General features: G+C 42.6%; 1 protein-coding gene and 2 long non-coding RNA genes across 6 annotated transcripts in view; 2 read left to right on the forward strand and 1 right to left on the reverse strand.

Annotated features, from left to right (window-relative positions):
• Positions 1–10,097: 10,097 nt before the first annotated feature.
• On the forward strand, positions 10,098–42,836 carry Papolg (poly(A) polymerase gamma). The gene is made up of 23 exons (XM_059275275.1): positions 10,098–10,355; positions 13,705–13,866; positions 15,268–15,334; positions 18,859–18,940; positions 19,165–19,274; positions 20,846–20,899; positions 22,767–22,878; positions 24,532–24,621; positions 28,628–28,766; positions 30,526–30,598; positions 31,281–31,401; positions 31,728–31,812; positions 32,994–33,047; positions 35,063–35,182; positions 35,604–35,713; positions 37,685–37,806; positions 38,028–38,197; positions 38,746–38,834; positions 38,914–39,134; positions 39,668–39,733; positions 39,909–39,965; positions 41,536–41,630; positions 42,169–42,836. Exons 1-23 carry the CDS (start codon positions 10,339–10,341, stop codon positions 42,200–42,202), a joined length of 2,250 nt encoding a protein of 749 aa, XP_059131258.1. The 5' UTR covers positions 10,098–10,338; the 3' UTR covers positions 42,203–42,836.
• Positions 42,837–52,551: 9,715 nt separating this feature from the next.
• Positions 52,552–70,547, forward strand: LOC131920828 (uncharacterized). Of its 4 annotated transcripts, none has more exons than XR_009381782.1 (4): positions 52,552–52,647; positions 60,842–61,081; positions 68,276–68,367; positions 70,417–70,547. It is a non-coding gene; the product is annotated as an uncharacterized LOC131920828 (long non-coding RNA). The 4 variants fall into 4 exon arrangements; XR_009381780.1 differs by lacking the exon at positions 52,552–52,647 and adding an exon at positions 59,270–60,689; XR_009381781.1 differs by lacking the exon at positions 52,552–52,647 and adding an exon at positions 59,270–59,982.
• LOC131920829 (uncharacterized) overlaps positions 64,108–71,588 on the reverse strand; it is a 95,462-nt gene continuing 87,981 nt past the window's right edge. The window contains exon 4 of the long non-coding RNA XR_009381783.1: positions 64,108–64,216. This is a non-coding gene — a long non-coding RNA (uncharacterized LOC131920829). The remainder of the gene's footprint in view (positions 64,217–71,588) is intronic.

The raw sequence follows: 71,588 nt of genomic DNA on the forward strand, positions 1-71,588 counted from the left end.
CACTCTCCCAGCATCCCCACATGTTTAGCAAGCCAGAAGCTCATCAAATCTGAAGCATTTTTATAATGCTTGGTCTTCTGTCCCAGCCCGTCTGGAGGTTATTAGATGTGTCTGAAATGGCCAACCCTAAGCCTCTAATCACCTGGTCTACCCAGTCACTGGACCCGTCCTGAGGATGCCTAGTAGCACCCCAAGTCACTTTTTAAGCATATAATCAGGAATGTTAACTGAAAGGTACCATTGTTACTAACAAAAGATATGCCTAACACTTGGGAAAATCTGGGATATTTTACGAGTTCTATGGTAGAAACAATAGAAAAGTCAAATATATTTCATATTATACCAGGTCTTGTCCATTTGGTCTTCTTCAGTCTAGAATAGTTCTTCGGTCTTTGCCTCAACATTTCTTTCCTTTCCTTTTCTTTCTTTGTATTTTTGTTTTTTGGTTTTTTTTTCTTTTTCAAGACAGGGTTTCTCTGTGTAGCCCTGGCTGTCCTGGAACTCGCTCTATAGACCAGGCTGGTCTCAAACTCATAGAAATCCACCTGCCTCTGCCTCCGGAGTGCTGGGATTAAAGGCGTGCTCCACCACCACCCAGCAACATTCTTTGAAATAGAGGCAATTATGAAAAAGAATATCCTTGACAGACTAATCTGATATTTTCTCATCCTTAAATCTAGATTGTGCATTTTCAGAACGAAGAAACCCACAAAGCTGGGGTTATGAATTTCTTGGTGCCTGGTACGTCAATTTTGATAACGTCAAATTTTCCCTTTGCAGTTAATGCCAGTTTTTTTTTTTTCTGAGACAGGGTTTCTCTGTGTAACTCTGGCTGTCCTGGAACTTGCTCTGTAGACCAGGCTGTCCTCGAACTCACAGAGATCTGCTTGCCTCTGCCTCCCGAGTACTGGGATTAAAGGCGTGCTCCACCCCACCCAGCTCAATGAGCTATGAAGCTATGCAGCCCAGCCTAGCCTCCAACTCTCAATACCCCTCCCTCAGCCTCTCGAGTGGTGGGATTACAAGGTGTATGCCGCTATTTTAGGCTAGTGATGTTAATTTTAATAATTTGGTTAAGGTGGTAAGATCTTCCAGGTTTCTCAGCTACAAAGCTGTTTATTTGTCTAATTTGAAATGTTCTGAGGTTGTTTGGTTTTGCCTTTTGAGCCAGGCTAGGTCTGAAACTCATGTTGAGCCTCCTGCTGGGATTACGGGGGAGTGTTCTGATAGCTGATCTTGGTTGTGGACAATTGATTGCACCCGCTGAAAACTAATCCACAAGCTAGTAGGACTCCTATGAGAGATCTTTGAGGATTGAAGGCCCACCCTGGGTGTGGGCGGGACTTCTCACAGCAGTGCAGATAAAAGGACTCGTGAGAAGGACACTTTTGCTTCCGTGTTCTCATGCTAGAGAGTTCCTTCACAGATATCAGAAGCAACTTCTCCGGGATTCCAGCAGGGTTTGAAGACCAGCTTCCCAGGAGTCCTCCAGGTCCTGAGGTCCGGATTTGGACTGCTGAGACATCCAGCTTTGTGGACTGCACCAGGTTCTCCGCCTCTCCACAGTGAGCCAGGAGTTGGACTACCCAGACTGCATCCAGTAAGCCAATCTAACAAATCCCCCTTACTCCATGTACTCCGTTCTTTCTTTAGAGAACTCTGAATAATACAGAGGCACTGTCTGGCAGACCTTCTTCTTCTTTAATGACATATTTTTGATATTTTTCATATCAAACTTAGTAGTAGTATGTTTTAAGTTTCATTTTTGGTTTTTAATAGTATATAAAAATCAAATTGATTATAATATATTAACATGGTAGCCATCAATCTGGCTAGGTGTTTTAATTATTATTATTTTAGTGTTTTAACTATTTAAAAAATTTTTTGCCAGCCTGGTCTACAGAGTGAGTTCTAGGACAGCCAGGGATGCATAGAGAAACCTTGTCTTGAAAACAAATAAGAAAAACCAAATTTTCGCCGGTCAGCAGTGGCGCAAGCCTTTAATCCCAGATCTGGAGGCAGAGCCAGGCAGATCTCTGTGAATTCGAGGCCAGCCTGGTCTACGGAGCGAGATCCAGGACAGGCACCAAAACTACACAGAGAAACCCTGTCTCAAAAAACAAAACAAAAGTTAAGCAATTAAATAAAAAGCCATTTAAAAAAAATTCGCCGGGCGGCGGCGCAGGCGCAGGCGCATGCCTTTAATCCCAGCGCTCGGGAGGCAGAGGCAGGAGGATCTCTGTGAGTTCGAGGCCAGTCTGGGCTATAGAGCGAGTTCCAGGACAGGATCCAAAGCTACACAGAGAAACCCTGTCTCAAAAAACAAACAAACAAAAAAATTCATTCCTTTTTTATGTTTTATGTTTCAAGCCTTATACATTTTGTTTTCTTGTCTTTTGTTCTTGCTAGGACAATATCAAACCCTCATGACAATAGTGGATATCCTCATCTCATTCCCAGATTTAAGGAGAAAGGTTTTGATAATTTACTATTTAGTCTATTTTCAACAGTTTGTTTGTTTTTTTTGTAGAATCAATTTTTATGAAAAGTATTCTCTGTCCCTGGACACTGGCTGTCTTCAGTATCATGGCTATACATCCAAGCTTATTAATCACCTCTGCATCTACCACGCTGATATGTTCCTTTTATTCTACACACATACTTAATTACATTTATAGACCTGTCACTGTTGATCCAGTCTTGGATTTCTTAGATAAACATAACTTAGTCATGTCTACCTGCTAGATGAATACTCTTACTTTAAAAATATTGTAGCAACTCTCAATGACAAGTTTTTCACCTCAACTGTAGTCCAGCGTAATCACGGCCCAGGTTGCAGTCAGATTTGCTTTCCAGTTCTCTCTTTCTTTTCCAGACACTATGGTTATATAACACATCGTCCCAACAGTGAATAGTCTAGAAAAAATACCCCTTTATCACGGCTTTTTCTGTGAGTCAATAACCCCAGAGTCGCCCAACTGGGCAGTTCTACCCAGAGTCCCTGATGAGGCTCCACTCTGTTTAGACGAGACTGCGTTCTCTCAAAGGCTTCCTACTTCTACGTCATCTAGTGCTGTGGAGTCTTTTAGTGTGTGTAAATACACTCTGGTGCCATGTGATGAAATCACACGATAATGAACATCTCAGAACATATCCCATAATCAAACAACGTGGCCACCTCTATCTCCCTTCAGCAGCAACTCACAAGTACCACAGCTAGCTTGCTGCTCTACCATGACACTGGCACCAAGAAATTCAGCCCCAAAGCTCCCTTTCTGTCTCCATCCCCATGATGTAGTGCTCACTCTTCATTTTCCATGTTTAGTCCTACTCTTGGGACCCTCAAACCTGCTCCTAAGACCACCTCTCAGATACCCTTCCTAAACCTGGGGAAGGTGAGGGGAAAGTTTGGGTAGACTTAAGAAATGGGTGTCATCTACCACCAAGGCTAGAGACAGTCAGAAAAGCCATGACTCACTTGAGATAACGGGACAACTCAAAAATGCACCTGCCTACCAGCAAACCGAGATGAAGTCTCCTCCTCATGCCTGGAATGTCCTGTGGTGAGGGTTTCTTGAACCCGGGACTGTGTGAGGAGCTGGCAGAGTGTGGAGGGAGAAGCGGTTCCTCAAGCAGCAACAGTAAAGGGTAGCATCTATAAACACGGGTTCTGATAGTGATTGCATCCCTCAGCTTTCTGTCACCATGACACACACCTGAGGACAGTTATGAGGAGGGAAGATTCATTCTGGCTTACAGTTTCAGAGTTTTTGATCGGTAGCTGCTTGGCCTTACTGCTTTTTTTTTTTTTTTTTGGTTTTGGTTTTTCGAGACAGGGTTTTTCTGTGTAATTTTGGTGTCTTTCCTGGAACTTGCTCTGTAGACCAGGCTGGCCTCGAACTCACAGAGATCCACCTGGCTCTGCCTCCCGAGTGCTGGGATTAAAGGTGTGCGCCACCACCACCCGGCGGCCTTATTGCTTTTAACCTGTGACAAAACACTGCATGATAGTGGGAACATGTGTTAGGTGAGACTTTTTGCCAGTAAGCAAAGAGAAGAAGCCAGGATCCCCAAATCTTCAGTGGTATAACTTCTTTTGTCCTTAAAGTTTTACTTTATTTCTTTAAAAAACTTTTAAAAAAGAGTTTCATGCATGAGCGTCCCAGTTAGGGTTTCATACTGCTGTGAAGAGATACCGTGACCATGGCAACCCTATAAAGGAAAACATTTCATTGGAGCTGGCTTACAGTTCAGAGGTTCAGTCCATTATTGCTTTGGTGGTAGGCATGATGTCATGCAGGCAGACATGGTGCTGGAGAAACAGCGGAGAGTTCTGCATCTGGACCCATAGGCAGCAGGAAGAGAGACACTGGGCCTGGCTTGAGCTTCTGAAACCTCAAAGCCCACCCCAGTGACACACTTCCTCCAACAAGAGCACACCTCCTAATCCCTGCAAAGTAGTGCCACTCCCTAATGACCAAGCATTCAAGTCTATGAGCCAATGGTGGCCATTCCTATTCAAACCATCACACATGAGCATTGTGTTCACATCATTTCCACCCCTCCTTCTTCCCCTCCAATTTCTTTCATGTCTGCCCTACTCCCTCTCAAGTTCAGTCTCTTCTTTGTCATTATTTTTGGGTTTTGTTTTGTTTTTGATTTTTGAGACAGTCTCTTTATGTAGCTCTGTCCTGGAACTCACTATGTAGAGCAGGATGGTCTGGAACTCAAAACTCTGCCTGCTTTTGCCTCTTGGATCCTGGGATTAAATGCTTGTGCCACCATACCCAGCTCAATCTCTCCTTTTTTATTTATTTATTTATTTATTTATTTATTTATTTATTTATTTATTTATTTATATTTTATGTGCATTGGTGTTTTGCTTACATGTAGGTCTGTGTGAGGGTGCCAGATCTCCTGGATCCGGAGTTATAGACAGCTGTGAACTGCCATGTGGGTGCTGGGAATTGAACCCTGGTCCTTTGGAAGAGTAGCCAGTGCTCTTAACCCCTGAGCCATTTCTCCAGCCCCAACTTCTCCTTCTTTAAGTATTATTACATATAGGCTGCTGAGTCCGTTTAGTGTTGTTCATATGTATATGTGTCTAGAGATGACCACTTGGGATTGATAACATATTAAGGGCTCACCCTGGAGAAGACATTTTCCTCTCTGAGCAGCCATTAATTTCCTGTAGTTTACCTGGTGTGGTAGTGCACAACTTCGATCTCAAAAAAATAAACATAAAAAATAAAAAAAAAAATTGACACACTTTTGACTAAACTGGTTAAAAGAAAGAGAAAGAAGACCCAAATTAATAAAATGAAATGTTCCTGTAGTTCTTCATCTAGGCAGGGCCTTGTGTGATTTCCCTCACCAGTTGGCACATCAATTGGTATTGTCAATATGCAGGTCTTGTTTAGGTGGCCATGTTTTTTAGATTTCATAGGGTCCACTTCCCTGTCATATACAGAAGACACACCCCACAGCAGACATCCTGGCCCTCTGGATCTTACATCTATCCACTGTTCCCTGAGCCTTGGGTATCCGGGTTGTGTTACAAATGTTGGTCACCCCCCCCCCCACTCCCCGTCAGTTCTGCATTTTGACCAGTTGTGGATTCCTGTAATGGTCCCCATGTGTTGAACCATCCCTGAATCTCAGAGATAAAGCCAACTTGATCACGATAAATGATCTTTTCGAAAAACACCTGTACTCAGTTTGCAAGTATTTTATTAAGGATTTTTGCATCTATGTTCATCAGGGAATTGGCTGTAGTTCTCTCATTCTCTAGCTCGCTCTCTCTCTCTCTCTCTCTCTCTCTCTCTCTCTCTCTCTCTCTCTCTCTCTCTCATGCGTGCATGTCTGGTTTTGTTACTAAAGTAGAATGGATGTTGTTTCTTTCAGTTCAGAAAACTGTGTCCAAAGTTGGAATAGCAGCAACATGCTTCAGGACTCTAAATTCTGAATAAAGTTTCACCCTACCAACATATAAGCTGACTTGATTCTCTGGTTCTGTAAAATAGACGTAGCAATAGTCTTTGTAAAACACTTCAGAAATGTCTGGTGTATTTAAAATGTTAGCTAAAATAGTATGAAAAGTCCAACAAAGGCGTATTTTCACAACAGCTTTTGTGGGACCCAGAGCGGCAGCTGAAGTTCTAAAGCTTGTCTTTTTCTGCAGTATAACCTGTATTAGAAGGAGCAACTGTGTACCTGATTGAGTCAGGGAAGTCGAAGTGATGAAACCACCAGCAACAATGTGTCAAATGGGTAGTAGAAAGCTGGCTGAAAATTTAAACCCCTTTTTACTGGTTAATCTCCAACTGCTAAAGACAAACAAAAAGCAAAATTAACATGATTGTAAACCGAGCACTGTGTCCTGTGGCTCCATTTCAGGCCTGCTGAGAAAGAACGGATTGATCAAAGCCAGCGAGCTCCCTTAGAACTGTGGAGCTGGGGCTGTCCGGCAGCGCACAGGCAGCGGCCATTATCCAGCCTGTTTCCAGGAACAGGTGAGCACCATAATTAATCTCAGCTCTCATTTGGAGAGAAGCAAGAAATCTACCCCTCCCCCACCCTCTGAAGTTATATGCCAATCCCCTGAGTTCTGGGGGAATGCTTTTAAATTGCTGTAAAGACTTTCCCCCTCCTTCCAAGCACGTGGAGGGGATGCTGCATTCCCTAACTTGAAGACATCTCCCTGGAAAGCTGTTGATTGCTATCTTGGTTTGTTTGCTGCGTCTCACACCTCAACTTAGAGAGCAAAGCCTCTGCTAAAGAAGCTAGATTTGGTTCTTTAGGCCTTGAACACTATGTAAATAAGGAGGACATGGAACTCCTGATCCTCCTAAGTGCTGGAACTATGCCCGATGCTAGCAAGTTTTTTTTAATTAAAAAAAATTATTCAGAGACCCCTGGAACCTCGCCTCACAAGCGTAGACCATGCAAACCCAAAGATTTGTTATTGGAGATCCTTTCAAGAGGAAAGTCTTAAACAACAGGCTTTTAAGGGCTGGCAAGATGCCACAGCAGGTAAAAATGTTTGCCTGGTAACCTGAGTTCTATTCCTGGAACCAACTTCAAGTCAGAAGGAGAGACACCACACATGGACACACACAAATAATAAGTCAATTTTCTTCTCATTTTTTCATATTTGCATTATTTTCTATAGATATTTTTTAATCAATGGAGGCCAGAGAGACGGCTCAGTGGCTTAAAGCACAACCTGTCAGAGAAGGATTCCTAGCATCTGCACCAGACAGTTCACAACCACCTAGAACTCCAATTCCAGGGCTCCAGGCTTTCCCCAAGCGCTCCCGCACACATGTGTGTATCCTCACACAGACACACATGCATACACATAGAAAAGGTACATCTAGCCAGGCGGTGGTGGCGCATGCCTTTAATTCCAGCACTTGGAAGGCAGAGCCAGGCGGATCTCTGTGAGTTCAAGGCCAGCCTGGGCCACAGAGTGAGTTCCAGGAAAGGCGCAAAGCTACACAGAGAAACCCTGTCTTGAAAAACAAAACAAAACAAAACAAAACAAAAACAAAACAAAACAAAACAAAACAAAACAAAAAGAAAAAGAAAAAGAAAAGGTACATCTAAAAAACAAAACCAAAAGGCTCTTGAATTGTTCAAATTATGTATATTCTAGGTACAGGAAAGTAAATGGATACCTGTCCTGCTCCCTCCTCTGCACCAACTTGACTTTAAAAAAAAAAAGCTGCAAATGGTGTAAACAAAGCACAGCTGTCCCCTTAGTAGCCTAAGGTAAAAGGAGCTCGTTTCAGGGTCTCTCACTGGTTCCAACACTAACAGGTTCAAGTCCCTTCTATAAAATGACACTACAATTGCATATAACCTACGAACATCATCCCATAGATTTTAAACTATCTATAGATTAATTATGATGCCTAAAGCAATGTAAAATGCTGTATAAATAGGAAATGATGACCAAGGAAAAAGTCTAACATTGCATACAACCTATAGACATCCTCCTACACTTTAAATAATCTCTAGATTATTTATAGTACCTTGAACAATAGTGGCACATAACTTTAATCCCAGCACTCAGCAGGCAGAGACAGGCAGGCAGATCTCTCTGAGTTCAAGGTCAGCCTGGTCTGCAGAGATCCAGGACAGCCAGGGCTACACAGAGAAACCCTGTCTCAGAAACAACAACAACAACAAAAAAAAAAAACTAGTTTAGGGAATAACAAAGAAAAAAGTGTGTTCATCCTCTGTATAGATAGAATTTTATCTAGAACATTTAAACTATGAGGTTGGTTGATCCTGAAGATACAGTCTGTGGCTATGAGGCTTGGCTACAGCTGCACCAGCCACAGAGATGTTACACTAGAAACCCAGGGATTTATGCTAAAACGCAGTGCTGGATTAACTGGGCAGTAGAATAAAACTAAACCACGGACGGCAACCTTTCTTCTTTGAGGAGACAATAAATTGTAGGTGGAGGCAGGCGATGCTGGAAGGTGTCCTCCACCGTTCACAGTGAAGAACAAGCAAAGCCACTTGGTCACAGTAGATGAAGGAAAGAGGCCTGAGGGGCTTTTCAGAATCGCAAGACTTGGATGTCACTCCTGCGTCTCTCAATGATGGCTGAATGTGGTGATATTATGGTTGTGTAGCAAAGTGTTCTTATTAGATATGCATATCAAAATACTTTGAAAAGTTTAAAGTTGGGACTATTATTAGGGCTCAGTAGATAAAGATGTTTACTGCCAAACCCAAGGAACTGATTTTGATTCTTGAGACCCATATGGTGGAAAGGGAGAACAGACTCCCGGTAGTTATCCTCTGACTCCCACATGCAGGCTAAAATAAATGTAATTAATTTTTTTAAGAAGAAAAAGTCCAAGGTTAAGCTAAACATTTATTTTAAAGTTCTAGAGGTCACAGAGCTAGCAAATAGCTAACGTGGGTCTACTTTGAGCCAAATCCCACTCTAGCTACCACTCAATACCTCCCGGAATAGATTTTTGTCTTCTCTTCATCACCTACTGAAATCTCTACTCTTCAAATCCTGCTAATTTATACAGCGTCCCCTCTTTTAGGAAGCTACTGGTGACTTTTCTACCATGTATAGGTGGCCCTCTTTTGATCCCCTCATGACAACTGAACCCCATCTGTATTTTAATAGTCTGTGTATATTTGTTCTCATCCACTAGACAGTAAACTCTTTAAGGTAGGGAATGTAGTTTCTACAGTGTGTGACACATACTTCTGCAGCAGAGAAATATCATTCACATCTGGTTTTTCTCCACCTTCTGTTGGAGAAATTCTGAACTTGATGAGGTCAAATAACACGTCTTTTATGCATCAGAAATAAACTGGAGCATGACAAACCAACAGACCAGATTTTTAATACATATTTTAAATCAATAAATGAATAATTCCTCCTTCCCTGTGACCGAGTCCCTTTCCCCAAACAAGCAGGCTTAACTCCAGAGGAACAAGACTTACGGTTTGAAATTACTTTTATCCTTTGTCATTTTAAAATTGGTAACTGTCTCCCTCATTTTCATCCTCATAATCATGATTTTTCCTATTTGAAATGTGAGATTTTGCGTGTGTGTTGGGGGGATGTCTCGGATTTACGCTTTGGCTAACTGGTAGCAATAATGTTCAGCCTCTCAGCTAAATGCTAAAAAGCCGTAAATCGGGACTTGGATTTATGTGGCACTGCGAGGAAGGGAACAAGCTAGACTAATTTATTTATAAGCTTTCTTCCCTGAAATGATTGTGTTAAAGTCTCACATTCTTGGGTGTGACGCTCTGGCGACAAAATCTTCACAACGTGTACTGATTACGTCTATGACTTAAAGATGTGGGTTACAACGGTGTTTGGGAAAGCGGTGGTCTTTTCTAGATGCTTTCGTTGCAGAAACAAGGAGAAACTGACAAATAATCTTCCCAGAGGTTTGGCCGGATTGACAGTCCCACCGAGAGGGACGACCCGACGCTCTGACAGATGCGTTTGCAGCTGGAGCGCACACTTGAGGTGCACAGGAGCCCGGAGCCCGAGGCTGGGGGCGTGGCCGGGGGCGGGCCCGCGACTCCAGGGGCGGGGCCGCAGAGGGCGAGAGGCAGCCTGGGAAGCAGCGCCATATTGGCGGCGGCCGCGCTGTATTGTCATAAATAGAAGCCGGTTTTGTGGTGTTTTCACTACTCGGTTGACTGCCTCGGCCGTAGTGAGTGGGGAAGTGAGCGAGCAAGCGAGCTGCAAGCGAGCGGAGGGAAGTGGACAGAGGAAGGAAGAGAGGGCAAGAGCAGGACCCCAGAGCGAAAGGCACTCGCTGGAGGGAGACGCAGGAAGCGATGAAGGAGATGTCTGCGTAAGTGGGGGCGGCGGTTGAGGGCGAGGTGGAGAGGTGCCTGCGGCGGGCAGCCCCGCGGCCGGCGGCCCCGCGCCCCCAGCCTGCGCAGCCGGCCGCGGGGCTGCTGCCCGCTGCCCGCCGCTCCGCAAGGGCACCTCCCCTGCCGCGGCTCGCCTGGCCGCCCCGCGGGGACTCGGCATCGCCGCCAGCCCCCCGCCGCCCGCCTGAGGACGCCCCCAGACCAGGATGCGGGGGAGAGGCGCGTGTGGCTGAGGAGGAAAACGGTCGGTCGCTCTGCTGCCCCAGCCCTGTCCGAGCCCGTCTGCTCCTGTCTGCATTGGCGCAAATACCATCCCTCTGCCTCCCCTCCTCCCCGCCGGACCCGCTGTCCTCAGGTCTTCCGAGGGAATGACCTAGCCCAGCCCGCAGGTTTGGGGTTGCCCGCTCTCTGAGAAGGGGCAACCCCCTGCCCCGTTCCTTCCCACAGACCCGCAGTGTCGGCCGGGCTGGGTCCCCTGCTCACACTTTGATAAGTCAGAAGCAGTTTCCGTACTTGCCAAGAATTTATTAGAGCTTCTTACGTTTCACTTTATCAGGAAATGATTTAAACATACAGAAAAATGCACAGAAGAACAACACACACACACACAAAAAAAAAAACCCCATTTGTGTAGCCACCACCCATTTCTCCCAAAGAATAACATGGGGTGTGTTCTTACCTCTTTAATCTTCTTTCTTTAAAAGAAGTCAAGCATTCCAATACCTCTGAAGGACTCGCCTATCCCTGCTCTGATTCCATTCATGTCGCTCTTCCAAGGCCGCAAAGTACTGAATTTGGTTGTTCTTGTTGCTGCATTTTTAATGTTAATAATACATATTCTTGTGTCCATAACCCATTGTACTTGTTTTAAACTGTTTATAAGTATCATCACAGGTACTACTCTGCAGCCTGATTCTTTAGAACATGTTCTCTCTGACCTTTATCTTATTATTTTCATTTCTAATTAATTCTTAATAATTAATGTATTCCATTTATAAGTACACCCCAGTGCAGTCCTTTTAGTGACTATTTTAGGCTATTTAAAAGGGTTTTTTTTTTTGTTTTTTTTTTTTTGTTTTTTTTTTTACAGACTGTCAGTGAACATTCTATTTACATATCTTGTGTACCTGCAGTAAAGTTTTTGTAAGTGAGGTTGATAGGTTGAAGGGTATGTAGGGGCATGTCGTTTACTTCCCCGTTGTCCCACAAGAGAGGTTCAGAACCCTAGATTTTGAATTTGGAGCCCAGTAGATTCCTAGATAGCCAACTTTTTGAGGATTCAAGTAAAGTGCAACAAGGAATTATATTGTCAGAGCTGAAGAAGTTATGAAGAGGAGAATGGAGAGGTGGGGAAGAGATTGAGACCTACCTCTCAAGAGTTGTTGGGATTGATTGTGTGAGAATCTGTCTGTGTCATGTATTTATCATACACAAACATACCCAAACACCTTTATCTTAGATATAAGAAACCCAGATCTTTAGGGAGAAATACAACTTGAAATAATTAATTGAAGTTTTGTTTGTTCTACAGCAAGATGGAAATGGGGGAGGAATTAAAGATGGTTTTGACACTCCCTTATTTTTCATTAAGTCATTTCAAAGGTATATAGGCTGTTTGTTGAGATGAGGTTTTGAGCAGCCCAGACTGGCCATGAATTTGTTTCTGCTTCAACCTCTGGACTGCTGGGATTGAGCCCTGTGCCACCAAACCTGGCTAAGTTATCTTACCTTCTGTATTATCCTTTCTTTCTCCCCATCTAATAAAATCTGCAGCTGAAGAACATGTCTTAGTTTGTAGACTCACTAGTAGTAATAAGGCACTGTTGTTTCATTTGTTTTTGGTGCAGAGATGGAACTCAGGGCTCTACACATGCTAGATAAACACTAAGCTGTGTCTCCAACCCCTCGCCAATGTTTTAAGCAGTTAGTGCAAAAAGAATTAAACACTGTTGTATTTTTGTGGTGTTTAAATTTTTAAATGGACACATTTGTACATAATTTATATAATGATCAATTTAAAGTAATTGGCATGTCTGGTACATTTGCTGATCATTATGTAAACATGTACAATGCAATTAATTATTAATCACAGTTGCCCTGCTGGGTTATAGAATATTAGAAATTAATCCTAGAGCCATGCATAGTGGCACACACCTTTAATCCCAGCCCCATGGGGCAAAGGCAGGCGGATCTCTAAATTAGAGGCCAGCCTGGTTTACATAGTGAGTTTCAGGACAGTCAGAGATACATAATGAGACTCTATCTCAAGAAAGAAAGAAATCCTAGGGTCCAATTACACCCTTTTTTGGTGAAAAGGTGTTGTTATGTAGCCTAGGCTTTGAACTCAGATTCTTCTGCTTCAGCTTTCTGAATGAAGGGATGGAGGGACTGTGGCTGTCCCATTTATTAACCTCCCTCTTTTCTTCCTCGGTTATTTTTTAAAAGGCTAATTTACTAAAGTTAAAAGACTGCTTTTTATTTTGTGATTATATTCTTATTGTTATGAATAGTTCTTTTGAAAGTATGAAGAAAAGTGGTTATCAGGTTAGAGTATATGCTCATTTTTACGTTTGCAACAAAATTTACTCCACATCTTTTAGTCATAGATGTAGTCAGAAATCTGTGGTGCTTTATTCAAGATTTAATTTCCTACTGGCTAAGGTCTATTAAGAGTCACTTGTATTCTTTAAAATGTTGCTATTTAGTGTAAAGAATTCAACAATTATTCAGTGTGAAAATGTATGAGTTTCAATCTAAAATGAAGAGAATATTAACTAGTCACAAAATATTAGAACTGTAAATTCTGATGCAAGGAAAAGGTAAGTTTGTTAGTGTAGATTTCCCAAGGACTAGCCTAGTTGTGATTTCTTTTTAAGGTTAGAGTATGTCCTAAGGACTTTATGATGGATTGTTTTGTTCCTTTACTTGTTCAAAAACCGTTGTTTTTACAAGAGTGTCTTTCAAGTGTTTGACTGCTTTTCAAAGACTATAATCTAGATGGTACTTGACTCAGTCTGCAGGGTATAGTGGAGGTAGCCCTGGCACTGGTCCCGTTCAGGCTCTTTGCATTTGAACTGAGTGGTGTTGATACAGTTGTCCTGATGCCAGCACATACTGCTTTTGAAAGACAACCATGAAAGCTAAAGGCTGTGTGAAAAGCCCTACCTGAAGACCAAGTACCCACCTTTCCCTTTTTTTAAAGTGGCTTCTTTGGTAATGTTCAATAAACTTTTAAGGTAGTTCAAGTAAGTGGATTAAGAGGTTTAGTGTATTGGTATGAAACAATACTTTAAAAATTGTTTCCTCTTTTTCTTTTTTCTTGAACAGAAATACTATGCTGGACAGCCAGCGTCAACAAAAGCATTATGGAATTACCTCTCCGATTAGTTTGGCATGTCCAAAAGAAATTGATCATATTTATACACAGAAATTAATTGATGCTATGAAACCATTTGGAGTATTTGAAGATGAAGAAGAATTGAACCACAGGTATGTCATTGAAACTATAAAATATTTTTACAGTATGCTATTTAATCATTTAACTCATACATATTGAATGCTTAATGATCCCTGCCTACGTGTATAAAAATGACCAAAAAGAAAACTCTTGGCTCTCTTGGAACTTAAATTTTTAATAGGCATTAGGAAAGGAGACTAACAACTAGTCAAGTAAGTAATTACAGTGTTATATATGATAAGTACTGGTGGGAAAAATAAGTTTAAGGGTAGAAGTCTTTAGAGAAGACCTTGTTGAAAAACACTGAAGGAAAACTACAGTTGAGGAAGGGAGCCATGTGGATGTTTGAAGGAAGTGTGTTCTGGTGGAAAGCCTAAGGTGAATGTGTAGTTGGTGTATTTGAGGAGTATGTAAGCAAAAGATCTTGGGTGTCTAAAGCAGAGCAAGTAAATGGGAGAAATTAAGACAGAGAAAATGCATTAGGAAAGAACTTAGAATGAGGGCACTTTGTAAGCCACTGTAAAATGTTTGGAAATTGAAGCCTATCTTGGTTCTGAGTAGAAGATTGGCATGATCTGACTCATGTTTTAACAGTTACTCCAGTGATGGTGTTGGGAATAGTCTCTACAGGGTGGCAGGAGTAGGGGGCAAGAGCAGAAGCAGAGAGACTCGTTCAAAGGACATGATAATAACCCAGGTTAGAAATAATCCCTGAAACCTGAGGGTAGCAATAGAAATAAGTAGTCTTGTCTAGATGTATTAAAGGTAGGGTTATTTAATGACAAATAGAGACAGTTTCCAAAGATGACTCCAAGATTTTCAGTCCCTGCATCTTACTGGATGAAGTTCCATTTTGAGGGAAAGACTGAGAAGGAAGCAAGTTTATAGGGATCAGAAGATAGTTTGCCATATACTTATAGGATGCCTACAATCATTTTTTTTTAAATGTGGATGTTTATGCCATTGGTTTTAAATTTAATAATACCAAACTGCATTAGTTAAGTACTATTTCATAAAAAGTAGCCAGTAATTAACTTACCTATTTTAATTACACAAAAAACCATGAGTACTAGTGAGAGAGAATGCTAGTCTCTAGTACCACACTGCATCGATGTAATTCTATAATAAGGCAGAGTTGACAGTTCAGTTTACCTCTGTAGCCTCATTGAAGGTAACTTTATGATTTATATTGGGTTTTTTAATTTTTGAAGACAACTCAAAGACCAAAATATCACATTTATCATGTCTGGCATTCTTAGATCTCTCAAGTTTGCTATGTATCAACAGATGTGGTAGCATTAGCACATATATAATATGGATTTAATGTGGTATCATTACAAAATTTCTACCTGTGTGTTTATTTCTTTTATATTGTTTAGTTTTTTTATTTTGTCTTAAAGTATAAATCTAAAAATTCTCGTCTTTTATTATAGGCTGGTTGTTCTTGGTAAATTGAACAATTTAGTAAAAGAATGGATTTCTGACATCAGTGAAAGTAAGGTAAGATTAAAACTGTATAGAATTCAATATTTCATATTTTAGCCATTCATCCTAGCAATGCTGTATAAGAATCAGATTACCGGAAATACTTTAGCGTCTGCATTTGTGTTGAGTATTAATTTTTTTTCTTTTTTTTTTTTTGAGTATTAATTTTATACAATATATGGATGTGTACTTTTGTATCTTTTGGAAAGATGCTTTTTGCTTTGTTTGCAAAGGACAGTTGTCTTTTTCTTTGTTGAGATTGTCCTTTTGCAGAACAGTAGTAGTAATGTGCCAGGTTGTGAGCAAATGAAATAAAGGTTTAATCCATTGGTTTTGACTTTCATATCTTACAACTATGTCAAAATCTTTATGTATTTCATTTTAAATGGATATTGTAATTTTGTAGCTCTCCATTTTGATTCACAGTAAGTTAGCCACTAGCTTCCATATTGAACAACAGCAACAACAAAAACCAGGCTCTCTGACATATTTGGGAATAAAGTGGTCTAGACAACTGAATTTCTAAATAAATAAGGTTTTACCCCAGAGATAGCCAAGTGTAGCCGCAAGTCTATAAAAATGTCTAGTTTGACTTACATGCCCTGGGCTAGAATTTTCAGTTTGAGGAGATTTTACTTAAAAAGACAAACTTGAGACTTCTTACAGAGTGTCCCAGCTGGCAGCACCGGGCTTGCTTTTAAGCACAGGACAGAGAGGTCTGAATGAGATTAGGTTCCTGCTCTCCGGTGCCTCGTAGCCCCTCTCTCTCTCTCTCTCTCTCTCTCTCTCTCTCTCTCTCTCTTTCTTTCTGACTTGGTGACTGCCATTTATTAGTTTCTGTGTTTCTCATGTGGAATTCTCTTACTGCACTTGCTTGGCCCATCAGACATCAAAGTTTGCAATCTTTCTGCCTTTTTAGAGGGTTTGGGATTCTGAATCATCCGCCCCCGCCCCACTCCCCCCCCCCACCCCCCCGCCCCCCACCTGACAAGGTTTCTTGGTGTAGCCTTGGCTGTTCTGGAACTCCCTCTGTAGACCAGGCTGGCCTCAAACTCACAGAGATCTACCTGTCTCTGTCTCTTGCATGCTGAAGTCAAAGGTGTGCACCACTACTACCTGGCTCTGAATTTCCTTTATATTATGAATATTTTACTGGCTGTGCTAAGATGAGATAGGGCATGTTCAACTAGGTGATAAAAGTTTTTATTAGCTGGCTTCTTATCACTATACCTAATTAATGAGATAGACTATTTAGGAAGAAAAGATTAAGCTAGCATACAGTTTTGGAGGTTCAGATCCAAGTTCAGACAATCCTAAAATTTTGAGCTAGTGGTGGTGGTGGGAGGCAGGGGACAGCAGATGGCAGTCACAGAAGTGGAATGAATGGCAGAGCAAGTGTTTCACCCCAACTAGGAAGCAGTCAGTGGCATCCTACATAATCTCTTTTGAGGGCACACTCCCGTGACCTAAGAACCTCCTACGGCCCAGTCAGCCCAGCCTCCTTAAGGGCCTTCCTGCCTGCCAATACTGCCAGGAACACCACTCAGAGTAAACCATTAGTCCAGTCACCAAATGGCCCCGCCTCTTGACATTTAAGTGTTTTTGTTTGTTCATATAGTATTCTCATCTCTTCCCTTAACGGTACTCAGTTTAATGTGAATATTTCAGTGTATTTACTTATCAAGTCCTTTCTGCCCTGTAATCTACATGGATTTAGAAATTTTCTGTTAGTATTCTCATTTATTTTATACTTTGGATAAATTTGTAGGGTTGGTTCTTTTAGAATAAGGTAATGCGCTTCTAAAGACTTAAGACTTTAGTCATTAAATTTAATCTAATCTTTGTTATTTACTTTTGTGGCCAAAAGGGTATCAGGCTCATTTCTGATGTCTCAAGGAGAGTTATATCAGTAGCTAAGGTTGTTGGATAAGGTGATATTCTGGTCATGAATAATCAAAAAGTCAATTTTAACATCTATCCAGTAGATAAAGTAACTAGTCATTATATCAGTATTATAACTTTCATTTATGTATATTTTTATTTGGGAAATAAATAACTGAAGGATTTGAACTAAGTCAAAGATGATTTGATTGTTGTTGCCGTACTCTAGTCTAAAACACAGATAAGATAATTTTAGTTAAGGTCTGTGGCTGTATAAAAATACTTTATCCTGTAATTCAGCGTGTTACTTTCTCATAGAAATGCAGAGATCGACCTTTCCCCTTTTTTCTGAGGTGGTGTCTCACTATGTCACTCCGACTGTTACGGAACTCTCTATTGCAGACAAGGCGGGCCATAAACTCAGAGGTGCCTTCCTGCCGCAGCCTTCCAGTGCTGGGTATTCACCACCATACCCAGCAAGGATTATCTTTTTTTTTTTTTTTTTTTTTAACATAGAAAAGTAAAACGAAATTTTTTTAAATGTCCTGGCTTACTTAGCCTTTGTATTACTGTAAGTCATTAATAAATTTATTGACTCCTTTCTAGCTAGTTGTGAGACTCTTGAAACATTAATATGCGCTAAACAGAAAATAACTGTGTCTTGTTGTACAGATAATTTTATTCAGGTTAGTCACCTGTATTCTGGAACTATGGATGGTGAACAGTAGCAGACCCGATTCTCACCTCTGACAAATTTAATTAGAGAGAAGAGCTGGGAGTTACTTATTAAAAATATGTCTCTGGAAAGAGAACTCAGTTGATAGAGTACTTGCCACACTAGCATGAGAACCTGAGTTCAGATCCCCAGAACCTGACTTAACAAAGGAGTGTGCACCATACTCCTGTAACCTCAGTGCTTACGAAAAATGAGCAAGGCAAGCTGGATGTGGTGGTGCAGGCCTATAATCCCAGCACTTGGGAGGTGAGACTGCAAGACTAGCAGCTCATTGGAGCCAGTTGGGCTATGAGGAACCCTGTCTCAAACAAACACGAAAAACTCAGCCATAAATAATGAAACAGAAGACTATCTGGTTTGTAGCATAGGAAGAACATTTAAGACAGATACTAAGTAGATCAGAGTACAAGTGAAAATACCTGAGAAGCAGCAGTTGGAGTTAGCTCTGAGAGAAGTTAAAAAGTAGCAGTTTTGTTTGTTTTTTCGAGACTGGGTTTCTTTGTGTAGCCCTGGCTGTCCTGGAACTCGCTCTGTAGACCAGGCTGGTCTCGAACTCACAGATCTGCCTGCCTCTACCTCCTGAGTGCTGGGATTAAAGGCATGAGCCACCACCAGGCTGAAAAAAAGTAGCTTTTTATGATACAATTAAAGAAATTAAATTGAAGTCTTTCCATTATCTCTTGTAAGGTGCTCCCATCAAGAATGACTTCATTCTTGAAGAAAGCTGAAAAGCTAATATCAAACAATTAAACATATTTGTAATAAAAACTAAAGGGAAGATGAATTTGACTTAGATTTTGATAGTTGAGTTAGTTCCTTAAAGGAGTATAGTATATCAATTGTTCAGTAAAAGATTATAAACATTTAGGTGCTCTTTATGCAGAATAACTTAAATGATTGAATGCCTTTTGCTTTATTTTAGAATCTCCCACCTTCTGTTGTGGCTACTGTTGGCGGTAAAATTTTCACATTTGGATCTTACAGGCTTGGAGTACACACCAAAGGTAACTGCTGTTATGTTATGTTCTAGTGATAAGAATTTTTAATAAACTGTTTTAGTTGTTCACAGTTAGTGAGTACAGAACATAGTTCCCATAATCTTACTACTAAGTGTTCATAAACATTGTTAACACTATCTTATGCTCATTTTCCATACTTAGTTCTGTATTTATGTGACTTTAATGAAAATATAAGATATCCTTCTTAAGAAATCACTTTATTTCTGTAGGAGCTGATATTGATGCACTTTGTGTAGCCCCAAGACACGTGGAGAGATCAGATTTTTTTCAGTCCTTTTTTGAAAAATTGAAACATCAAGATGGCATTAGAAACTTAAGAGTAAGTAGTATCCTTTGGCATCTAATGTTTGGAGGTTAGAAACAGCTGTAAAAGCGTGGACTCAGGATTGTTGACAGACCTCTTAAGTTGCTGTATCTTGTTACCATCACATATAGAAGTTAGGAATATGAGTTCATAGCTCTGTAGACTGCTTTTATATCTAGACTACACCTGTAGTTCTTCGATCTGAGTCGAGTAGCTGTCTGCCTGAACCTCAGTTTTCTCAGCTCAGGGAGGGGTGGTGGGGGTTGAGACAGGGTTTCTCTGTGTAGCTTTGGAGTTTATCCTGGAACTCGCTCTGTAGACCAGGCTAGCCTCAAACTCACAGAGATCAGCCTGCCTTTGCCTTCCAAGTGCTGGGATTAAAGACGTGGCCCACCACCACCCAGCTGGTGATAACTTTTATGAGATATTTTTGAGGATTAATGTGATAGTAGACTCAACCCACTTGTTATAATATCTGATAAATGATTGATGTCTATCAAATTGTGGATGATATTATGTGTAAGAATTTAGCTAATGACACCGTGTATATCTAGCCCTTCATTTAGCAAGTAACATTTCCATACTAGCAATCTATAAAACACTGGCCTCAGTTCTACCAGTATAATATTGTATGTATGTATGTATTTGCAAGTGTTTGGGGATGATACACTTGTGTGTTGCTTATGGAGGCCACAGGACAACTTTGAGTGTCCTTCTCAAGAACATTGTCTACTTCCTGACAGAGACTTCATTGGCCTAGAATCCCCAGTTAGGGTAAACCTACTGGTCAGTGAGCCCTAAGGATCCTCCTGGTACCTCCCTACTACACTGTTGTGCTCCGTATTGGGTTCTGTGGATTGAATTCAGTCCCGTGTTTGCAGGTCAGGTCCTGGACTGAGCCAGCCCCTAGTGTTCTTTTGTGATAGATTATATAAGAGCTCTGATTTTTTTTTTAATTTAACACTAATGCTTTTTGTAATTTTTTTTAGGCATTTTATGCACCCCATGCCCAAACTCATTGTGTAGCCAGCAGTGACCTTGAACTTTTGAGTCCCCTGCTTCTCTCTCCTGAGTACCAGGGTAACAGGAGAGGGTAACCATACAGTTTACACTTAATGCTTTTTGTAATAAATAATTTTCAATTTGGACCCCATAAATAGTACCCAGATAACAACAGTTCTGCTTTCTAGTTTCTGACAGCAGGATAAATTACATAATAGGTGCAGAGACATTTTGTGTGATCTCGTAACATAAACTATAAAAAAGCAGACCTTAGCCGGGTGGTGGTGGCACACGCCTTTAATCCCAGCACTCGGGAGGCAGAGGCAGGCGGATCTCTGTGAGTTCGAGGCCAGCCTGGGCTACCAAGTGAGTTCCAGGAAAGGCGCAAAGCTACACAGAGAAATCCTGTCTCGAAAAACCAAAAAAAAAAAAAAAAAGCAGACTTTAACCTGCATATTAGACCAAAAAATTTTTTTGCTTTTTTTTTACTGAATAAAATACAAATTAGAATAAAAGATAAGGTATTAGCAGTTAGGAAGGCTAAAGGGCTAACCCATATGTTATTTTTGTCTTCCTTTTTATAGGCTGTAGAAGATGCCTTTGTGCCTGTTATAAAGTTTGAATTTGATGGTATTGAAGTAAGTATTTAATATGCTTTATATTTGACAATTGAAATATTTAACCTGTAAATTTTGTTTCAAAATCAAACTTGGCATTGGCATGTTTTTGTTTGTTTTGGTTTTGGGCTTGAGTTTTGAAATAATCCCACTATGTAACTCTAGCTGTCTTCCTGGGAGTTAAGCTTACAGGTGTGTACCAGCTTCCCTGGCACTAACCACATAGTTTAAAGAATTAAATAGTAGTCTTTTTATCTTCTTTCCCATTTCTTTTGACCACTCACCATGGACAGTGAACCAACCTCCATCCTCTCCTCGTGCTTTTTGTACACAACCTTCCTCATCCCGTAATCATCTAAAATAATCGCTGTGTTATAACTGTCGTGTTGAGCTGTGTTCTGTTTACATTATTATCTTAAAAACAATTTTCAAAGCTCAGTACTGAGTACTGAGTTACCGTTCCTTTGCCCTATAACATTTTTTCCTCGGGTGTTAGTGATTATTAGTTCTGTTAGTTTAGTTGTTGTACTTTCGTCTAATTTAAACCCAGTCTCTTCTGGTTGTCAGAATCTCCGTTAAGCTAAGAGTTGTGAGCATCTTGAGAAAATGTCCTCTGAATCTTCTCACCTCTTCTCGTCTCAGCCCACCGTTGCCCATCTTGGGGCACAGCTTGCATCTTGGTATTCTCTCTAGCATCTTCCTGAAAGTTTCTATTCCTACTCTAGAATTTTCTTCTTTCTAGATGTGGTACCATTTTACTGGAGCTCATCCATTGGATTCCTGAAAAAGAATTTGTTTTCTTTTTATCTTGCATGCTTAAAAATCACTGAATTCATAATTTTGCTGAGTACGTCATTCTAGGTAGGAAATGATTTTTTACATACTTTAAGGCCTTCATTGTTTTATAGCTTCTGTGCTGTTGAAAAATATACCATTTTTAGTCTTTCTTCTTTTTAGGTGTGACCAATTTTGTCTCATTTAGTTGTTTTGTTTTTATTTTGTCTTCACACTTGTAGAATTTATGATGATGATATGCTTTGGTGTGTGTTTTTAACTGATGTGCTTGGCATGCAATAGTCCTCTTTTAGTATGGAAACTCCTTCAGTTCTTGGAACTTTCATTGAGTTCTTTTGGATTTCCTGCCTTTGTTTACACACACGTGTCTTTTTTCATGCGATTTTAACATTTGTTTGTTGAGTCTCCAGAATGGCTTTCTATAAATATAAATAAATAAAATAGCGACAAACACACACACACACACACACACACACACACACACACACACACACAAATTCTTCTTTCTCACGTATTAACCACATCTTCATATTTTTATTCTGCCTTTTTGATGTTTTCTTGTCTTTGAAGCTTTGTAATGATTTCCACTGCCCTATTTTTAATTTCTAAAAGTACTTTTTATATTTTCTAAATGTTCTTTTAAATTTATTTGTGTATTTATTTGTAGCTACCTGTCCTGTTTCCTGAATAAAATGTTTCAGTCTGTTTTCCTAGGTCTACTGGGTCTGTTGCCTTCTGTCCACCTGTTTTCCAGCTTCCATGCCTTTTGCTCCTGTTTGTTTTGTCTCATTTTCCTAGTAGGTTATGCCATAAAATCAAAACAAACTAAACCAAAAACAAAGCACGTTTTTCCTAATACTTTAGTTGACTTTCAAGAGGGAGTGAATGTAAACGTGTATTGGATCTTCCATCTTTATTTCAAGACTAAGAGTAATTGTCCCATATTAGATCACCTTCATAGGCCTTTTGATGTTTCGTTAGAATGTCTCAAACCTAGTAATTGGAACTTTCTATGTTTGGAGTTGGGGCTGAGGAGAATAGAAACTAATATTTGTCTCCTTTTTTTTTTTTTTTTTTTAACCTCTTTCCAAAGATTGATCTAGTCTTTGCAAGACTGGCAATACAAACCATATCAGATAATTTAGATCTAAGAGACGACTCTCGCCTAAGAAGCCTTGATATACGGTGTATTCGCAGCTTAAATGGTAAGTTTCTAAAGAAATCTTAGATGCCTACTTGAAAACAAGTAAGTAGAGCCTTTTTGCAGAATTATTAATGGACTGTTTTAAGGCTTGAACAAATTAAGAATAGTTGGAGTACAGCTCAGTTTTAGAGCACAAGCTTAGCGTGTGAGAGGCCTTGCATACCATCTCAAATCCAGAAGATTTAAAGTCATAGTTTTCTTTATAAAAATAGTATGATCCTATTTAAACATCCTAAAAAGTATCATTTATTTAAAAGATTAAGTTTAGAATTGAGGTTCATAAACTTACTAGTCTCAGGAGCCCTGTCAACCTTTATTTATTGAGAACCCCAAAATACATTTGTTCATCTGTATTATATGTCAATATTTACCATATCATAAATAAAAATGAATGTTTCAAATATTTATAATTCACTAGAAATAAAAAACCTTTATAAATTAATATTTTTTATGTCTAAAATAAATTTTGTTTTCAGATTGCTAACTGCTTCTGTAGTCAGCCTGTTATCTAATACCTTATTTTTGTTAAAATAAGAAAAGAAATGGAATTACCTTGTCACATGAATGTCCAGTGATCTGTTTGGAAAATGTTAGTTCACAAAGTTATTTTTATCTTCCAAATGTTTTCACAGACTTTGCTATAAAGTGGTTTTTAAATTTATTGATTAATTAATATTAGCACCAATTCTATCATGGGAGTCTTTAAAGTATTAGAAGCTGTGAAGTTCATAATAGCAGATACAATGATTTATAACTAATATAACTTGAAAGCTTACTTTTCTTATCCACAATAAATAGTATCATTGTTTTCCTTGAGGCAAGAAACTTACTTAGTTTATTTTTCAGAGATTATCTACTGAATGCCCACTGTGTAATTTTGTTTATCTGCTGTTTTAATTTCAAGTAACCACTGAAATGATGACACACTTCTTCCCTTTTGTTGGTTTTTTTCTTAACTAGGATAGTAGTAAAGATACATTGTATACGCTACACTTTGTTCCCACTGCCATGATTGACCTCTAAGGTGACAGTACTTTTAGCCATCATTGCCTTTACCCCATCAATGCAAAGTTAACAAACTGTGAAAATGGCAAAGAAAGATTAGTATTCTTACAAAAATAGATTTGACTTCACAGATTTTCAGGTTTGAGAGCCACTGATTTATTATAGTCTCTTGTTTTACATCTTTGGTTTTTTGTTCATTTGTTTATTTTTGATTTTTGAGACAGGGTTCTCTGGGTATCCCTGGCTGTCCTGGAAATCACTCTGTAGACCAGACTGGCCTGGAACTCAGATCTGCCTGCCTCTGCCTTCTGAGTGCTCACTTTATTTTGTCTAGTAAATTACACTTCTCTATGGAAAGGTTTGTATTGAAACAATAGCAGTTTAATAACTTGGAGGCATTGTGATTAAGTCAGAAGTAGAAGAAACTAAAAAGGAACTCAGACTCATCTCTATTTCAATACTGGATTTTATTACCCATGTACTTTCAATTCCTCAAAAGTAAAGACCTTTTCACATGTGTTTCAAAATTTTAAATGCATCCTGATTTATCGTTCATACTTTTATTATTTGAGAGTTTGAAGGTTAGGAGACCACTTGAATTAACTGAGTTTTGTTCCTAAGTGAAAAATCAATGTTTTGTCTTTTTCAGGGTGTAGAGTTACTGATGAAATTTTGCATTTAGTGCCAAATAAAGAAACTTTTAGACTCACTCTAAGAGCAGTCAAATTATGGGCAAAACGTAAGTATCCCAAGTCTTTGATGGGTCTGTTCTGAAATTCTAATTTTCTGTTACCAGCAATTGAAGTACATATGAAGACTCTGACCTTACTGATGCTGTTGAGGGTTGATGGCCAATAAACTTGGAAAAGCTGTTTCTCAGGTGTAATGGTCTATAAGTGGCTTTCTGTCCTCCATGTGGAGATGGGTGTGTGTGTGTGTGTGTGTGTGTGTGTGTAAAGGCCCTATGCCTAGTTCTGATAGGTCATTCTGTATTATTTGTAACTGTACTGAGACACTGCTTAAGAATGGTGATATATGATGGCAGAGGAAATGGCTCAGTAGATAGGAGCACTTGCTTCATGGGCTGAATCTGAGTCTCCCACACGCATGCAAAAGGAGGCAAGGCATGGCTGTGTGTGCCTGTAACCACAGCCTCAGCACCATAGGGCTAGAAACAGGAAGATCGCAGGCTTGCTGGCTGTTACCCTAGCTTCAGGTTCACTGAGATAAAGTTCAAAGGAATCAGGCAGGGAGAGAGGAGAGCAGGACACCAGAGGCCTCCTCTGGCCTACATGTGCATGTACCTGTATACATGTGTTCATGTATACTACATACACAAACACACACACATGATTTTTAAAAGAAAAAGAATGTGATAATGATCTGAAAAGTGAATTGTTAGGTAGTTTTGTGGCCATGCAACCAAAATAGAATGTGCTTACATAAACCTACTTGGTACAGCCTACTGTAAACTTGAGCTCTAGAAAGCTATTGCTCCTAAAACTATATAGCCTTTTAACTGTATGAATAATGTAGGCCTTTTAAATGCAGTGCTAAGTACCTTCATGTAGAAGATACCTAAACACAGTAAGGTACAGCAAAGACACAAAAAAATGATCTGTGTGAAACAGATATGGTAAATGGAATTTGCTGAACCCAAAGTTGGTTTGAGTGAGCCTGAGTGAGTAGTGAGTGACTGTAAATGTCCAGGATGTTAATGTCCACTATTGTAGACTTTATGAACACTGTATACTTTAGTCTCACTGATTTATAAAAGTCTTTTCTTCAGCCGGGCGGTGGTGGTGCACGCCTTTAATCCCAGCACTCGGGAGGCAGAGGCAGGCGGATCTCTGTGAGTTCGAGGCCAGCCTGGGCTACCAAGTGAGTTCCAGGAAAGGCGCAAAGCTACACAGAGAAACCCTGTCTCGAAAAACCAAAAAAAAAAAAAAAAAAAAAAAAAAAATTAAAAAAAAAAAAAAAAAAAGTAAAAAAGTCTTTTCTTCAATAATAAAATAACCTTAGCTTACTGTAATTTTCTTTGTAAATTTAATTTTTAAAAGCTTTTTAATACATTTGTAATAACACAAACACAAATTGGGCATGGTGGCACATGCCAATAATTTCAGATGACTGAGGTTGGAGGGCCACATATTCAGGACTAGCAAAACTTTGTCTTAAAAAACAAAACTCATGCTGAGCAATAGTGGCGCACTCCTTTAATCCCAGCACTTGGGAGGCAGAGGCAGATGAATCTCTGAGTTCGAGGCCAGCTTGGTCTACAGAGCGAGTTCCAAGACAGGCTCCAAAGCTACACAGAGAAGCCCTGTTTGGAAAAAAACAAAAACAAAAACAAAAAACAAAACAACAACAAAAAAACAGCAACAACAACAAACAAAACCCTGACAAACGCAAGCAGGAATGGTGGCTCCTGCCAGTGCTCCCCTGGAACACTGAGGATGCTCCCTGGAGCACAGGAGTTAGAACCAGCCTGATTTCCAGCCCGATGTCACTATGAATTTTCTTAATGGTTCTTTTTTTCTTTCCCCCTGGTGTTTGCTCTTCTCTTACCTCTCCTTCGGCTGTGCATTTTTTCATCCCCATTATAATCTGCATCATGTATGTGGTACATTCTTGACCAACATTTGTCTGTGACCACACTGAAGCAGCGCTGTACAGCACGAGGTTTCACAGCTACAGATCTCTCCATGAAACTTTGACTGTGGAAATGTTTTATATGTCATTGTCAGAGCCAGTTAACTCTGTGCCTGATAAACACTTGAAATGTCCAACTAAAGAATTGAATTTTTCAATTTGTTTTATTTCATTGACTGTAACATTAAATAATTCCCAACAGAAGGTAAAATAATGTTCATATAAAAATCTCGTACATATATAGTATTAACATTCCTAATAACCAGAGTAAACACAGTCACGTATTCATACACTGATAATGAATAAACCAACATGGTATAGCCACATTGTCAAATACTATTTTGCAATAAAAAGGAATGCAGTAATGACAAAAGGTACAGCATATGATTGTTGACACCACTTTGTTGAGTGTGACAGAAGTTACTCAAAAGACAACAAACATATATATGCTTTTGATTTATATGAAAATGTCCATAATAGGACAGATCTATAAAGCACAGAAGGTAGATGGGTGGTCACATAGGTCTTCAGATTCAGAGAAAGGGGTGGTATGGCTGTTAAAGGTTTCCTTTGGAGAGGAACATGTTCTAGACAGGATTATGATAGTTGCACAGCTGTGAATACACCAAAAGGCATTGAATTGTATAGTTTAAATGAATCCGTCTATTGTATGTGAATTGAGGAGGCCTAAAGCAAGTGATGTTTGCCTGTGGCCTGGAATTGTCAGGATAATGTAATTTGTATTAAAAGCATGACATGAACATTTTGTCTCTCCTTATAAACTAAACAATATATTTTTGTCAATTTTACATAGTTTTTATGTTTAACATGTCTAAACTGGTATTTCATAGGATTTTTTTACCTCTCTATGGGACATAAAATAATGTCATAATGTGTAATAAGGGCATATGAGGTTTAATGGTATGGGAATATTTCACAAATGAGTCTAATGTCATTGGTATATTGTTCACAATGGAGAGGTATCCAACTTCTGTGAAATACTGAAGTTTGTTGCCAATTTTATGCTTGGTTATAAAATACTACCCATGTATGTAATTTCTACTAGTGAAATGTCCTTTCTTACCTACTTACCACCAGGTGTCTTTCCTTCTGTTTGTTTCTCTCTTTAACTCCAGATATTTCAAAATGGAGGGGGTTAGTAATAATTTCAGTAGCATTATCAATTGAGGCACAGTCCTAATTAGTCTTAACAATAAAAAATCTAGAGACAGATATTAGGGTGAAAGCTGAAAAATCAGGGAAGCAGAGCAGCCAGCCACTAGAGACTTCTTACCTCTACAAAAATCTCAGACTGAATGGGTGGGGCTTCTGTCTCTACAAACCCTCAGACTGAGTAGGTGGCTGAGAGTCTGTCTCCACCTGTTTTATATTTCTCTCTCCACCTCTCTAGTGCTGGACTTAAAGGCTTGAGCCTCCCAAGTGCTGGGATCAAAGCATGAGCCTCCCAAGTGCTGAGATCAAAGGCTTGAGCCTCCCAAGTGCTGAGATTAAAGGCATGAGCCTCCCAAGTGCTGGGATTAAAGGCATGAGCCTCCCAAGTGCTGGGATTAAAGGCATGAGCCTTCCAAGTGCTGGGATCAAAGCATGAGCCTCCCAAGTGCTGGGATTAAAGGCATGTACCACCACCTCCTGGCTCTGTTTCTCTTTTAGACTTTTTCAATCTCATGTAGCCCAGGGTGGCCTTAAACTCCTGATCTTCCTGCTTCCTTCTCCCAGGTCCTGGGATTAAAGGTGTGAGCCACTACTGTCTAGCTCCTATGGATAACTAGTGGCTAGCTCCACGTTCTAATCTCCAGGCAAGCTTTATTTGTCAGAACACAAACAAAATATTGATCACACAGCGATCAATCAGGACAAATGACAGTGAAACAGAGAATTGAACCATTGTGCTTTAGAGGATAAAGCAGAAGAGCTAGAAAGAGAAAGTAGCAGTTAACTGACTGACTCAGCCTAACGTGGTGTTCTGCTTATCATCTCCATTTTGTGTTCAGTCTTGGGAATGAATGAAGTTATCCTGTTGGATTTCAAGCATAATACATCTGAATAATAATTAACAGATTTTGTTTTCATAGGTCGTGGTATTTATTCCAATATGCTGGGATTTCTTGGTGGAGTCTCCTGGGCAATGCTGGTTGCCAGAACTTGCCAACTGTATCCAAATGCAGCAGCTTCAACTTTAGTTCACAAGTTTTTTTTAGTTTTTTCCAAATGGTAAGTATATACTTTAACTAATTGTTAACTTCTTTTTTTTTTTTTTTTTTTTTTTTTTTTGGTTTTTCGAGACAGGGTTTCTCTGTGTAGCTTTGCGCCTTTCCTGGGACTCACTTGGTAGCCCAGGCTGGCCTCGAACTCACAGAGATCCGCCTGGCTCTGCCTCCCGAGTGCTGGGATTAAAGGCGTGCGCCACCACCGCCCGGCCTAATTGTTAACTTCTATGAATATGTTTTAAAAAAAAAAGAGTTGGGGATTTAGCTCAGTGACGCAAAGCCCTGGGTTCGGTCCTCCTGCCTGTAATCCTAGCACTTGAGAGCTTTAGGCAGGATTAGCGCCGTGAATTTGAGGACAGTGGGCTCCGTAATCCGTTCTAGTCGAGAGAGACCCTGTTTTAAGAAAAATAAACCTGTGCACATATATTTTGTTTTGCATTCATTAAAAGCTTTAAAAGTATATTTAATCTGAGACAATGAAACACCCAGATTTTGAGACAGGGTTTCTATGTGTAGCTTTGGAGCCTTTCCTAGAACTTGCTGTGTAGACCAGGCTGGCCTTGAACTCACAGAAATCCCCCTGCCTCTTGCACCACCACCACCACCAACCCCCGGTTCTTTTGATAGGTAATCAGATCAAGATTAGCATGTGTACCTCCTGAAACCTTTATCATTTCTCTATGGTAAACACAGTCTTTTAGCTCGTTGAAGTTCAAAGTACAACTAACATTATTTGTAATCACCCTACGGTACAATAGAACACCAAAACTTCTCTGATTTAATATCCACTGACTGACATTCTCCTATCCACTTCTCTACCCTGCTCTCCTAGTCTCTGCTAATTACTATTCTACTTTCCCCTTCTATGAGATCAACATTTTTAGATTCCTCAGATGAATGAGATCCTGAAGGATTTTCTGTGCCTTGTCTATTTCAGTTAATGTAATGACCTCTAATACTATCCATGTTATCACAAGTGACATAATTTTGTCTCCCCACCTCTACCAGTGTTTTGGGAAAAGAGTTTCATTTTGTAGCCCAGGCTTGTATACGATTTGCATTCCTCTTGCCTCAACTTTCCAAGTATTGAATTCACAGTTGTATTCCACCACACCTAGTTTTGCCCCCTTTTTTTTCCTTTTTTGATTTTATTTTATGTATATGGATGGGTGTATGTTTACCTGCATGTGTCTGTTTACCACTTGTGTGCCTGTTGCCTGTAGAGGTCAGAAGAGGGCATCAGATCCCCTGGAACAGGACTTACAGACAATTGTGAGCCTTCCATGTGGATCCTGGGAATTGAGCCTGGGTCCTCTGGATGAGCAGTCAGTACTTGTAACCCCATTCCCCTTTTAAATAACTCAGTAAGACGGCACTTGAGTTTGTGAGTGTGAGCCTTAAGACTATAATGGCCCCACAGATTTTTTGGCTTTGTACATTAAGCTGGTCTGGTAAAATGGAGATGATAATGGTAGCTGCTTCGTTCATGTACTAGTATTTTCAGCAAATGTTACTTATTGCTGTTATTATACCATCAGAATCAAATCTGTGAAAACAGATAAGAAGGAAGGGACAAATTCAGGTACAGATTGCTTCCAACTAACAGAACTGTTGCCATTTCTGAGAAAGGGCAAATAAACAGATTCTTCCTCTTGTATTTTGTACTTTGCCATGTGAAGATTGGGACAGCTTGATACTTTTAATATTTCATATAGCATTGGAAGTGAGAGTCTATGTGAGTTAATGTACTTTATTCATGCTAGGGAATGGCCAAATCCTGTGCTGTTGAAGCAACCAGAAGAAAGCAACTTGAATTTGCCTGTCTGGGATCCTCGGGTATGAGAATTTACTATAGAGAAGGGCCTTTTTCTAATCATGGTCTCGCTAAGGATTATTCCTCTGCTTCCTGCATATCTTTCTTATGCAGAAATAGCTCTTTTCTTCCCTTTGCTGTGTATTTTGATGCAGGTGGTTTGAATTTCTAATATTCATCCAAATGTTATATCATTAAAAATTGCCCATATATGACCAGTAAGTGGGTATATCAAAAACAGTATCATAACCCATCGTAAAAAAAACTGTCACAGTAGCTACTTATAATGAAGTACTGAAATATATAAAAATAATACTTTGCAGTACAGTTTAAAGCAGATTCATAATTCTTACATAGTTTCCATTTTAATTTTTCAATTCCAATTTAATAAGAGTAAGCACTCATTTCTCTATATAATTGAAGATAATGTCTCTGTAGTTATGATATTGTATTTCCATAATTCTGAAAGACTTGCTTATAAGATACATTATTTGATAGCTTCACTGAGGAAAAATTAATTTCTGCAGAGTTTTGACAAATATATCTGTCTTCAGAAAGAAGTGCAGTTCAGGAGAGAAATACACTCCTAGAATTGAAGGAATTTAGTATTAAATTTGTATTTCATATTCTTCAGACTTTGGGGGAAATGAAGTGAGGACTACTCAATTAGAGGAGCAGATAATTATTCGACTTCTGATTTCACAGGTAAATCCATCAGATAGATACCATCTTATGCCCATAATTACCCCTGCCTACCCACAACAGAATTCTACGTATAATGTGTCTACATCTACTCGAACAGTAATGGTAGAAGAATTTAAACAAGGTAAACATGTTTGGCCCTATTTTTTCTTATATATTCTATTCCCAAGTTTTTGGTTGACAGTTTTATTCTACATGAGCTATGATTGGCAGTTAGAATTCTGTAACCCTTAATTCTTTGTAAAACTTCAAATGCTTTCCAAAATATATAATATTAAGGCCAAAATTTGAGCCAGTCCAGTATAGTGGAATTTTGCTTTTGTGTTCTAAGAGACAACATAATGTGTTTACATTTCTAAGTCAAGCATTTGTTGGGTTAGATAGTTTGGGTAGAGCTGGTCATTTTCAAAAATTAGAGTTAGTTTCTAAAAACCCTTTGTTTTTGCTTAGGTCTTGCAGTTACAGATGAAATTCTTCAAGGGAAATCAGATTGGTCCAAACTATTAGAGCCACCAAATTTCTTTCAAAAATACAGGTATTTAAACTTTGCAATTTTTGTGTATGTGTATCTAGGGAAAATGTCACCTTTTTGTCTTGTTTTTGTGGGTTTTTTGTTTTACATGTTTATTTTGAAGGGAGATAGGTTGTATATGGCTGGGTGTGCCTGCTGTGGTGCTCCCGTGGAGGACAGAGGACACCTTACAGGAGGTAGAACTGCCTGCTCTTGGGGATCAAACACAAGGTATCAGGCCTGCTGGCAAGCACCTTTGCCTGGTAAACCATTGTGCTGGACCCTCGTTTTGTTTTTTGAGACAGAGCCTCACTTTGTATTCCAAGCTGGCCTGGAACTCACTCACTGTGTAACCCAGGCAGGCCTGGAACTCACTCACTGTGTAACCCAGACGGGCCTGGAACTCACTCTCTGTGTAACCCAGACGGGCCTGGAACTCACTCTCTGTGTAACCCAGGCTGGCCTGGAACTCACTCTCTGTGTAACCCAGGCTGGCCTGGAACTCACTCTCTGTGTAACCCAGGCTGGCCTGGAACTCACTCTCTGTGTAACCCAGACAGGCCTGGAACTCACTCTCTGTGTAACCCAGACTGGCCTGGAACTCACTCTCCGTGTAACCCAGACGGGCCTGGAACTCACTCTCTGTATAACCCAGCCTGGCCTGGAACTCACTCACTGTGTAACCCAGGCTGGCCTGGAACTCACTCTCTGTGTAACCCAGACGGGCCTGGAACTCACTCTCTGTGTAACCCAGGCTGGCCTGGAACTCACGCACTGTGTAACCCAGGCTGGCCTGGAACTCACGCTCTGTGTAACCCAGACGGGCCTGGAACCTAGGGTGATTCTCCTCCCTCATCCTCACAAGTGGTAAAATTCTGTGTGTGAACCAGCACAGTCCAGTAAATGTAGAAAGCTAATTATGACAGATGACAGGTGTTACTCAGATTACAAAGCAAGGTAGAAAATAGACTAATAGAAATCCTGGTAGTAGCCAGTCCAACATCAGTGATATTTTTTAAAGTGAGTTAATTTTTAATTGTGGGGCCTATAGTTTTGTGAAAATAAAGTATATTATAACTTTCAGAAACTCTGTACATGTATTGTTTTGTTCTTTGGGAAGAAGAAAGAAGAATGATGAAAAATCAGATTAACAATGTTTCTGGCTTTTTTTTCTCTTCCTGATTATTGCTGCAAATCCTTTATAGACATTATATAGTATTGACTGCCAGTGCATCAACAGAAGAAAATCATCTAGAATGGTAAGACTTATGTTTCAAGTTCCTTTACCCAATGTCTGATGATAATAATAGTCACATGACACTTTACCACTTATAAAATAGTGTCTTGCTAGGCTTTCATAATTGGTATGTTGTATTGGTTACTGATGTCCATGAGTGCCAGGGATTAAGAAGTCAAGTGCAGCATCAGCAGTGATAGAAGGCTTGATCAGATTGTACTTACTGTCTTTAGAGTCAGAATGCCGTGAAATTTTGAAGAACCCTGGTGTCCCTGACGCCCAGCTGCCGCTTACTATTACTGTTCCCTCCAGAACTCAAGGGAAGACCCTTTATGCATGGTTTTAACTTCGGAGGAGGAGGCACACGTGTCAGAAGTTAAGCTTCTGTCAATAGATAGACAATAGTTTTGGTCAAGCTACTGTGGTCTGTCTTTGTAGTGCATCTAAATCCATCCCCTCTGCCCTCAGATACTCATTTTCTTGGGTCCCCTGGGCAGAAGCTGTGCTCCCAGCTCTTCTCTGCAGTCTGACTTGCTGCTTTAGGGGTTTGATTTCTCTGGTAATTTAATTTTTTATTGATGCAGAATTTAATTTGTCTAGATAAGGAATCAGTCTGCCACTTGTTAGGAGATCTTTTGGGTACACATCCTTCATTAATATGTTGTTGAGTGCTACTTCTGCTACATGGCAAAGTAAATAGTTGCCCAGACACTATACAGCTAAAAAGCCTAAAAGATGTACTGTGTGGTACTAATAGAGAAGTTTACTTCTCATTTAGGAAACAGCACTCAGTAACTCAATTATACCAGCTTTTACAAGTGTTTGAAAACACTTAAAAGTGTTGTTGAAGTTATTCTGACTTACAGTCACTAATAAATGCGTAGCTGACAGTCATATATCTTAAGTGGGAGAGAAAATTAAGTTGTAAAAATCTGGTGAAACCTGTATGTTTTTCTAATATCTGATTTAAATTTAGTGACTTGAAATGCAAAATCAGTATTTTATGAAAATCAAAATGCTTATTTCAAGAATTACGTGCCTGTGTTAGCTTTTCTTGTTGATATTATTTAAAGGTAGTTTAGCTAAGGTTTACATATAAAGATATGAAAGTAGAAATGATTGAAGATCACTATACTAAATCAAGAGTTTTTGTTTTTTTTAAGGGGTGAGAGCCTTAGAGATCAGGGAAATAGGAAAAGCCACCAGCCAACTTCACCTCACCAACTCAGCAGCTTCCAAATGCAAGCTACTTCCTGTTTACCCACGCCTTTACATGCCTTGCTTTTCTGCCCTCTCATTGGCTCTTAGCCCAGCTACCTCACTTCCTTGTGACTGTCTGTCTGTACAGACCTTCAGGTCTCTATGGTTGGTACTGGGATTAAAGGCGTGTGTCACCATGCTTGGCTCTGTTCCCAAGTATGGCCTTGAACACACAGAGACCCTGTCTGATAATGGACCCGATTAAAGGCATGTGCTGCCTGACTTTGTTTACTTAAAATGGCTGGCCTTTCCCCCTGATCTTTAGGCAAGCTTTATTTATCAAAGCACAAATAAAATACCACATTTCAGCACAAATAAAATATCACCACATTTCCCCTTTTTTTTGTCTAATAAAATTAAATTATAGTCAGAAATGCATTCAATTTAGATCAGTTCTTCTCTAAGCAGAAAGTCAAATAAATTTGACGTTTGCCTGACTGATGTTTTATTTTATTATTATTGTCATTATTATTGTGTGTGAGAGAGTCTGCTTATGCCCCAGCATGTATATGGATATCATGGGACAACCTTCAGAAGTGGTTCTCTCCTTCCACTGTTGACATCCATGGCTCAAATTTGGGTGGTCAGGCTTGCATGGCAAACACTTTGACCTGTCGAGACATGTCACTACCCCAGTTGGTATTTAAAATCCTACTATAATTGGACTGCATTTTCAAGTGAACATACAAAGCTTGGTAGTTGATGTATTACTTGGTTTACTTGAGTATAGTTGTAAAATTTGATATAACTTCATAGAACTCTTGTTATTTATCTCAGGGTTGGATTAGTAGAATCTAAAATCCGTGTACTTGTTGGAAACTTGGAGCGGAATGAATTTATTACTCTTGCCCATGTGAATCCTCAGTCATTCCCAGGAAATAAAGAACATCATAAAGCGTAAGTTGTCCTTAAATAAATTTCTTAAATAATATTATTTGACATATGCATTGTTTCAGATGAGCTTTAAGACTGTCCTTAACAGACATTGATGGAGGAATGATACGTGTTTTGAATATGTGTGACCATGTATTTATTATATATTATAGAAGTACCCACTGCGATAGTCAGCAGACCTCAGCAAAAACTCCATAAGTGTTTGGAACATCTTCATATGTTCAATGAGTCATTCTTCAGTACTATTTAATTTTCTTTTAAAACAATACTAAGCAACTATACCAGTGTTCTGGATATAGTTTTAAGAATTTGGCTATACCACTGAAATCTATTAATAAGATAGAGAAATAGAAACTAAGTTTTAATTTTCAAGTAGCATTTGTTAGGTTGAAAAATAATGGAAATGGTTTCTCTTTCTTTATAGCAACAATTATGTATCAATGTGGTTCCTGGGAATAATTTTTCGGAGAGTAGAAAATGCAGAAAGTGTTAACATAGACTTGACATATGATATACAGTCATTTACTGATACAGGTAAGACTTTTTACTCATGGGGCTGTGATTCTCAACTATGGCTGTAACTCAGTACCATCTGTTTAGGGTCTAGCTGGAGATATTTTTTATTCCCGATTTGGTTAAATTAACCCATATTGTAGACACTGATGCAGCTTTGGAAAAAGGGAAAAGAATGACGAAACACATAATAAGGGCATTGCAGAATAATGGACAGAGTGCTACTACCATTTGTTTGCAAAAAGAGACATACTTACAAATGCAGAGGACATCTCTGGCAGGTTTTTGTTTTTGTTTTTGTTTTGTTTTGTTTTAAAGGCACTGCTGGTTGCTTCTTAGTCTGGGAACCAGCCACTGTTCCCAGGGGACAGGGCTGAGGAGACTCCCTAGGTACTCCTAAATCACTTAAGTTTTATACCATCTTAATGTATTTTCTGTTTTAAAATTAAACTCCACAGGTGACTTTCCTGTGGGTTCAGTCAGAGTTTATAATTACAGTCCATGAGAATGAATTGATTTTTGTGTTTTTCATGTTAAATAATCATCAGTAGATACAGATTTGCTGAATATGTTCCAAGATCAATAGGGGAAAAAAAATGTTCATCATATCTAGCCGCAGCCACATCTCTGGAGTATCTGTTATAGACTGGGCTAGTGTTGATCTGGAGCAGTATGCATGTTCATGCTGTTACTGTTCTTGGAACATAGGTATTTTCTAAATTATTTTAGCTAGTCCTCATGTGTATCATGGTAATACAGATTCTTACGCTTCAACTTCAGACTACTAAATCACATTCTGAGGAAGGAGCCAGAGAATCTGCAATTTGTACAAGTACTCCTGATGATCATAAGAATCTAGAATGAAATTATGAATACAAATTAGGGATCAGATGTCTCAAAAAGGAGAAAACTGAGATACTCATTTCTTAGATTTTTAGAATATTCTTTTCCACGCATAGACACTCTAGGTCCCACGGTATTAAATAATGTGCCATATTTCATAGCATTTGCAGAGCAAAACAACCCTCCTGCCTCTGTCTTCAGTGGACTTAAAATCTAATTGGCTAGATACAGAATACCTTAATTAGTATGGTAATACAACTGGTCTTCACAAGCTATGAAAAGCACTTAGAACAGAAATCTAGAGTCATATGTCCCCTGATGCAGTCAAAGTGTTCCAGGCTTTCTGAGACAAATTTTTTCCACCTATACACTACAGAGAGACTTGCAGATGGCCTCTGAACTGCGATGTTCTGTATCTGATGTGGGCTACGATAATAAAGCAGTCTCAGGCTAGGAGTACTTGAGAGTACTGGCTGCTCTCCAGAGGGCCTAAGGCTGGGTTCCCCAGCACCCACATGGAGGCTTACAACTACTGCCTGTAACTCCAGTCCCAGAGAATCCAGTACTCTCTTCTGACCTCTGCAGGCACCAGGCATGCACATGGCACACGGACATACATGCAGGCAAAACACCTATACATGCGTAATAAGAAAAGGAATTATCTTAGATTCAGACAAGTAATTATGAGGAGAGATTGCCATTTTGAGAATAGCAAAGAACAAGATTTGGAAAAAAATACTTTGCTGTATATTTATTTTGTTCATGAGAGCTTAATAAAAATAAGAAAGCACCGGGCGGTGGTGGCACGTGCCTTTAATCCCAGCACTTGAGAGGCAGAGCCAGGCAGATCTCTGTGAGTCCGAAGCCAGCCTGGTCTACAAAGCGAGTTCCAGGACAGCCAGGACTGTTACACAGAGGAACCTTGTATCAAAAAACCAAATAAATAAATAAGAAAGCTTTTAGAAGATAGACACACAGAACCAGTCAATCCTTAAACAGTACTGTGACACAGTGGCAGTATTTCAGAGATATTTGTTCATAAGAGGGTGTGTGCTTAATGGGTGATAAGGGGTCTATACATTTCCAAAAAGGAAAACAGCTTGTGGTTCAGAAAGAAATGACCCATTTAACATCTTCACATTGTTACAGTGTACAGACAAGCAAACAATATAAACATGCTAAAGGATGGAATGAAAATTGAAGCCACTCATGTGAAGAAAAAACAGCTTCATCATTACCTACCCGCAGAGATTCTTCAAAAGAAGAAAAAGGTGGGTCTGTAGTCCTAATTCTCCAGTATTGTTCCATTGAAAAAGTTGATCTTGAGACCAAATTTGAACTTTCCCAACCAAACCTATTGGGAAAGAGGGTGTAGACAGCCGGTCTGAAATCTCACCTTAAAATGGTGACAAGTTGCTTTTGTGTGCATCATAATATTCTCATTTGCTTTTGAAGTCCTAATAGTCTCTCTCTCTCTCTCTCTCTCTGGCAGAGCCTTTCCGATGTAAGCCGGAATTCAGGTGGCCTTCAGTCCAAAAGATCATCCCTGGATAGCAGTTGTCTGGATAGCTCCAGGGACACCGATAGTGGAACACCTTTTAATTCGCCCGTGTCTACAAATAAGCCTTCCAACCCAAACAGCCCCTCAGGAGAAGCAGAAAGGTGTGCGTCCAAACTGTCCTTGCAGGCTGTTATTGGATGACGAGAACTTTCTGTACCTTTCCTAAAAGATCTATTTTCATTGTTAAAAGAGTTTTCTCTTGCCGGGCGGTGGTGGCGCACGCCTTTAATCCCAGCACTCGGGAGGCAGAGCCAGGCGGATCTCTGTGAGTTCAAGGCCAGCCTGGGCTACCAAGTGAGTTCCAGGAAAGGCGCAAAGCTATACAGAGAAACCCTGTCTCGAAAAACCAAAAGAAAAGAGTTTTCTCTTGCTAGCTTCTAGTGTCTTGTTTAGGAATACTCAACAGTGTGTGTAGTGCTGTAGGGGTTGTTCCAGGATCAAGGGCCCGTGGAATTGTGCAGTATAGACAAATGTACAAGTTTTCTACTCAGATTTTTTCCTCTTGATTTTCTTCATGTTATCTGACTTTCTCTGTTCTTCTAGTAAAGTTGAAATACTAGAAAGAAGTAATCCTGAATGTTAAAGTGAGAGCTTTTAAAATCAGTAATAGTGAAATAAATTCATAATGATAATTTTATACTTTTACTAGGAATAGCACTGAGCCTGCCACTGTAATTGTGGAGAAGCTGCCAAGTGCCCCTCCAGCTCAAGGGCTATCTATTCCAGTCATTGGTGCAAGTAGGTATCCAAACTTGATTATTCCTGACAGTTCTGCTACATGACTATTGGATTACTGAATTTGTTTTGTGCTTTTCAGAGGCTGACCCTGCAGTCAAAGCCGCGTCCTCCCCACCAGGATGCACCATCCCTACTCTAGTGGGACGGAATGTCATCCCTAGAGTCACAACATCCCACAGCCTTGTCCAGGGACAGCCACAGCTAAACGGACTGTCGAATATAAGTAAGAACGTCACACCCAAAAGATCCCATTCACCACCTACAGATGGGACGTCTAAGAGGTTGAAAGACATAGAAAAGGTAAAGCTAGGACTTTAATAGTGGTCACTCATTGGTTTTTTGGTTTTTTTTTAAGTTCAAATAATAGTAAAGAAGCTGACAATTCTCCTTAGCTATGTAAGTTTTCCACTGGGAGTTGTTCTGTTTGAAAAGAATATTTCAAACTCTTCAGGAGCAATATTTGTTGTTCATCTTAACTTCAAATTATTGATGTCTGAAAGCTTACTTGATTGGTTTAAGTTTCTTGACTTACACAAAAGTTAAGGACACTAGATGTAAATGTATTTTTTTCTGTTATGTGGATCTTCTTAGCTTCCAGCAGATGGTAATAAAATATTTTGTTAGAATCTGAATTGATTTAACCAAAAAGATCACTTAAGGTGCAGAAATTAAGGGTAGCACTTGAATTCAATCTAATTTTAGTTGTAGTTAATTGAAGTCATTAATTAAATTGTCATTTTCAATGATAGACTGATTAATCTCCTGATTTATATTGATATGTATGGTCTTTGCAGTTATATAATAGCCACTCATTTTTATTGTTTATGTCTTAGTTTATTCGACTTGAGTCAGCATTTAAGGACTCCCATGCTGCCGAGGATAGGAAGAGAAAACCAATGGTAAGTATGTTAACACTGCATTCAGACTGTGGACTCAAAGAGCAACAGCCTGTAAAAAGTACCATAGGAAGTATTTCAGAGTCATCACTTTTTGGTCATGATTTACTTTAAGTGGGAATAGTGTTGTAAATGGTAAGAAGATTTAAACCTGTATTTTTAATTCTTTTATTTTTAGGATGCCATTGGTAGAGAATCTATGCCCATTCCAACTATTGATACATCACGCAAAAAGGTAATAGATTACGGTAATAGTTCTGTAGGTAAAAACAAGTACAAAAAAACTTAAACTAAAACTAAATCCAAGTATTTAGAAGTCTAAGGCAGGATTGCTTCAAGTTCAAAACTAGCTTAAGCTAGAGTAAAACCCTGTCTCAAAGAAATAAAACCTAGGGCCAGGAAAGGGTGTGATTAGGTCCCCATTGTCAGCGACCAGCAGCGTGGTTGGGGTTAGGACTGGAGATGACAGATCGTGTACGGTTCTGAGTGGACATTCCTCAAGAGTCCAGAAGAGGACATAGTTAGGAAGACCGTGGGACCTACTTAGATTTCAGTCTGTTTTAGTCTCTGTCAGCAGTTGGTTGCTCAGCACAGGAGTTTCTTACTAATGCCAAAGATAGCTTTTGTTATTTGTATACACTGCTTTCAGAATTGAAGTTACTAGAAATCAAATACATTAAGCATGGAAAGCTAATGAGCAAGTGTTAGAAAGGAGCTTTGTATAGATGATGGAAAGCCCTTCCCTGAGAGTGTACAGAACAGATGGCTTCTTTTCTCCCCTCCACAGAGGAACTGCTTCCCTGTCATCAGTTCTTACTGTGTCAGGACTTTGGGAAGTAAAGTAATATCTTCACAGACACAACTCACACTGCAAGAATGCATTACAAAAATATATACTAAATATGATAATGGATGGGAAATATTGGGATGAATATTAAAATGTAAAAATGAATGGCATGATTATGTTTTAAGATATTTCAGGTAGAGCTAGGGCTGGTGGTACATGCTTTAATCCCAGCACTCAGGAAGCAGAGGCAGGTAGATGTCTGAATTCCAGGAAAGCCAGAGCTACATAGACAAACCTGTGTCAAAACAAAAACTAAGTATAAAGGATAAGTGAGTAGAATTGTCTAGTGTCTGAAGTTTGGCTGTGCTATATAAATCTTCATTGTCCTATTCTCTATGTGTGTCTGAACTTTTTACCAATTCATTTACTTATTTATGGTGCTGGGGGTTAAACTCAGAACCTCATGCGTGCCACACAAGTGATCTACCACTGACCACACCCTTTGCATTTAACTATTGACAAGTTGTGTATAGTTTCTATCACACAATCCAAAAACTAATTGAGGGACCTAACTCTCAGGCACCAGATTTTGCTGTGTAATACTCCTTTTTACTTCACATTCTTAAGACTTTGCTCTTCAGTCACCATGCACTTTCTATTGCTCAATGTCCTTGCTCAGCGTTAGGGAGGGTAGAGCTCTTTATACATTTCTAGTGGTGACTGAGTTAACGAAGTCCTCTTTTCCAGAGCCCTCCTCACATTGCTGCCACGTCTACTTTCCCTACTCAGTTTTGACTGTGGGAAAAAAAGACCCGAGTGAAAAGTACTTAGAATAAGTAGGGAAGGAGCTATTGAGAACACCTGTGAATGTTAGGGTGTAGGGCTTTGGAGAAATAGTCCAAGAAGAGTCTGATGGTCGATTATTAGATGAGCCATTATAGGGGAGCAGTGTACATGTATGTGTGTACATACACACTTTTGTGTGTGTGTGTGTGTGTGTGTGTCTTTCTTTCAACAGAGACTACCCAGTAAAGAACTGCCGGACTCGTCATCTCCAGTTCCAGCCAGCACCATCCGTGTCATCAAGAACTCCATCCGACTGACCCTCAACCGGTAATCACGGTGCCTCTTCCTGAGGTGAACTGCAGTCACACAGTGGCCGAGATGGCGTGGCAGTCAGTCAACAGCCTAACGACCTTGACTTGCTGTGGCATCCTCTCACTGACTGCTGCACACGCTCTGAGGACCACCTGCTAGTACATTGTCACCTACCCTTGTTACGGCTTTGCATTTGGAGGTTTTACTGCCTTAACTTTGACATTTGTTTCTCTGTCATGGGAACCAGTTCTTGGCCACTTGGACTCTGATAAAACAAGTCCTGAATTTTTTTTTTTCTTTTTTTAAGTCTTATGTTGTAATCATTGTATAGAGCTTGAAAAGTTTATAAAAAACAACAAAAAAAAAAACCCTGTCCTGTAATTTTCTAGATGTTTATGTGTTGACTTGAAGCCACTTTGTAAAACCCCAGATTAATGAATGTGAGGTATCTTTTCTGCTTCCTTCATTTGTGTAGATGTCTATTTTGTTAACTTAAATTATTTTTTCCAGATTGGCACATAAATATTTCAACTATTTTTGTGCTTTTGTCCAGATGTTACAGTTACCAGGGAGGATCAGTCCAGTGACTACAGCAGAGTTGGCACCACAAATTCTCTATATTTGCCTCCCATGGAGGCCTTCAAGTTCATCTTTATTAGAAATCAAACTGTAACCAGGATACTGAAAGTCAGTCAGTATATGAATGGTGAAATTGTTACATATCTTACTATCTCATGACATTCTTGTTAGCTGATTGGTATTTTTTACAAAGGAAGAATTCATCCCACCGTCAATGATAAGATTCATTTAAGTATGGCAGACTTGTATTTTTGAAGTATAAAATTAACTCAGCATGGTAATCCCTCACCATAACTTCCAACAGTCTCTTCATGGATTAGGCATGCGGAATAAGCAGTGGATTTTATTGAAACCTCAAGGCATTTTTGAATGACAGTGTTACCGACCATTAATTGGCTCAGGACCTTTGTAGTTTTTATTTAACTATATGAGTTGTCTTTTTTTACACTGCTTTTTTCAGTGCATTTCTTAATATTTTTTAAGTTTCTTGAATGCATGCTCAGTTTATTAAAAATCCACAACCATGTAATTCTTGTAATCTGTTGACTCCGTGTTTTGTAAATGAAGTCGTATGTATTTTCAGAGTATTTTTGTATGTACTGTAAGATATCATCTTTTCAAAGAGAAACTTTAAAACCTTTACTGTCTGTCTTTAATTTTTTTAAATACACTTGATTAATATATTTAAAATGAAACTCAGAAGCACAGCCAGATGCATACCACCTTCTTGAGCTCTCACTCAGCTGTGTAGTAGGTCCAGAAGGGGGCAGTACATTTGAGTAGTGCTGGGGAAATAACCTGGCCGTGGTTTTCATAAGACACATGGGAAGCCATATAGTCAGTGGAGAAAGAGCAATCCATTTTCACTTGTAAACCCTTTACCACTAACTTTAAATCCTTAAGTTGAGGTTGTCAGAGTGCTGTATCCTCCCTCTCCCGTTCTGATCCACGGGGGTCTGGAAGGCAAGTTCTAGCGTTTGACGTATACAGTGAAGAGCAAGAGATGAAAAACAAGGGTTGTTCCGCTCTCATGTTCTGTATCAAAGGCCAGGAGGAGTTGGAGCTTCCTTGGCAAAGCCATTTTCATAGTTAACCTTTTCCTGAGTTTAAATGTTTGGGATTTGTTCTATAAATATGCAAAATTGAGTGATTATAAAAGGACTGACACCTGACCTTGAACCTAGAAAAATTATTTGATGGGGGATTTAATTAAATCTTATTCCGAGAAAGAACAAGCCTGGCCCTGGCTGTATAGTAGTTTTTTCTCTTAGGCTAAGGGTCCGTTCAGCATGGTCAATGGTTCAGCATCAGGGTTTACAAAGAGGGACTTCATCAACTTGTCTGACAACTGAGGAATTAATTAGATGGGTCTTGATAACAGTGGGTTCCTTCAAAGGTTAAAGAGCTTCCTGTCCTGACTGGTAGCGGGGACTTTTGGTACATTCCATTACCACAGTAGGGGGTGCTCTCTGTCAGACTGGTTCCCAGTAAATAAAAACATTTGGGATTCAGTGTTATGCTTGCTGTCTGTTTTCAAGTGTGTAATATAGCTAGAAATGTATTTATAACCTCCAGCCTCTAGACGCAGGTTCATTTTCCTAAGGTACTAGACTTTCTTCAGTGACTAGCTCTGGAGACTAATAAAGGAAAACAGGTACCTAGGAGTTCCAACTCTGAGAATTTAACCAATTTGAGGTAGAAAGTACTTGGTTTAACACCTTGTGAAACTGGGAAGAATAATACATTTTTAAAGTTTATTTTATTTTTCGTTTTTCGAGACAGTTTCTCTGTGTAGTTTTGGAGCCTTTCCTGGATCTTGCTCTATAGACCAGGCGGGCCTTGAACTCACAGAGATCTGCCTGCCTCTGCCTCCCGAGTGCTGGGATTAAAGGCATGTGCCACCACCGCCTGGCTTTTAAAGTTTATTGATGCTTAAAATAAGACTAATTTTGTCTGAAGATAGCCACTCAGTGGTGTTAGTAAAATGCTTACTAGTTAGCAGGTAGCTGAAAATGGACAGGATCAAGTGAGCCAAGTCTTTTTTTCTGCAGCAACCCCAAGATCTGTCTCACTTTGTAACCCTGGCTGGCCTGACACCTGCTGTGTAGACCATGCTGCCTTACAGTGTGGGGGGACCCTCCTCAGCACCACACCTGCTTGTCCCTTGGTTTTGAAATAGCAATTTCTAGCTTGAGAGTCAATAGTATCTGAGAACCCTTTGGAATTGTGTAAAAGATGCTTTTTGTTCGTTTTTCTCGTCAAGGGAAGGTAGTGTTCGTTGGTTTCTCAGAGTAGCTCATGCCCCACAAAGGAGGCGGAGGGTGGGACCAACAGGGCTGAACAGTCCTAGAGTATTTATAATTTACTCCATTTGATTTTGCTGCAGTAGATTTCTGAATGCAGTGTGGCTCTTAACTAATAAAAGGGGCTGGTGAGGACCTCACAAACACTGTATTTCTTAGGTACTTTATATATTTTGGGTGAAAATGTGGTTAGTATTTAGAAAAAACGTTTACCATCAACTTTACCATGTTATTAAGGTCACTCAAAATACAGTAGCTTAGAATGATCCTTAAAAATGATAGAGTGAAAATCTGAATCCTTTGAGTTCTATAGCATGAAAGTTCTCACTTGCTCCTCTGAACTCACTGAACATACCAATAATTATAAATGCTTTAGTTTTTTTAACATATGTATTTTTATGAACAAATTTGTTTAAATCAGTTACTACCTAATAAATCATACAAAGTTTAGAATTTGTGCAAATGATGAAAGGAAAGCAGACTAATAACATCTTAAAGACTTATTTTTGTTTATGTGAGTGTGGGTGTGTTAATGTACATGTGAGTGCATGCCTACAGAGCCAAGAGGGTGTCCTAAAGATCCCCTGAAGGTAAAGGCTGCTGTGAGCTGCCCAACATGGGTGCTGGGAACCAAGCTTGGGTCTCTGGAACTGCAGCGGGCGGTCCTCACTGCTGAGCCGTCTCTCAAGCCTCTGAATTTGTTACAATTTTAAACTATCGCCGGATTTTCAAAAAGACCCATAGAGAGTGTCTTTGATGGCAGCGGTGCTACGTCACACCACGGTGTTCTGTGAAATGACTGCGGCTGCTGTCCCTTCTAGATAGCTGTGGTACATGTTAATTTTGTCCTGTTTTATACTTGTACACATGAGCTTCATTTGTCTGGAGTAAGTAATCAAATAAACTTACTTTGATAAATGGGTGATGTTTGGGTAATATTATTTGGGAGTATTTTGGAAGTGCAAGAAGACTACATAGTTATTTCTCAAATTGACAATCAATTTAGTCATTTAAGACTCCAGTTGTCTGTGATAGAAAATGGCATCTACTAGCTACTTAGTAAGAAAGCAAAGCTCAGACTCAATTTGCCTCCAACACAATCATTTATTTATTAGCAAGCTGTAGCACAATTTGCAAATCTGCTCTAAATTTAAAGAAGTTTCAGTTCCTGTCCTTTTGGGTGGCCTTCCATCAAAGGTTGCTTGAGGCATCCATGTTAGATGTTGAAAGGAAGAAGCTGTCATTCTTGTGGTCAGCCCTGGGAACCAGAAGCCTCTGGTTCCCATCCCTAGAAGTACAAGTTACAGGACTTCATTTGTTCTTATACCTCCTTTAGTTTGACATTATGACAATTGACATTATGCAGGCCTCTGGTGTATCTTTTAACACTTAAATGATTCAAACTTGTGAAATGTTTACCTATTTGTTTACCCTGACAGGATACTTGTGTTTTATCACGGTCCTAGAAAACAAACTAAGGCATGCCCATTATTCAAGATTCTTCCTATAGAGGTAGCCCAGTTGGTAGAGAGCATCCCTAGCCTGCAGGAAGCCCTGAGCTTGAACTTCAGCACGTCATAAAGCAGGCAGTACACACCTGCAGTCCCATCACTAGTGGGTGGGGGCCAGAAGATCAGAAGTTCAAGGTCATCCTTGGCTACACAGTTCCAATCTAGCCTGAGCTAAATCCTGTCTCACAGGGTGAAAAACAACAGCCCTTCCTGTAGAGAAAGCTCAGAGAATGTTGAAGAGGAAAATACACGCCTTTGGTTTGGGAAGGCAGCAGAGATTTGATTTTAATACACTACTGTGAAGACTTAATGGGCTAAGACACAAGAAAGCAAACAAAACAAAGGCCATTAAAATAGGTTTTCAAACCTTAATAATAGCCCTTAGAAGTATGTTTCCTATTGTACGTTAATGCCTATATATATACATATGTGAATATATTGCATATAAAATGCATGTGTAAGAATTTAAGTTGAGGAAATAGCTTTCCTTACTATTGTAACAGGTTATTTTATTTCATTTTTAAAAAGTCCTAGTTATGATTTCACTGAGGTGTTTTCATACCAATCTTGAATTGTAACCTACAGTTTGAAGCCACAGCACAAGAGGGCTTCCCAAAAGGTCAGATCAAGCTTGGGTCATTATCCTTTGTTCTATAATGTTAAACTGCTCCAACAAACAGTTCCAGAAAAGACAGAAGTCTGTATGAAAAAGGAGACAGATCAAGTGCAAAGACACTCCTTTGTCACTAGGAAAAAAAATCTGCCACAAAAAAATAATAATCTTTGCATCAATCATCAACAAGCAAATCAAAAGCCAATAAGCAACAAAAATCATTAATTGGGACATTTTAAAATTGGCCAGGTGGCTCCAATTCTCAGAAGGGGCCGAGGTTGAACTGAAGTACAGTGTATTAAGATTTGCTCCAGCCGGGCGGCAGTGGTGCACGCCTTTAACCCCAGCACTGGAAGGCAGAGCCAGGCGGGTCTCTGAGATAGAGACCAGCCTGGTCTACAGAGCGAGATCCAGGACCAGAACCAGAGCTACACAGAGAAACACTGTCTTGAAAAAAAAAAAAAAAAAAAAAAGATTTGCTCAAATGAGAGGCAAATCCTATTGTACCCTATTGTACCCATGTCTCATACACCCCAACATGGTACAGAAACTAGATTATAGGGTTCCAGCAGGAAAAAAAAAACTAATACTTCCTGGGAAGTATTAGTTCTAGACCTAAATTATAAGTGTCCTTGACTAAACCTTTACAATGCTGACAGCCCCTGTAGACCAGCACTGGTTTTACAAATGAGGAAAAATTGACCATCTCCAAATGCCTCACTATTCAGTAGCAGACCCCAGAAGTGTGGGTCAAAGTCTGAGAATTCAACCGTCTCTCCGAGTTAGGGAAGAAGCAAAGGTAAGCAGCAGAGTCCAGCATGTCGCACTGCTCCACCGGATCTGGAAGTTCTTACCTGGTGGGCAGCAATGATGGTGTGTTGTGCCAGGCTGCTCTGCCACTAAAAGCTGTGTAACTTGATGCTTAACCCCAGATCCAGGGGTGTGTGTGCGTGTGCCTTAGAGTAGCTATGACATGAAAATATTCCAATAACAAGGTCTTTTAAGGTGCCAACCTCTAAAGCCTTGTGTTAGGGTCCAAAAGAGACACACGATGCTCGAGGGAAAAGCTAATATCTGAGGTTGAAGGAATGAATCTGCTCACACCGTGCTCTATCCGTCCATGTCTCTTTATTCTTCTACCTCTTTCTTCTCTGCTGCAAGTGTTTCAGTTATATATACATCCACAAGCTAGAATTTCTCTCAGGGTCATAAGCAGATAGAAGCTGTCGGGAGATGGTTCTGGGGAGGCGTGGTTAGAAGGGGCCCAGGCAGCACTAAGAGGCAGAAAGGCTGATTTAATAGGCTTCTCGATTATTATTTGCTTTTGTTTTAAAGATTTTTATTTATTTATTATGTATACAGTGTTCTGCCTGCATGTGTGTCTGCAGGGCAGACAAGGACACCAGATCTCAGTACAGATGGTTGTGAGCCACCATGTGGGTGCTGGGGATTGAACTCAGGACCTCTGGAAGAGCAATCAGTGCTCTTAATCCACTGAGCCATCTCTCCAGCCCATGTTTTTGTTTTTTTTGAGACGGGGTTTCTCTGTGTAGTTTTGGTGCCTGTCCTGGAACTCACTTTGTAGACCAGGCTGGGCTCGAACTCACAGAGATCCGCCTGCCTCTGCCTCCCGAGTGCTGGGATTAAAGGCGTGCGCCACCACCGCCCGCCTCCTGACTTCTCAATTCTAAGGAGTTTGTGCATGATGTGCTTAGTTAAACTAGGGTTAGTGATAAGTAAATGTGCACAATTCACATCTATCACCTAAGTGGTTAGAACGAGGGGGATTAATAGCTTTTTAGGGTAGAGCTGGGGGTCAGCTGAGGTTAGCACTTTCCCAAGTCAGCTGCAGGAGAATTTAGGTCATTCAATCTCCATAATCAGGAGGGACCAGGAATCAAATGAGCTTGGACCTTCCTTTATCTCTGAAGGTCCCTAATGTGATCTATTTGAAAGACTCCCTTCCTGATCACATGTCCTGCCAAATGGAGATAATTTCAGGGAGCTGGCTTCTAGTGTATGCCTCGGGGAACGGAGTAGAGATTAGACTGTGGGAACCAAGGTTATTGACTTTGTGACTAAATTCTGTCACCCACTAGAGGTCCCACAGAGTAGGGGGGAGTCACTTAATATACAGTACATGGGAGAAACTGTGCCCAGTAAATGATCAAAACATTGCTATATGGGAATAAATCTCAAAATTGTAATCGATGGGAAAAAGCGTAGCGCTTCACATAAGAAATCCACAGCAGGAAACAGCTAAATCATTCAAAAGGCAATAATGCCAATACGCTTTGCGTTCTTGGTTTAAATCCTCCATCAGAACCCTTGGCTCTGGTGGGTTGGCCTCTTGCTGAATTTCTCACTGGATAATCCTGCGGCCCACAGTAGCTCGTGATAATGGCTGACATTCCAAAAGGTCATCAGGCCTCTCCGTGAAACAGTTCATGTCCCAGATGACAGATGTGTATCATTTGTTAGCTGTCTGGGAGCTGAAAGACAGGGGTCTGGGAGCACTGTCAGCAAGAAGAAGAGAAGGAGCACCCGATGGACTGAGAGGATAGCACGTCTGCTGATGATCTTGCAAACAAGCAAGTTGTTCATGGCAGTTGCTACGGAGCCCTGGCTCTCCTGAAACTTGCTATGTGACCAGGCTGGCCTCAAGTTTGTGGTGACCCCTCTGCCTCTGCCTTGGTGCTGGGACCATGCCTGACACAAGTAAAAATTTTAAATGGCACATTTTAATTTCAGAAAAATCGAAAAGCTAAATTAAAAAGTGTAACTACAGTAAATAGTCAGTCTTTTTTAAATCGTTGTTACATTTAGTGCGTGCGTACAGGCATGCATGTATGCATGCAGGTCAGAGGACAACTTTAAGGAGTTGGTTCTCTTCTGTCAGCATGCGGGTCCCAGGGATAGAATTCAAGTCTTCAGGCTTTGCCACAGGCTAAGCCTTCTTGACAGTCTGAATGTGAATAAAATACTGAAATGACAAAAAAAAATTATATTGAGTATGAGGGAGGTCAGCACATGAGTAAAAGCCTCATCTGTGGTAATAAGTAGAAAATTAGAAAATACCTAAAACTGGAAAATGTAGACCAGTATAAGCATGTCATTTAGAAATAGATGAAGCCAAAGGGTACATCTGTAATTCTCACTCAGGAGGCAGAGTCAGGAAGGTCATGAGTTCAAAACCAGCCCAGTCTTCATAGCAAGACCCTGTGACAGAGAGGTATGTAGGCTTGTAAAATAAGTGTATGAATAGAATATTTACTCCTAGTAAATCATAAATTTGTTTTAAACAGTTCTTGGTACACGTAATTTTACCATATATTAAAGATGAAAGTAATCTCGATGCTAATGAGCTAGATATGCTTGCTTATGATCTCCGTATGGAGTTCAGTTTTGAAGCTCGTAAGGTGGCGTAGTGTGTGGAAGCATTTGCTGTACGAGTGTGAGGGCCTGGGGTCAAATCCCACGGACCCACACAACCCCGTGCATGCATTTGAGATGGCTCTAGGATCCTCAGCTGTGCGGTGGAACAGCAACCCCTATTGCGATGAGAAGGCCACATGAGGAGTTTAGGAGGCTCTTGTAGCCACTCTGCCTTGGCCCGGGCCCAGCGCTGCCCTTGCTTGTGGGCTATGACGTATTGTACAAGCTACTTTATCTCTCATGTCTCCGTTGTTCTTGTCTAAAAACGGTGGTTATAATAAAAGACCCTACTTCAAAAAGTAGCCCAGTGAATTAAAGAAGCAATCCAAAAGTTCCTGGCACGTAGTGGAATTCAGCAAATCATTTGGGGACCACGTGAAATGACAGGTCATGTATCATGCATGGCACTTGATCAAGCTGTTGCTCCTTGTCCTGAAGAAATCCATCTCAAGCATCAAGAAACAAGGCAGACGTCTGTCTCCCCAGCCAGGCGGAATAGATTGCACCTCCCATGAAATGCCCTTGCCTTGTGTTATGAGAATTTTCTCTGGGAAGCTGGGGACATGGGGGTGGGGGGGGGGGAACAAGCCAACATCTGCTTCCTCCCCTACTCATGAGGTTCAAACGACAGACAAGTAGAATTCCACCACGGTTTACTCAGGGGGAACCAATGAGTTCAATAGGCTGACTTACAGAGAGCTCATAAGCAAATAAGCAGGTGACTTGAAGACAGCCGTACTGGAATGTGGTGATAGTTTGTTGTACTCTAATAAAGCTTGCCTAAAGATCAGAGGACAGAGCCAGCCACAGAGGTCAGGCGGTGGTGGCACACACCTTTAATTCTAGCACTCGGGAGGCAGAGATCCGTCTGATCTCTGTGAGTTCAAGGCCACCCTAGACTACACAAGATTAATCTAGTCTAAAAGAAACAGAGCCAGGCAGTGGTGGTTCACACCTCTAATCCCAACACTAGGAAGGTTGAGACAGGAAGTGATGTGGCTGTGCGGGCAAGGCATATAAAGTAGAAGAGACAGGAACTGGAGACCTTTTCAGCTGAGGACTCCGGGACACTCAGTCTGCGGATTCGTGGAGTTGGCGAGGTGAGAAGTGGCTGTAGCTTGTTCCTTTGTCTCTCTGATCTTTCAGTATTTACCCCAATATCTGGCTCCGGGTTTTTATTAAGACCATTAAGATTCACGCAGCACTGGAAGGCTTACAGGAAGCGTGGATAACAGCTCTGCTATGGCTGCAGACATGAAACCCCTCTCCCTGGCCCTCCCAGCCCCTCCCCAAAGCCAAATGCAATTGGGGCTGAATTGCAGACAACTGGTTGGTGAGGACCCCATGACTCTCCCCAATCTTCTGTGGACCCCATGGCCCTCCCCAATCTTCTATGGACCCCATGAACCTCCCCAATCTCCTATGAACCCCATGACCCTCCCCAATCTTCTGTGGACCCCATGACCCTCCCCAATCTTCAATGGACCCCATGACCCTCCCCAATCTTCAATGGACCCCATGACCCTCCCCAATCTTCTATGGACCCCATGACCCTCCCCAATCTTCTATGGACCCCATGACCCTCCCCAATCTTCTACTGATCCCATGACTCTCTCCAATCTTCTGTGGACCCCATGACCCTCCCCAATCTTCTACTGATTCCCATGACCCTCCCCAATCTTCTATGGACCCCATGACCCTCCCCAATCTTCTATGAAGGAACATCAATGGTCAACAGGCTGCGACAACCTTTTGCCAAGAGGGCACAGCTGAACTCATGAAGATGTGGCATTCGGCCTGGAGGATAGTCCTCAAAACCTTGTCACAAAGAAAGACCTTCTCAAAACAGCTGCTTTGGTTGTAGGGGGAAAAGTGTAGAACTCATTGAATTCTTCTGAAGTTTCCTGAGCTGTTCTTCAGTCCACACATATATTGCAGCAGATTAAGAGCTTATCAAATCCACCTCTGGCAGTCCAGCACTCTTAATGCAGCCGAGCCAATGCTCAGCCAGGATTTAACTTTCTGCATCATAAACACCTGTATGTTGACACTGATTTCTGATCCAGCTAGATCTGTAAGCAGTTACACTTGAGAAGCATCCCCGGTGTGAAGCTACACCCATACCAGATGCACCTGTATTTTCTTCCTCCCACCTCTCCCCGGCATGGGGCAAGACGGTCTAACCCTGTTTCCAAGTCACTTCCTGCTCAGCTTCATAGCACTTCAAAGAACAAAGTGAGGTTCTTTCCAAATAGATCAGTTTCTTGAAACTCACCAACAAGTCAAACACCAGGAAAGTGGGGATTTCTGAATGCCACCCACTTGGATGGCAACTGGTATTTAGTAGTTTCAGATATTAAGAAAAGAAAAAAAAAATCGACCTTGCTTAGGCAGTATCTAATCTCCCGGAGCACAGGAAATGAAGGCGGTCAAGTCTGATTGGCGGAGGCACTGGGGTTGCACGAAGCAGCCTCTCCCCAGCAGGGCCCACTAGCCTGCCTCCAGACTGCCTCCAGCTGAGCACCCTGAGGGAAAGCACCGCCAAACTCCCTATGAATGCAGCAACCAATCAGCTGCGCCATGGTCACCAGGTGAGGAGGTGGGGAGAAGGGACGGAGGGAAGGGGGGTGTGGTCGGTTTGAGAAGGCTGTGCTGCTGGGGCCAGCCGGATTCAGCAATCACCAAGCTATTCATTCCATAAACGTTTAGCATGGATGTTCTGGAAACTAGATAGTATTGGAAGGTCCAGTTGGAAGGACTGGAAATGTAATCAGAGCTCCACTTTCCAGGGATGGCGGAGGGAAAGAGAGGCACAGAAATGAAGACGAGGTTGCTGCTGTCGGCCACCTGAGGTTGGGGGGAAGGAAATATATCAAATGGGTTTTGAGAGCTTTGGCGGGGGAGATTGGCAAAAAAAAAAAAAAATGCATGAGGAGAAGAGAAGATGATGTGATGTGCGCCTTATACGTTACTGTCATTAAGGAGCTCTGAGAACCCAGAGGAGGCTGGTGGTGTTTAATTAGAGCTGCCTGGCGCCCCCATGTGGCGATATGCAACAGATCAGGAGCCGCGCTGGGCCCAGCCTCGTCCAGATAGATCCCCGTTGGAGGTTCCCAGCCTTGAAAAGGGTTCTGCTGAGGGAACTCTTGGTTCGGGTGAACCCTCACTGCAACCTGCAGCCAAGGGACAGTTCACTTGATTGGCCATTTTGGGAATGAGAGCTGAGCACACATAGACCTGCCACTTTCTCTTTAGATCCTTCTGGCCATGCCCTCAGAGGCTTCTCTGGACTTGCTAGGTGGGCTGGACCACAGAACAAGCCCACTTGTGCCGACTCAAAGTCACAGTCTCCAACTGAGTCTCTCCGTAATTGAGTTTGGATCTTTGCCTCCCACAAACCGAGAGGCAGAAAAGAAAACGATAGAGTACTGACACACGCCGCCAACCCCCGCATCATTAGCATGTGCTCATTTGCTGTACTTTTGCCTCCTTGGCACTCTGCGCAGGTGGCCAGGCCTGTGGCCAGGCCTGTGGCCAGGCCTGTGCTGTCCTTTGCGGAGATGTTTACACACGCTGAAAGCGGAGGCTAGGTGTTCCTGGGGTGGGGGCTGTGAGACGGGGACAAAAAGACTTGCCCCTGGAGCTGAGAGAGAGAAAATATCGGCAAGTCCGCAAGGGCTGGGACCTGGGTGCTCCTGGGTCCCTGCAGCCCTCAAGGGGACCATAGTAGACGCACTCAGGGAGGCTGAGCCAGGGCCGTGAGCGCATTTGGCAGAAAATGCCTTTGCTCTAATCGACGAGGTTATTGACCCGTGACCCTGGACTCAGCTGGAGCAGGGAATGTCTCATCAGCCATCAGTGGAACCAAAGCTCAGTGGATTTGCCTAGCACGTGCTCCCAGGAGGGGCTGGCCTTGGCACACCTCTGGGCAAAGGAGGTGTGATGGTCAATCCTCATGGTCAGCTTGACTGGATTTAGAGTCACCATCGAAACAAACTCTGGAGATTTCACTGGATCTCACTGGACCTCTGGGTGTGCCTGTGAGCTTTGTTACCAGAAAGGAAGACCCACCCTGAATGTGGGTGGCACTACCCAGGGACTGAGTTAGGGGAAAGCTGTGGACCAGCGGTCAATCTCTGCTTCCTGACTGTGGGCAATGCGACCAGCCTCTCCAGCTCCTGCTAGCACGTCTGTCCAGAAGTCAAATCGGCCATCCTTAAGCGGTTTCTTCTCAGATATTTGGTCTCAGCAACAAGGAAAGACACGAATACAGGAGGACATTCAACAATTCCTGGGGTTAACTTCCTGCCACCTCAGTAGAAAGGGGCTCAGTGTCAGACTGAAGTTGACTTACACTCAAGAAGAGCGTTACTTCCTTCACATCGGAGTTGGAAATCTAAAATCCACAGCTGCGGTAATATTTACAAAACAGACTTGCGGGGCTGGGGGGGTGGGGGGGTGGGGGGGTGAGGGTGGGAGTGGTGAGGGGGGCGGTGGAGGGACAGAAGTGAAGCCGAAGATGGTGGGCAGGGCCTGGGCAAACTCAGCCTTAGGAGTAAATGAAAACAGAACACAGTCATCCTGGCGGGAATGAAGACATTCTAAAGAGACACTTGCGCTCTGCAGAATCCCTGTGGCCATCAGCTCCTGAAGTGGTGGTCCCCACAGGACTGGAATCCCCCACTCCCCTAGGAATCCCATGCTTGGCAAAGAAGGCTGAAGGCTGCCTGCCAGAGGAGGCATTCGGTTCCTAGGAAGATATTTCACTGAGTTGTGACAACTTCTCAGACCACCTTGCAGGAGAGACGGAAGCCCAGACAAGGACAGGCAGAACCACACCTCCACTAGAGGCTGCTTAGTCATATGTAACCCCACACTACAGCTAAGTGTAAAGCCTCAGGTCAGGACCCAGAAAACGCACTCTGGAGATCTCACTGGACCTCATTATTTGTCCTCCTCCCAGTGTGGCCACACGGAATGAGGCTCTTTTCTCTGCCTTTCACTATCTCTTGTTTAATTGGCCGATTGAGTGCAGATGACCAAGCCTAGCCCAGGAGAGCTGCAAGGGCCCCGGCTCTGACCCTGCAACTCCAGTCATGGGAGGTGGAAAAGATGAGGTCAAGAAACCAGCCAGAACTAAAGAGAGTCAACAGCACTTAAAGGCTGCAGAGGGTTGGGGCACGGCGAGCCTGCAGCACCCACCTCGTATGTGGGAGGCTCTGAGTTTGATCCTCAGTGCTGCAAAAAGAAAAAGGAAATGCTGCAGAGGTCAACGTAAATAAAAGAGCAGCCACATGACCTGGCATTTAGGTGGTCACTGGTGACTAGTGGAGCAGGCTGTGGAGGTGGAAGCTGGGTAGGGAATAAAGGTCACATTCTCAAGAAGACTGGGGAGGAAGGAGGGAGAGGAGACCTAAGGTCATAGCTCGGGGGGGGGGGGGGATTTATTTTTAAATTAGGAGATTTCTGGACGTGCCTTAAAGCTGAAGAGGGGCCTCAAAGACTGAGTGACGGTAGATGCCTTAGGAGCACATGCACATGTTGAGGGACCAGCTCAGAAGAGGAGCAGCAATATGAGAAGGGGGGCAGAGAATGTGGTGGACGGTTCCCAAGACTTGCATAAGGATCTCCTGGTGTTCCTGTCCCTGTACAGTCCCGAGACAGGATTGCTGACTCACTTCTAACAGAGTATCCCACAAGCCGTGGCATGTTACTTCTGATATTATAGAGACGGGCATCCAGCCTTGGCATCCTGCTGCCCTCTCCTGGATCGCTCCCCCTAAGAGGCAGTTACCATGCCGAAAGACACTTAGACTCACAAGAATGACCTTCAAAAGGGGCTGACTATGGCTCTAACCTGTAGCTTGGCTGCCATCTTAGATCCCGAAGGCAAGGAAGGTACTCCTCTGGAGAGCAGGCTATGCGGGCCAGGTCCTTTAGGTCAGAATCTGATGTCCTGGCAAGATAGCTGATTTGTAATCAATGTTCAGGACATAATAAAGCTGAAGATGCTAAGATCAAAGTAAGCTGAGCAACATGCCTAAAGAAGTCTGGGATCGCTGGGTGGTGGTGGTGCACGCCTTTAATCCCAGCACTCAGGAGGCAGAGGCAGGTGCATCTCTGTGAGTTCGAGGCCAGCCTGTTCTACAGAGTGAGTTCCAGGATAGCCAGGGCTACACAGGGAAAAACTGTCTCAAAGGGGAAAAAAATCATTTTTTTTTTTTTTAAAAAAAAGAAGTCTGGGATCAAAATTCAGGAAGAGTGAGGATTCCACTAAGAGCTTCATGAACTCTGCATCTGACGTAACCTTTCCACGGTTTGGGAAACCTAAGATTTAAGGGATCAGGCACTTGGCCTTGACTTGTATCTGTACTCCTAAGGTCTCAAGCCTAAACTGCATGAATGTGCTCGTGATACCAGATTTCATCTCTAGCCAGACTGACTTCTACACAAAATTATCTCTGGCATCGGAGATGTCTCTATAGACCATACAAGTTCCACATAGCAGAGCAGCCTCCCAGTTTCAAGCCCACATGAGTTATTCTCACGGTTGTCTCCATCCTGGTAAATGGAGATTGTACCATTTAGGACCCAAAATCCCCCCACCCCATCCCCTTAAGCACACATACACACACACACACACACACAGAGCACACGGCATTCCCTGCTGAATCCCCATCATGCACATAAGCAACCACGTACTCCTCTCTTCCAGCATGACCTTTCCTCTGTGTTACAATCCCCTCTCATGCCTGTCCCTTCAGCACTGAGAACAGAGAGATGCTTCTCAAATATAAATCCAGTCATTCCGTTAAAGTCATCAGGCAGGCTCCCATCCTTCATAGTAGACCCATTCCTCCTCACTGTGGCCTATGGGCCCCACAGCCCTGTTGCCCATCAGCCATTGCTCTGACTTAAGTAGCTTTATTAAAGGGTCCTTCACATGGTGGAAAGCTTTCCCACTCAGAGCACACGACGGTGTGGCGCTAGTGTATTCACAGGGCTACAGGGAATTGAAGAACATCTGCATCGTTTCAGAAGGAAACCTCACTCCCCAATCCCACCTGCTTGCCCAGCCCTAAGCAACCCGTTCTCTGCCTGCAGATCTGCCTGCCTTGGGTTTTCTACACAAAGTTCTCTGGCTTTGTCTCCCTCCTCAATACTCTCTCCTTGTGGCCTTGGACGCTCCCAGCATACCCTCCACTCGATCTGTGGCCCTTACTCTCTCCTCCACCTAAAGTCCACTGGCCCAGACCTCTGTGTGGCCACGCCCTCCTCCCTCAGGTTTATGCTGACAGATGGCCTGACTCCCACACAAGACACCTACCTGCCCTGCTGGTCCCCACGGCGCTAGTGTGGGTTTCAAAGTCCGCCAGAGATCATGGAACAGAGTGCGAGCAGGCTAGCACAGGCCGCCTTCTTTCCTGCTGCTCAGATTTGAACCCGGACCTCCTACAAGCCAGTCAAGCACTCTACCACTAACTACACTTCTGAGCAGTGTTTTGTTTTTTTATTTGCCCATGTCCCTTCCTAGCAGTTTGTTGTTGTTGTTGTTGTTTTTGCTTACGTCCCTTCCACTCAAGTGTTGGCTCCAGAGGCAGAGGTTTGAGGATTTTTTTTTCTCTACAGTCATACCTCTGTACAGCACCTGAAATATATGTTGCCAGCATTATCAAATGAATGGCAGAAATGGGATTTGAGCACATGCCTGATAGACTTCAAAAACCCTGTCATTAATTACTAGACTATGGGACCTTCAAGAATAAAAACATATAAAAGGAGGTAGAGGAAGAAAGGGCCCCAAAGTCAGCTCAGTGTGGTGGCTGCTGCGGGGCATGGGTACCCGACACCGAGCTGCCAGACAGGTTGGCTGCTGGAGCTGAGGGCACAGCGTCTGTAGAGTTTGCCCTGACTTGAGAGCCACTGCCTGGTTCCAGGGCAGCCTCCATCTGACAGTCTATGCAGGGACAAGAATGGCCATGCACTCCCTTTCCAAGGGGCCGTGCTGGCTCCAGGGTGCCTGCCACTACCACTGGGAGCTGCCTTTGAGACAGACAACCTATGAGTTTGGCTCCTCCTGCCTATCCCATGTCCCTCCTGCAGGGTGTTGTAGAATATTAGTTTAATGTGTGACGTTTGATTATACTGTGGAACATTTGATTAATGATGCAAAGATGTGTTGCTTTACTTTATGCTGCATTTGTTTAACTCTGTGAAGCTGTGTTACTGTGCCTGTCTAAAACACCTGATGCCCTAATAAAGAGCTGAACGGCCAATAGCAAGGCAGGAGAAAGGATAGGCGTGCTTGGCAGGCAGAGAGAATAAATAGAAGGAGAAATCTGGGAGGAAAAAAAGAAAGAGCAAGAGAACAAGGAGAGGAGGATGCTAGGGACCAGCCACCCAGCTACCCAGCCAGCCAGGGAGTAAAAATGAAAGTAAGTATATACAGAAGTAAGAAAAGGAAAAAGTCCAGAGGCAAAAGGTAGATGAGATAACTTAAAGTTAAGAAAAGCTGGCTAGAAATAAGCCAAGCTAAAGCTAGGCATTTATAATGAAGAATAAGCCTCCATCTGTGATTTATTTGGGAGCTGGGTGGTGGGCCCCCCAAAAGAGCAAAAACTCTCACCTTGAGCCGTCAGTCCCCAGTGAAGATTCTATGCATGGACCTCTGGAGAGTGACATGGGGGTTCAGAATAACACACCCATGGCTTTCCACAAAGAAAGAAGGATCTTTAGGGAAACTAGAAACAGGACAAAAAAGCTAGATCCCCAAACGCTACACCAGATGACCAGTGCTGTGTGACCTGGGAACAAAGGTTAAGAACGTGGTTTTCAGGGCCCACACCTGCCCCAGGTGGAAACAGCTTCATGTCGTGGCCCAAATACTCCAGCTCGGGCTCCCTGTCTAAGCATGAGCAACCCATGAGTCATCGGGAGCTCCATCAGATTTTCCTCTCCACACCGCACCCTACCCCAAGGACAGTGTTCCTTCCACATCCCTCAGAGCCGGGCTCTGAGGAGGAAGAACAGACAGACAATGAACAAAACAAGAAATGACAGCCCCATGGGGGCAGTAGTATCCTTGCCTGAAGTCTGGAGAAGTACAGGCACGATTATTAAAACTGCTTTTGGGGTTGGGGATTTAGCTCAGTGGTAGAGCGCTTGCCTAGCAAGTGCAAGGCCCTGGGTTCGATCCTCAGCTAAAAAAACAAAAAAAAACAAAACAAAACTGCTTTTATTCCAGTCTGTCACTTAAGTATTAAGTGACAAGGTGGCACCCTCCCCTGTAGGAACAGCTTGAGGGCAGGTGTCAGCTGCAGAAGTAAAGCCAGTGTGCTCACATAGGGAGACTTTGCACTATGCTTTGTTCTGATTATGTTATAAATACTCACCAATTTAGGGACCATTATCAACCCTCCCACTTTTCAGCAAAGGAGACCGGCAGGGGGAGCTGAGAAGGGACAAGAGACTGGCTGGGGTCGCTGGTTATAAGCAGGTTTCGTCAGAGTGCCACACTGCCCATGTGTGTAATTTAGGGCAGTACCTACTCTGGGGCCCTTGTCACAGCTCACCACTTACTACTCAGGAGCGGGAAGGGGGGTTGGGGGGCATCGGAAGCCCGGGCTAAGAGAACACGGGTTAGGGCTGCAGGCTTCCTCTCGAAGCCCCCTTCTTCCTGCCTGTGTCCCCCCTGACTGGCCTCCTGGTATCTGTTCTCTCTTTGGTGCATTCATTCTTTCCAGATTTTTTTTTCAGCTCTCTTTCCACTTGTCACAAGGGAATGTCTGCTGGGGCGGAAACATCGCACATGAGCTGAAGGAGAACACGCGGCGTGAGGCGCCCAGCAAGCCTCCAGTGTGGTGGCTGTCTTGTGGTTCCTGAGTTTCCTCCAAGGGAGATCTGATCTGTCGTAGCGCCCCGGCAGGGTTGGTGGAGACATTCATCACTTCCTCCCTCAACAAAAGTTGAGAAGAGATACTCTTTTCCTCTCCTGGGCCATTAGGTCCCTGTGCTGACTCCAAACAAGGGCTCCCTGGCTTCTTTCTGAGTCCCTGTCCCAGCCCCGTGGGCCACCCTGGCCATCACACAGGGTGTAGCTGCCTTGTTCTCTCCAAGCTCTCTTTCCTAGTCTCCGCTGACCGTGCTGTGCTGGAGGTGGTGACCGTATCCCCGAGAGACCCGTTCTGGAAGCGTGGTCCTCATCCGTGTCGGCATGTTAGGGAGTGCTGGAGCTCCACAGAAGCCCACCGCCTAGTGGGAAGGAATTGGCCACTGAGGGCACTGCCCCTCACGTAGTGTTGCCAAGAGCCGGGGAGCCTCATCCTCGTGCTCTCTGGCTTCCATCTTGCCACACGATTTCTCCCTTTCTCGGATGTTCCTGGTGTTGCTCCCTTCGCTGTCGTGTGATGGATGTGTCCAGGAGCAGGGGCCGGCAGAGCCGTGTCATGGTGATTGGATTTTCAGCCTCCCAAACCAAACCGTAGAGTCCTCACCTCGGCTGTTTGGTTACCGTAGTCAAGGAATCTGTGTGCTCTGTGAAGGTTGGAGAAAGGGGTCTTTAAGATAAACAGTTTTAATCTCCGAAATTGAGTGTTACAGCTCCGGCCACCCCTAAGTCGCTGTGAAGAGGAAGGTAGAGAATCCCATGTGGACCCTAAAGCTGTTATCAGCTGTGTGACACTGGGTAAGGGGATAACGCTGGTCCTCAGTTTCTGTTTACCTATCAGCTGTGTGACACTGGGTAAGGGGATAACGCTGGTCCTCAGTTTCTGTTTACCTTCACAGGACCGTTACAGCGCTAAGGGAGGGAAGGGCGGAAGGACCTGGTAATGCCTGGAGGAGGAAGGACAGTCTCTTCTACCCTCGGAAGCTTTCCTGTGAACTGGACTGGTAAAAGCTAGAACAACAGGAGCCGTCCGGGCTGAGGGCTCAGGTGCACGTCAGGGCCTGGATTACACAGCATCTCAACAGAAACAGCACCTCTGGGTTTCCTCACACCATGAGCCAGAATTAACCCTTTCTGCTGTAAGTGGCTTGTGTCGGGGTGCTTTGTCACAGCACCACTGAAAGTTTAACTACTACAAGACTTAGGGGGAAACAAGTCGGGCCCCGAGGGAGGCGGGGCTGCTGGGTAAGCTGTATTTGGTGGTCTGGTCTTTCTTTCTACTCAAGGCTCTGTTTGCCTCTAGTGATTGACTTCTCCTTCTTTGTAGGAAGGTGAGGGGGCATCTTTAAAAACTGCATCGGGGTAAAGAAGATGAGGTAGAGAGCTTCCCTTATGCTTCTCCTTAGTTCCCTGTGTACCACAGTGACAGGCTCATCCCAGGAGTCCGTCACACAGGCAAGGAGCTTGCGAAGTGTGGTGCTCTCCAGTCTTTGCTGAATTTCAGTTCTCTGTACTAGTACAACATATTACATCTTAACTGGGCAGCTTGTCCATGCCTCACACTGTACCAGGGACCAGGGCTGAGGGGCTGGACAAGATGTAGACATTTACAGGATGAGGTGAGTACAAAGATAAATAGTGTCACACTCCTCCAGTCTCAGGTCTCGGGGAAGATTTTCCAGAGCTTGCCTGAGCTGAGCTTATGGGAAACAGGAAATTGCAGAAAGAAAAGTTACAAAGTAAAGAGCTGAGCTGAGGTCAAGATCTGGCTGTGTAGACTTTCTGGGTTCTTGTTCATGGTGTTAATTCAAAATCCAAACTATTTTGTAGTGAGAGATTGGCCACGAATTAGGTACCATGTCAGATACTGCAAGAGGTCCAAAGACAGTTAGAACAGGCCCCAGCTCTCCAGAGCAGCAGACTAATGAAAGCAGGGTGTGGGGACTACGCATGTGCTTTGTACCTACGCCCTGTTGCCAGCCACTTCTACTCAGAAGGATGAGGTCCTGGGGTCCAGAATCTACTCATTGCCCTAGAACCTGGCAACAATATGTGATTATGAAGGGGACCAGCCAGTATGACTGACCAAATCCAACCACACGGCACTTCAGAACTGTGCTTCTGGAAAGGCAGTTTCCAGGGAACATTTCACAAGACAGGAAGATCAGCAACATTTCTTTTTCTGGCTGTCTCAGGCAGGATCCAAAGGCCATCCATGTCACTTTGTCACAAAGTCAACCTTTTCAAGGAGACTTACATTGCTTCAAGGTATAGACTGTCTCTGAAAGTAGAAGAGGAGGCCCACGCTCAGCAGCGTGTTGATAAATGTTTGACCTCATCTCTCCCAGGAGAAATAAAAATCCCTGACGTAACAGTTGCTGATTTTCTCGGCATATATTCTTCCTCCCAACCAGTGTGACAGCACTGACTTTTGAACTGGAGAGAGATGTGCACAGTGAGCTCTTGAGAGCTAAAAGGATCCTGCTCCAACACACCTGAGTCTGTTGGACCCTGAAAAATAACTTCCTGTAATGGTCTACACAAGTCACCACAGTGGTGAATGACAGCCTTTCTTAGGTTGGAAACACCTGTGGGAATAAGTTAGGTGCAAACAGAGACCAGACTCTGTGACTCTTCGAACCAGGCCACCTTCCACTGGGTCTCATCCTTTCTCTGCCCACTGACCTCATACCCGTCCTGCTATGCTCAACCAGAACCACTTCCTCCATTGCCCTATAGGTCAACCCCCACACACACTCCTACCTGCACTATGAATTCTCAGGACCCCACCCACCTCTCCTTCCTGGCCCCATCACTGTGACTATTTCATGCTGGGGTGATCATTTCTCTATGTCTTCCTCTAGACTATCAATTAAATCAGGCGGCGGTGGTGCACACCTTTAATCCCAGCATGTACAGCGGATCTCTGTAAGTTCATGGTCAGCCTGGTCTACAGAATGAGTTCCAGGACAGCCAGGGCTACACAGAGAAACCCAGTTTTGAAAAATCCAAAAACAAAAAGAAAAGATTATCAACTCCCTGAGTTCAGAATATCCTTATGGGACAATGAGGTGCTTGGTGTCAAATAAATGAACTAAGAGACAGAACAAAGCCTGGCATCAGCCTTTAAGATGCTTTCTCTCCCTTTACCTCACTCGATGCACCAGCTGGCTACTAATTGACCTTTGCCTAGAGTTAGCCACGGGTTATCATCCAGCAGAGAAGAAAGCCTTCCAGCTCTGAGGAGGAGGCTCTCTACCATGGGCCACCACTCGCTTTCTATGGTGCATAAAAGATAAATATCACCCTTCTACCTAGATGTTCTGCTATCTTTGGTGAAGAAATAAGAACCTCTTCCTCGCCAGGCAGTGGTGGCGCACGCCTTTAATCCCAGCACTCGGGAGGCAGAGGCAGGCGGATCCCTATGAGTTCGAGGCCAGCCTGGTCTACAGAGTGAGTCCCAGGAAAGGCGCAAAGCTACACAGAGAAACCCTGTCTCGAAAAACCAAAAAAAAAAAAAAAGAACCTCTTCCTCAAGGCCTATGATACAGGGACAGAACTCTGACTGATTTTAGCCCTCACCCACCTGCAGCTCATGATCTTCACACAAACTGGACAAGTGCTTACAGCAACCCTACTGGCTTTATGCCAGCCTTGCCAGGGTCCAGAGTTTTAGGCAGAAGGGAACAGCAGTACAAAGCCTCTGAGGCAGAACTGAGTTTGGGTTTGAGAAATAGGTGGCTAGTGTATAGCCTGGGCTACAACATGAGTCCCAGACTAGCATGAGTTACAGTATAAGATCCTGTCTCAAAAAGAAAAAAAGAAAGAAAGGAAGGAAGGAAGGAAGGAAGGAAGAAAAGAAACTAGTGAGAGAGATTAATGTGAAATCACAGTAAAGACAGGTGTAACCGAGAGAGGTTCTGAGAGTCTACAGTGGGGGAAGAGATGACTGGAATCGAGGCACTGAAAACGGTGTGTGAGAAGGCTAAGCGGCAGGGGAGAACATGGCTAAGTTTTGGGGGGGACAAGAAGCAGTGATTGAGAAGACGAGGGGAGTGGTTGATAGGTTGGAGGGGCAGGAAGAGGCCGTCCTATGTGTTAGGAATTGTGATCAGCCAGTACGCGTCAGAAGGAATAAGACACAAGTTTTAAGTTCTCACCTGAAGTTCTGTAGACAGGAAAAGGAACCTCTCTCCCAGCTCTGTCACCTGCACCCTCTGTCACTCTCACGCTAGCTGCTTCTTGGGACTCTTCCCGCGGTCTCAGGACGATCACTGTAGGATTGTTCGTCAGGTCCACATGCCAGGCAGAAGGAAGAGCAAAGAGACAGAGATGGAAAAACTCTTTGAGTCAGCCGTTTTCTCAAGGACTTTCCCAGAAGCTCAGCTGAATAACTTCTGTTTACATCTTTTTGTCCATGGCTGCAAGGGAAGCTAGGAAATGGAGTCTCTTCTGTGGCCACATCTAACATGGGCACTCTGATCCAAGAAGAACATTTCAAATGTGTTTGAGATAACCGAGAATATCCTGATGTGGTGGCTTCTGCCTGTAATCACAACATTCAGCAGGCTGAAGCAAGAGGACCATGCACTAGTTTGGGGTCAGCCTCGACTACAGAGTGAGTTCTGAGCCAGCTGGGCTATAGCATGAGACACTGCCAATCCCCCTTGGAACTCCCCCTCCCCAAGGTAACAAGAACAGGTTACAGGTAGGCATTTCCACTTTGAGAGATTGAGAAAAGCCTGTATTGAAGGATAAATGTGGGAACTCTCAAGACGGAGGTAATGGGTGAAGCTGTAAATATAAACAAGGAATTAACTCCAGGATGGGGACCGAGCTGACCGTAGAGACAGCAAAGGGAGGGGGGGGACTAGGGAGGTGAGATACTGGGATATCGTCATCCTAGAGAGAGAGATTCTCGTTATGTGAGCCTTCCAGCAAAGGAAGTTTCTGTCTAAGTCATTTTGAATTTTACATACAGCCAACCATACTATGAAGTTCACAACCACATATTCAACCAAGCTCAGATCAAAAGTGTTTGAGAAAATTAGCTCATATTAGATATGTGCAGATTTCTTTCTTGTCATTTCTCCCTAAATAATATGGAATAGCAACCATTTATATGACACATCTTGTAAGTCACAAAGATGATGTAATATATGGAAAGATATGCAGAGTATAAATATTGCATCACTGTATATAAAAGCCTTGACCATCCATAGATTTTGGAGTGTAGGAAGTAACATCATCCATTGTGCTTTGTGAAGAACAGAAACTACCTCCTGGTTGTAGATAAAGATCACTCTTTACAGTAAGTTGATGGCCCACTTTTGGGAGTCCTAAATGTGATCTCTGAAGGTCAGACTTTGTGTCTTCCTACTGGGTGGTTCCTAGCAGACTCCACTGTTGAATGAATCTGTGGAATGAGAACCAGAGTAGGCTCGTTCAGGCAGCACTCATGAAGTCCAGAGTAGGCTCGTTCAGGCAGCACTCATGAAGTCAGCTGCCCGTCCAGGTGGGGTTGTTTAACATTCACCTCCTTTCTTCTCAACCCCCTTCAATGACTCTTTTAATGACCCCCAGTCAGAAGCACATCACGGGCGTCCCAGCTACTCTTATAAGTAGACCAGTGGCAAGAGAGAGACAAGAATAAAGGCTCCTTGCTAAGTGCTCAGTTTCTGACCACAATTTGTTCCTAAAGGGCAGTAACAACCTACTTCCAGCTGAAAAAGGACTAATCATTTTATAACTGACATTCCTGAATTTTCATGGTAGTGAGTCATACACAGAAATTTAACAAGCTGTATTATTAACCCACCTCTCTGTCCAAGAGGAATCAGTGGAAGGATTTTGAAGTGTTAGGGAAAGGGTTGATGAACTATTGGTCATTCTTCGGCAGCAGGATGGGAAAGTGAGTAGAGAGAGCTATCTGATAAACACTATCCAATTTCGCAAGAGCCGGGCGGTGGTGGCGCACGCCTTTAATCCCAGCACTCGGGAGGCAGAGCCAGGCGGATCTCTGTGAGTTCAAGGCCAGCCTGGGCTACCAAGTGAGTTCCAGGAGAGGCGCAAAGCTACACAGAGAAACCCTGTCTCAAAAAACAAAAAACAAAAACAAACAAACAAAAAAAATTTCCGCAAGAATAAGAAACACAAGCCCGGGATGTTAGTGTCTGAGGGGACCCTGGACTCAGCCTCCTGCCGGCAGAGGGCAATTGCACTTAAGTACATCTTCAAATGACTTAATATAATGTAAATACAATGTGAATAGTTATTATGTACTGTTCAGCCAATAATGACAACAAAAATGTCTGTACATGTTCAGTACAGCTGCAATATATGTCCAAATATTTTTGACCTACAATGGGTTGAATCCACACACATAGAGGGCCAAGTTAGCCAATCTGTACTTGAGTACTCTCTAAACAATCAACTCTACTAGTGTTGGGTACAAACACAGAAAGTAACTCTCCATCCATGTTACCACAGGATGGTTTGGAAATGGCCTTTTGGTTCCAGCCAGCCTCAGCAGTTAAGGTCCCAACAAAGGAAAATGAGCTTATGATTGAGGAAGAGCAACGCACTGTCTTTCTCAAATTCAAACATTTTTCTAGAAAGAATCCATTGTTTCTCAGTGACTTAAGGTTTCACCTAACTGGGGGAAATTACCCGAGAGAACATGTGGTAATGAGAAGTCACCAGCATGTCCCATGCTTGAGTAAACTGTCTACACACTTCATCACTCTGAAGTCTTTGCTCGAAGCTTTTATAGTCCTAAAGCTTCCCCTAAGACACATATGTCGACGGGGTGTGACTCTATCTTATATCTAAGGCAGTCCCTGACTTAGAGCAAACTTGGCTTCTCTCAAGAAGCCTGTGACTCCTTGAGTCAACTCAGTGATTTCACTTAGGTCACCGGTAATTGAAAGTGGGGGAGCTTCTCATGTGGCGCTCTTGAGAGCTAAGTCATTCCCGATAGAAAAGAAAGTGTTTAGTGATTCACAGAAACCTTTTCAGGCAAAAAAGATGCCTGAGTATATATGACTGGTTGGTCCCTTCTAGGCTATTTGTTCTTCTTGATGGGGCGTAGACTGGACCCTCCAAAATGTCTCCCTCCATGCCACCTTGACAGTTAATGGTGCTCAAAACTTGGTGCTACCTGCTCCTGCATTTGAATGACTGTTCCTCTGAAAAGAGCAGTAGTCTTGCCAAAGTCTGATTCTTAGAAGACAGCAGGAGAGGGATAAGAGGTCTCCTGGGTTTGGCATCTCCACTCAGGCTTCCCACGAACTATTAAATCAGTGCTTCCATATACTCTTGGGGGCACCAAACACTTCGGGGAGGGAATTTTGGAAAGACACGATGGCAGACAATATTGTGTCCATTATGGGCACAGGTCGAGATGGACCCTACTCTGTAGTAGCTGAGTAGCAATTAATCAACTGAGTATTTATAATTTACTATTATCTATAGTCTACTAACATAGAATATGGTGATTCTTTACTAATTATCTACGTTACTGAACCTCTTGGTACCTCAGTTGCCATATCTCTAAATGGGGATGATAATGGCCTCCACAGAGGGTTGGCGACATAGTTCAGATGTAGCACCTGTGTGGCATACACAAAGCCCCGGATTTGATTCCCAAAACAGAAGAAAATGGCACTAATTTTATGTAACTAAAGTACTCATTATGACGTTAACCCCTCTCCATTCTCTTCCTCTGATTCCCCACCCCGGACCTAAGCCTTCTCTGGTGTGGAACAACCCCTCCCTGAATCACGACCCCTCTTCCTTCCTCTGACACACTTGGATTTCCCCTTAAGAGATACTTTTTCTAGAAACCATCTCTGTCCAGTTGCCCCAAGAGAAAGATCTGTACCCTGCTCCTACCACACCTTAGTTTGTCTTACGCGGCTCCTATCACACAAAAGTTAAAGTATCAGAGTAAACAGCACTTCCTGAGCATAGAGCTGTCTCTTGTCCAGTCACAGGGCACACAGTTTTGTTAAACAGTGGTCAAGTTAAGGAATGGGTTGATGAGTTAGAGACATAAGCTTACTGATTCCAACTGGTGGAAATCCCTTCAACCGTATCAGTGGGAAGGGTATGCAAATGCACTTGCCCCCACAAAGGGTCTTTGCCTTTAGAAACAGATACAAAGCCCAGCTGTTACACACTTCCCTTTTAAAAAGTAATGTCACTTAATGCCAACAGCTGAAAAACTGCTTGTTTTGTTAAACTTCATTTTCTATATACATAGTAGCAACTTGTATCAGGATAACAATACCAAGAAGTTTCTTTAGGTACCTTTTTTTTTTCTTTTGCTTTAGCTGAGGACAAACAGGAAGGAAAAACAGGAATTGAATCCCCTAGCTCGTAGTCATGTGCTTCTGTTTCTCAGAGACTCGGTTACAGTGAAGAGGTAAGTGACATTTAGATATGAAGTTAGTGACTTCGAATCTCAGTCCCCAGTGAAATAGGGTATTTCCATGAGGTGATCACTGATCTAAATATGTCAACAATGTGTCGTCATTCTGCTGAACAGAGCTCCACTACAAAGGAATTTCCCTAGGAGTCCTGGCTCAGCCATTTTCCTGCCCCCTGAGTGGTGCTTAGTGCCCGGTATTGGTGAGATGCTCACAATTGTCTGTTCTCTGCAAGGGATGGCCCAAGGCATAATGAGAGACGTGCTGTCCATCCATAGGGTCAGGGCACCCAAGGCACATGGACAAACCGCATCAGAGGCATAGAGTTACGTACGAGAGCTGGACCACATTCACGGAGGATGACTGGACAGACCAAGAGCAAGCAAGAGAGGGCAAGAGGTGGGCGGAGTGAAACGCTCTTCTTTGGGACAGTGAAGTTAGGAAACTGAGGCAGGAGAACATTGGTGGACCAGGGTAGAGCGAATCCTTGTGTAGGAAGAGAAGCAGCGAAGTTAATGGGGTGAGGTGCTAGTGTAGAAAACAGGATCAGGAGAGTGTAGACAGGTCTCAGGAGAAGGAGAGACGGTCCGGTCGGGAGTTCCTGCTGGAAACAAACGCCCACGCTGTGACTGGGAGGGAGTTAGAAGGCTGGCGACACCCTGGCTTCACCGTCTGCAAAGCACAGTGAATGGTACTGGCCTAGAAAAAGAAGCAGATTCATCCCACCAGCCTGGAGCTTGTGGCTACAGCATCGTGGATGGCGACGAGAATTACTCTTGTCACTCAGGAAAGTAGAAGACAAGGGGATCTAAAGAAAGGGAATGGGGAGAAGCTGGTGTGGGGGCCTGAAGGACAGGGGACCAAGGGGCCATGAGGGAAAGAACCCTAAGGTCCCCTCGAGGGAACGCTAAGAGCAACGAGGGAACAGGGAGGGCCGGAGAGCAAGGACTGGGGCCGCGCAGTCACCCCGGACCACACCTAGGCCTTGGCAGCCTGGAGGTGCGATCCCAGATGTCTGAGAGTGGGGCCCACAGTTGTGGTAACAGCTTGCCAGTGTTCACATTTCTGAAGGAGGCGGTTGATGGCTTTAACTGCAGAGATGCTGATCTAGAACCCCGTTTGTTACATTCACTGCCAAGCACGGGGGCATATCACTCTTGAAGGAAGAGCCAGTGTGTGACAAACGATGGTTTATACAGGATTCTGACTGCAGAATGCCTTGAGATCGTCACCACACCCTATCTGCTGATCATTTCACTTGACGACCTGGGTGGTCAGTGGATCTGCAGCGAAAAGAAGTGCCTTAGAGCAGGGGTGCTCAACCTCGGTGCTTCGGCACAGAGGCCAGATGATTATTTGCTGTAAGGGCCAGTCCTGTATATAATGGGGTGTTTAACAGCATCTCTGGTCTTTAGACACAACATGCCAATAGCAGCCCTATCACTCTCCTCCGGTTGTGACTCGACATTGCCAAGTGTCCCCCGAGTAAAATCGCCCCTAAGTGAGAGTCACTAACCTGGAAGGACAATGATATCCCTGATGAGAAGCGGACTGGTGTTCACATTTCATCAGTACTCTACACCCAACTGTGACCGTATCCCCTCCCTTAGCTCTCCCAGGACCCGCTCCCTCATTACCAAACCCCACAGCTGTGTCACCTCATCCAGCAAGGCAGAGCTAAAAGACTGCAAAAAGGAAATCTTGAAAACACTGCTGCAGAGATGGAGAGGCGTCTCATCCAAGAGCAGCCCCCAGTTCGTGTTGCCTAAAATCCCCGACGCTTGGGATTAGTAGTTCCGATGACTACTAATGCAAAAGTGTGAACTACCAAGGTCCCGTTGGGCTGGGGCTAAGTGAGGGTCAGTTTCCCTGCAGTCCTTCTGATATTCCTCCTGTGATCCTGATTCTCAGTGCATTTGTCTCCCATACCAGACCCCTCCCTCCTAGCACACTAAGCTGGATAATCCTCCAGATGGCACCCAACCCAAGTGTGGTCTTCTCTTGTGGGCAGCTCCTTAAGACCAGCTTGTTCCTTTTTCCCACAGCCTGTTGAAGATGAAACCAGACCGCCTTCTGAAAAAGAGGTGAAAGCTGGCCTGAGACTATAAAAGAAACCTTTGTTCAGACCATTTGGAAAATGAAATTGTTGTAGTTATTAAAATAGCCTTTCTTCAAATTCTTGTGACTTACTAAAAATGACCATTAACATACTCTGCTCGTTCCATTTTGGTTTTGGTCAGAGTTTTTCTGAACTAAGTTTCACTGAGAATGTCACTTTGGTGACATTTCTCCCTTACTTCCTTTTTTTTTTTTTTCCTCTCTGATGCCTTCTGGACTGAGGCTAAGGGATGTGTCATTCTTGACACAACAGCTTCTCTTTTTGACAGAATCAGTTAAGGCTCCATGACTGAATTCATGGTAATCAATCATGGATTCCTTTCAAAGCACTCTAATCATTAATGTGTCAGATTCTGTTGTGAGTGTCACATGTACAAGACTTCGCTGGCGAAACAACAGTAGGTAAGATCCTCTCTTCATCCCCAGGAGGCTCTTACTCTGGAAGGAAAGACACACTCACACATCTAAATAACAACAAGAACCACCACAATGGTAATGATCATAGTCCGAGTATTACTGTGTCACTACATTGCAAGCCCTGGACCACCGTGAACTCACAATGCCTGGGGCAGTGTTTCCTGGAATGGCAGATAACATACACTGTCATCCAAGGTCATCTGAACCATCCAGGATGGGCACAGCCAAGGTTTCACAAGCAGAGAGCATCTGGGCTGAGCCTTTGGGATCACTATGCTTCATCTAGGCTAAGAGAGTCACAGTACATGTACTGACCTCTTTATTTTGTTTTGGTGCTTGCGCGCATGCGCGCACACACACACATGCACATGTGTAGGTCAGAAGACAGTTTTCAGGAGTCAGTTCTCTCCTTCCACCTTGCTTTTAAGCGTGGTCTCTCTTGTTTCTGCCAAGCTACATGTTCCACGCCAGCTGGCCTAAGATCTAGGTCATTCTCCTGTCTCCATCTCCAATCTTGCTGTAAGAGTGTTGGGATTAAAGATTTACACCACAGCATCCAGTTTGGGGTTTGTTTTGTTTTGTTTTTTGTTTGTTTGTGTTTTGGTAACATGGATTCCAGGGATCAAACCTAGGTCTTTAGGCTTATACACATGGCAAGAGCCTTTACCCACAGAGCCTCTCT

The sequence above is a fragment of the Peromyscus eremicus genome, chromosome 10 (assembly GCF_949786415.1).
Source record: "Peromyscus eremicus chromosome 10, PerEre_H2_v1, whole genome shotgun sequence".
Taxonomy (NCBI): Eukaryota; Metazoa; Chordata; class Mammalia; order Rodentia; family Cricetidae; genus Peromyscus; species Peromyscus eremicus.

Coding starts and splice junctions, on each gene's coding strand:
- Papolg (XM_059275275.1), top strand. Junction 13,867..15,267: donor GAAGAAGAATTGAACCACAG/GTATGTCATTGA, acceptor CTTTTATTATAG/GCTGGTTGTTCTTGGTAAAT. Junction 20,900..22,766: donor TTGAATTTGATGGTATTGAA/GTAAGTATTTAA, acceptor CTCTTTCCAAAG/ATTGATCTAGTCTTTGCAAG.